At 38.7% G+C, this 70482-nt stretch overlaps 6 protein-coding genes and 2 long non-coding RNA genes across 12 annotated transcripts in view; 1 reads left to right on the forward strand and 7 right to left on the reverse strand.

Annotated features, from left to right (window-relative positions):
- Nucleotides 1–10875, forward strand: part of LOC146468497 (DNA methyltransferase 1-associated protein 1-like) — a 15953-nt gene extending 5078 nt beyond the window's left edge. Inside the window, exons 7-18 of the mRNA XM_085124346.1 lie at nucleotides 404–463; nucleotides 2251–2364; nucleotides 3242–3375; nucleotides 4267–4336; nucleotides 4549–4614; nucleotides 5764–5836; nucleotides 7005–7056; nucleotides 8799–8870; nucleotides 9414–9457; nucleotides 9613–9647; nucleotides 9776–9844; nucleotides 10460–10875. Coding sequence (XP_084980472.1) covers nucleotides 404–463; nucleotides 2251–2364; nucleotides 3242–3375; nucleotides 4267–4336; nucleotides 4549–4614; nucleotides 5764–5836; nucleotides 7005–7056; nucleotides 8799–8870; nucleotides 9414–9457; nucleotides 9613–9647; nucleotides 9776–9844; nucleotides 10460–10525 — 855 coding nt within the window. The 3' untranslated portion in view covers nucleotides 10526–10875. The remainder of the gene's footprint in view (nucleotides 1–403; nucleotides 464–2250; nucleotides 2365–3241; nucleotides 3376–4266; nucleotides 4337–4548; nucleotides 4615–5763; nucleotides 5837–7004; nucleotides 7057–8798; nucleotides 8871–9413; nucleotides 9458–9612; nucleotides 9648–9775; nucleotides 9845–10459) is intronic.
- Nucleotides 10876–25187: 14312 nt separating this feature from the next.
- Nucleotides 25188–26387, reverse strand: LOC146468498 (uncharacterized). The gene is made up of 2 exons (XM_085124354.1): nucleotides 25446–26387; nucleotides 25188–25314 (listed from the first exon to the last, which is right to left on the reverse strand). Exon 1 carries the CDS (start codon nucleotides 26263–26265, stop codon nucleotides 25573–25575), a length of 693 nt encoding a protein of 230 aa, XP_084980480.1. The 5' UTR covers nucleotides 26266–26387; the 3' UTR covers nucleotides 25188–25314; nucleotides 25446–25572.
- Nucleotides 25188–46461, reverse strand: LOC146468499 (uncharacterized). Its single transcript, XM_085124355.1, has 2 exons — nucleotides 45327–46461; nucleotides 25188–25314 (listed from the first exon to the last, which is right to left on the reverse strand). Exon 1 carries the CDS (start codon nucleotides 46267–46269, stop codon nucleotides 45586–45588), a length of 684 nt encoding a protein of 227 aa, XP_084980481.1. The 5' UTR covers nucleotides 46270–46461; the 3' UTR covers nucleotides 25188–25314; nucleotides 45327–45585.
- LOC146468500 (uncharacterized) lies at nucleotides 42445–43758 on the reverse strand. Its single transcript, XM_085124352.1, has one exon. The coding sequence runs from the start codon at nucleotides 43560–43562 to the stop codon at nucleotides 42834–42836; it is 729 nt and encodes a 242-aa protein (XP_084980478.1). The 5' UTR covers nucleotides 43563–43758; the 3' UTR covers nucleotides 42445–42833.
- Nucleotides 42445–49072, reverse strand: LOC146468501 (uncharacterized). Its single transcript, XR_014867447.1, has 2 exons — nucleotides 48607–49072; nucleotides 42445–42728 (listed from the first exon to the last, which is right to left on the reverse strand). It is a non-coding gene; the product is annotated as an uncharacterized LOC146468501 (long non-coding RNA).
- Nucleotides 49073–50296: 1224 nt separating this feature from the next.
- Nucleotides 50297–58515, reverse strand: LOC146468502 (glycine receptor subunit alpha-2-like). 3 transcript variants are annotated; one of them, XM_085124349.1, is made up of 8 exons: nucleotides 58237–58515; nucleotides 56506–56603; nucleotides 54671–54786; nucleotides 53889–53956; nucleotides 53285–53576; nucleotides 52995–53126; nucleotides 52124–52485; nucleotides 50297–51610 (listed from the first exon to the last, which is right to left on the reverse strand). In XM_085124349.1, exons 2-8 carry the CDS (start codon nucleotides 56574–56576, stop codon nucleotides 51329–51331), a joined length of 1323 nt encoding a protein of 440 aa, XP_084980475.1. In that variant the 5' UTR covers nucleotides 56577–56603; nucleotides 58237–58515; the 3' UTR covers nucleotides 50297–51328. The 3 variants fall into 3 exon arrangements, with proteins under 3 accessions (XP_084980475.1, XP_084980474.1, XP_084980473.1); XM_085124348.1 differs by having other exon boundaries at nucleotides 50297–51616; nucleotides 56506–56600; nucleotides 58237–58514; XM_085124347.1 differs by having other exon boundaries at nucleotides 50297–51616; nucleotides 58237–58514.
- Nucleotides 58516–60114: 1599 nt separating this feature from the next.
- LOC146468503 (neo-calmodulin-like) lies at nucleotides 60115–62317 on the reverse strand. Its single transcript, XM_085124389.1, has 3 exons — nucleotides 62165–62317; nucleotides 61186–61404; nucleotides 60115–60454 (listed from the first exon to the last, which is right to left on the reverse strand). Exons 1-3 carry the CDS (start codon nucleotides 62196–62198, stop codon nucleotides 60405–60407), a joined length of 303 nt encoding a protein of 100 aa, XP_084980515.1. The 5' UTR covers nucleotides 62199–62317; the 3' UTR covers nucleotides 60115–60404.
- A 5086-nt stretch (nucleotides 62318–67403) lies between these two features.
- LOC146468504 (uncharacterized) lies at nucleotides 67404–69912 on the reverse strand. 3 transcript variants are annotated; one of them, XR_014867466.1, is made up of 4 exons: nucleotides 69662–69912; nucleotides 68678–68819; nucleotides 68050–68121; nucleotides 67404–67587 (listed from the first exon to the last, which is right to left on the reverse strand). It is a non-coding gene; the product is annotated as an uncharacterized LOC146468504 (long non-coding RNA). The 3 variants fall into 3 exon arrangements; XR_014867465.1 differs by having other exon boundaries at nucleotides 67404–67591; nucleotides 68054–68121; nucleotides 69305–69912; XR_014867464.1 differs by having other exon boundaries at nucleotides 67406–67587; nucleotides 69305–69912.
- Nucleotides 69913–70482: the final 570 nt, after the last annotated feature.

Genomic DNA, 70482 nt, shown 5'->3' on the forward strand with positions numbered 1-70482 from the left:
TTGTCTCCTTTTGGTAATGGTTGATAAGGAAAACAAGGGGATCTAAACCAATTGGTTACTAAAAAAAATCACTTTATTTAAGTATCAATATTTTTATTGCGGAGCACTAATTGGGAACACTTTCCAGATTGAATTGGAATTTAGAAGTGTTGGTTTTTGAGGAAAGGGGAAAACCGGTGTACCCGGAGAAAAACCTCTCAGAGCAAAGATGAGAACCAACAACAAACTCAAGCCATATATGATGCCGAGTCTGGGATTTGAACCTGGGCCACATTGGTGGGAGGTGAGTTCTGTCACCACTGCGCCATTCCTGCTCCCCTGGATTCCTGTCTCCTACAAACTACAAATCATTTTGAGAGGGGTGACAATCAATAATATTATTTTACTATTACTCTTGCTGTAGGCTCGAACCATTGAAGAGTTAAAGGATCGATATTATGGCTGTGTTACAAGACTGCTCAAGGTAAAAAGGCCCTGTACGATATGGCTATATAATAGATATGTAATAATTTAAACCTAGCAACATACATATAGGTGGTGTTGAACTTCAAAATCTCGGAACATTTTAATGTGCCAAAATGCAAGAATGGCTTATGATTCTCTGAGATTAAGCTTGAGTGAAATATTTAAATGAACTGAAAATTGAAAAACACCCCAGGAACTATTTCTGAGTAGCTTTTATTGGAGTGATTTTTGTGCACAGTTTCAAACATTGAACATTGTCTCATGACAACACTATTATCCCATGTATGTCGGTGGGTAGAACTAACAAGGAAAGTATGGCTTTGAATGCAGGGCAAAAAACTTTTTTTTTATTCCACTTGTCCATTGGACGAGTAACGTTCAGATTCTGGTTGTCCGAAAGTTAAATTCACTGGTCCGAAAAAATTATTAAAGTGAATAACAAAATATCATAAAAAAACATAGATATTGTATAATCTGTTTGTACCAAATCTCAAGTATATGTTTTAACAGTTATTTCAATTTATGTAGTTCTTTGCACTTTTCAATACAACGCCATTTCATACAGACACATTGGGGATCACTAACGTTCTTTATACATGACTTGAGAAAATGCAGGACATCTATGAGGCATTTTAAAAACTGCGATCTAAGATGACTCCAATCCTCGCCGATTTTACAGCTTAATCGCTGTAGCGGCGCCTGCTCTGGTTTTTCTTCGCTTTTAGCTCGTTGAAAACAAAAGTAATGAGAATGGCTCTTCTCGTGACTCACAAGAGAATCATGGCAAAAATCAGTGGCGGACGATCCATTGATGCTGACATAAAGCCGGCTCGCTTTATCGGCTACTGTTGGATACCAGCGGCACACAATGCAGAACATTTCATTCTTCTCCGCGTCAATTTTAACCCAGGGAAATTCTTTTTTCCATGTTGGTTGGAATTTTCGAATTCGACTTTCTTCATATTTTTTCACAGGCTTTATTACTTCTTTAATAATCACAAAACTTGCCACAACGGTAATTGCATCGTTCACCTTGTCTCAAATGAGGTAGTCATTTCCATATATGGTATATGGATCCCAGTCTTCATTGAAACAACAGAACCAGATATTCTCGGAAAACAGAAGCGAAAACGGGAAAGTTGCCGTGAAAAGAAACCAAACTTTGCGAAACTCAGGCTAGTTCACAATGTCCAAAATACTTGGGAACTCAGACCTCATTAGAAAAAACATCTTTTTTTAGGCAAACTCTACTCGTCCCGTAGGACAAATGCTTTTGGAAATCCAGTCGTCCGAGATACGAGAGTACTCGTCTCGGACGGGCGGACGAGTGGAAGTTTTTCGCCCTGCAGTGCTGACACTGTGTTGGCAGTGACACTACCTAATGAGCTTGATTTGACTTGCATTTAATGTGTATTATTTGTTGTGCTGTATCAACAACACTGACACCCAACTTGATATTCTCGCAAAACTCTCACAAAAAGTCAAGCCTTAGTACTTACAGTTTTTTCAGCCTCTTGCAAGACGAGTGTCTCGTCTCTCAATACAAGACTCTTGTCTCTCAAGACGCAACTCCTGTCTCTTGAGACGAGAGTCGCGTCTCGCGAGAGGGTGGTAACTTACTTTTGAGTGGTACTGTTAATTTGTTTCCAGTGTGTTGAAAATTTCAAACCAGTTTATTTTTTTTTTAATTTGTCTTACATTCAGCATTTTAAATATGGCATAATGAAAAATAATCAAAACTGGTTTGAAAAAGTTTAAATCACATAATGTACACTTTATGTATAGGCTAGAGCCCCTGCAGGACAAGAACCACAGAATTTACCATCCACCTATGACAGCCAACATGAAACAGAAAGAAAAAGACAGCTTTTGAAGCTGTTTAATCGGACACAAGAGCAGGTAATGTTTTAGGCTGCTGAATTATCTGTGTGTTTTGAAGATTTGGATTTGATTTGTGCAAGATTCAGACTGAGGTATTACGATTATGGAATGTGACCTCCTTGGTAACAAGTGAATGAGCTGTTTTGATAGACAACAGACTTTCACAGTTACATAGACCTAAAGCAGATGCAAAGAGATAGCATGAAAAGAAAAGGTTTCCTTGTAACAACTGCTTATTAAATAACAAATGCATGGTTTTATCGACAGAGTTGAAAAGGTAATTTGGCCACTGTTTTGAGATTTGAGTGCTGACATTTGAAGTTATTTACTCTGATGAAGGGCTAACACTAGAAGTGTCAGCACTTGAATCTCTTTACAGTTGCTGAAATTATTACCTCGGCATCAACTCTGTTGATAAACCAAACATTTGTTTCCGCTCCCCACCAATGCAGCACAACAGCTTCTTTAGAAACTAGCCCTCCCCCCTTATCTGCTTATTAGATAAGTTTGCTCATAACTGTGATAGTCAATGCTTATTGTGTACAACATGTTGATGTCTTTAACAGGACTAATAACAAGGTATACAAGTTAAAAACTCAAGTCATTGGCCTCTCCTTACTCTGACTCAGTTATTTGGGCTTAACATTTTAATTTTTTAAATTGATTATTGAGTTTCAGTTTCCATTTTTTTTTTTGAAATTTTATTTTCTTTGAAAAAGAAAATTGAGGATAAATGCCACGAAAGTGCTCAAAATAATGCTTTATGGTTTTGCCTCAATGCTTGTAAAAATTTCAGCATAATGTGCAAATTCCTATCTCCAAGAAGTTCACCTCTGGCAGGTTTTCAACAGAACTTCTATGACTGATTTTGATTGATGTAATTTACTGTCTGTAGGTCCAGGAAGAGGAAATGCTTGTTGCAGGGCTGAGGAAAATTGAAATGCGCAAGAAAGAGAGAGAAAAGAAACAACAGGATCTACAGAAACTGATCACAGCGGCAGAAAATCAAGCTGACTCCTACAGATTGAAGTATGTTCCTTAAAAACAAGTGTATAATAATTATACATTTGTTTTTAATAATACTAATACTAATAATATATAATACTAACAATATTAATAAACTTGTAAGAACTAATAATTATTATGTAGTATTATAAACAGTACACTTACATGTACAGTTCCACCAGTAAGATCTTAACTAAACGTAATTTGATTGTAAAGCACAAATGGCCAATAGGTGGTTTGCATTGCCGCCATGTTGGTGTACAAAACAAAAGGAAATTTGTTCACATAGTTTGAATAAAAATGGAAGTTTACTCCCAGAGAAGAAGAATCTTATTGTTCCTGTACACCAATATTGCCCGCCATGACGTCACACGCAAACCATCCATAGGGAATTAGTGCTATAGAAAATATTATCAATATTATTATTATTTTTTATTATTATTTGTTTTTAAACATCAGCTTCTCTGTTCACATTGGCCATTTTCAAACTAGGAGACAAAATAGATGGACATTTTTTTGGATGAACAAGTCATGTCAGATGTCAAATGGGACCGACAATCTTGGACATTAAAGTCATCTAAATTTGTTTGCCACTTCGTCCATCTTTTAAGACAATCACAAACTCAGAGGATTTTTACATCCAAAATTGTGTCTGTGCCATTGTCAAAGTAAAATGACTTTCCTGTCTGAGATGTTTTTGTTTGTTCACCTATTGTCTGTCTATTGAGGAGAAAACAGCAATTAATCAATTTTGCTGTTGTGACCTGTGGCGATGATGTTGACAGCAACACGACTGAAACACCAGATTATCAGCGATTTACATGTATTATTATTATTATTATTATTATTATTATTATTGTTATTATTACATCTATAAACTTGGAATTGTTAATTACTTATTTCTTTGTTGTCCAGAAGAGACAAGAAGCCAGTGAAAAAGAAGCCACCCAAAAAGAAAGGAGAGTTACCAGACAAACCAGTCAAGGTAAACACATGAATACACAAATTCTCGATACCTGAAGTCCTCTCACGTAGTTATACAAATTCAAACTGTTGAGCATACACTACTGGTTTGAAAACTTTTACAGTTTAAACCCAAAACAAATATACATCAGCTATGTGGGCTTCATGTGGTTCATGCAACATTTCCTGGCTTATACCCTTGTTTATAAAGATCACTTTTGTAATCTGTTGCAGGCTGAATCATCTGGAGTCAAGTTTCCTGAGAGTAAGGGAGCTGGGGTATATCTACGAAGTGGCAGGGTAAGAACAGAAATAAAGTCATCATTCAATAGCTGAATATTAAACTTGCCCACTAAAATAATTATTGTGCTTTAACTTGAAAACATGCAATGAATGAAGAGGAAGCCTAAATTCATAACCTTCTGTCGTTTCTTTAAATATTTAACTTCTTCTTCTATGTACTTCTTCTGTATTATTACTTGCTATAACTTGTCCTGAGCAACCAAATAAAATTAAAAGAAAAGAAAAGTGACGAGTGAGACAGTGAGACTGTGAGACTTTCCACATTCCACCTTGTATTTAGGTTTGGGACATGACTTTTAGGTAAGACTTGTTGTGCAAGTAGGTGATTTGTAAAATTATGTTCCCTTGGGTATAAATATCAAGGTTTGTTATTGTTAAAATCTGGTAGAAGGTGTTCAAGCAGTAAAAGGCTCAGCTCTTAAAAGTCTTGAAAATCAAGTCGTAAATTAAGTGGCATCAGACTGATATAAGTGATTTAAGACACTCAGTTACATACACTGTTTAAGTTGCTTCTGTGTTTTTGTGTTATGATATATGCGACTAAAATATAACCATGTTTCTTAATTTAAGGATTAACCCTGAGCTAAAACTGCATTAAACTTAGACCATTTTAAAGATACCAGTTGTGAAAGTGTTCAAAAGTAGCACCTCAATAAAAATAGTTGACTGTGACTACTTTATTGTAACATAATTCTCTTCAAATTTGTTTAAATTAGTTGACTTAGGAGCAAAAACATGAAACAACAAAGCAACAAAAAAAGACCTGAAAATGCATGAAAATGCATCTGCGAGAGTTTAGAAATTCAAATTTTTCCGGGGGAGCATGCCCCGGGACCCCCCTAGGGTCGAAGGCCCTGCGGGCCTTCTGAAAATATACCCGCCTGGTACTCTTAACTACCCACTTGTGCAAAAACTTATTGAAACCCCTGAAAGTCAAACTGTTTTTAATTTGCTGTCCTATAATAAGTAGAAAAGAGATCATTGCGAATCATCATGAGGTTATTGCAATAAAAGTATGATCGAGCCAATTAAACAAAATTATCAGTTAGTTGGATTTAGAAGTTGATTGAGATGCGTCTTTGGTTCCAGAGTAGTTACTTACAATTTTGTTGTATTAACACCCCTCCCAAACATTCTTCTTTAAAGATGAAGATGCCTGGCTCTGTTGGAACCAAGAAAGCCAAAGCTGTGGAACAACTGTTGGAAGAGCTAGGAGTTGGTATGTGGGAAATTTTATTTTGAACAGCTTCTGTCTAACATTATAAGAGAGGGGTCTCAGGTTAAAAACCAGAGAAAGCTAGCTTCTTGACCCGACAAAATTAATGGTAAACTTAAGAAGATTTGAAGAAAGCCACACCTATTGACCCCTCAAAATTCTTCATTGACTCCCTGAATTTGAAGTAATATACATATATCAAACACGAGAAAGCGTGTTTCATCATCTATCCAAACACTGAGAAGTAGGTTGAAAAAACGAGGTGCAGCCAAGTTTTTTTAAACGACTTCGAGATGTTTGGATATCTGATAAAACATGCTTTTGAGTGTTTGATATGGCTTCTCAAATGATCAATAACTCTTGAAGAAATTCAAGGCTAAAGTTGGCAAAATTTTATGGTAATTAGGATCACATATCCAAACCATGGTCACGGTAGTGATTTTCTTTGTTTTCTTTTGATGAATTATTAATGAGTTTGAGAAAGTTATATGAAACACTAAGTATCATTGATGTATAACCAACTGGGGATGCAGTGTTGGAGTGGTAAGCATGTTGGATGTTCAGTCAGAGGGACAGAGATTAGGTAATTCAAGGCTAGGTTGGTGGTGTCTCCTTAGACAAGAAACTTTACTTGTGTTGACTCCTCTACCCAGTTGTATGAGTGTGTACCGCTGGCAAAATGTTGGTGGTAACGCTGCAATGGACTACATCAGATCCCATCCCAGGACGAGTAGTTATTCTCTATTAATTTCACTCGATGCCCTAGAAACCTGTTAGGGAAGTGGTCATAACAAGTTTGTTCAAAGAGGACCCACCTTGTCTGGGGTAGGGGGGTTATTGAAGACACCACCTATCCCATGTTATTAGTAATTTGAGTTAACACAGTTCTAAATATTTAGCTAGCAAGAGTCAGCATTGCTAGATAAACAAGAAAAGTGAGGTTTGAATCTCATTGTCACTTTTTTTACTACTGGATAGAAGGGTGGCTGTGCAATAAAGACACCATCTTTTAAGGTTGAGGAAGGGGGTGCAGGCAGAGACCACCATCTATTTTGTCATTTGGGCTACTTAAGCCCAAAGTGTGACTCCATCTAGTGAACTGTCTAACTCCATGATCCATAACCAATTACATGTAGCTGTAACAGTTATATCAATGTTGTCTTCTACTCAGATCTCATGCCAATGCCAACTGAACACATAAGTCACCAGTTCAATGAACTTAGGTAAATATTTTTGTCATATTAATATTGAAAACATTATACTTTTTAGTTTGAGCTAAACTTTGATCCTTTCAGCCTCAATTAGTGATCAGTATCTGATTTCTCCCTACATTATTACTACTTGATCAAATGTGTAAAAAAGAAAATGATCACCAGAGATAAAACTGCTTGATGTTCAAACACAAATTCTCCCAACTAGTACCATAAGAAGTATGGGGAGAACAGTGAGGAGAAAATGCATGTTGATATTGGGGCTTTCAAGGTTATAATAATAATAATAATAATAATAATAATAATAATAATAATAATAATAATAATAATAATAATAATGAACATATTTATGCAGGATGACCATTTCAGTTATAAAAAACTGCTATCAACATGGGTCCTATGTTAAAAAAACAAAACAAAAAAAAAAACTAGATCTAAAAAGCTATATAAGAAACCGAGAAACAAGAAATCATCCATATGAAAAGAGACAAAAGGACTAAAACTAGAATTCACATACAATTATTAAAAATATCTGCCCCTTTATAAAAAAACGCTCTTGTATTCGATTCCAATTTAACCCTACATAGGTTACCATATATATTCAATTAACTGCCCACCTTTGAATAAGCACCCACCTCAAATAAGCGCCCATCGTGAAAGCCCAAAAAGTTAATAAGCACCCACCCTCGAATAAGCGCCCACCCCCCTCTCAACAAAAACAATCTTGTACTAGCCCAGCGTGAAGTTAGAGGAGCATCAGCTGTGTTCCAAAATTGGTTTTTAGATATGGTAGTCAGTCAATAGACTTTTATGTTGTTTGCTTGTTCATGTTAGGTTTTGCACTTTGTTTTTCTTGTTGAAGTGAAATAAACTTGTTGTCCCTTGTTTTGTTATTCTCTCAAAGCGTCCTTGCTTGCTGAAAATGTTGGGAAAATAGTAAGCGCCCACCTTCATGGGCCCAAAATTTAATAAGCACCCAGGGCGGTTAATCGAATAAATACGGTAATCTCTAGTCTCTTACACAGTTATTCTTTGAGCATCACCTAGTGCATCTCTGGTGATCCTGATGGCGTATGTACACGTATTGATTAATTGAGCCGATTTGGCCCAGTTTGACAAAGAAAATGAGCAAGCAAATGAAAATTGGCCAATTTATAAATATCTGTGGCAGTGGTACAGATTTTTTCAATCAGGCTGATTTTCAACCCAGCTACTCCAACAGAAATGGAATCCGCTAACAAAATTAATAATTATTATAATGTGTAAATTGGTCCATGTGATTGATCCTACTAACCGGGCCAATAAATAGTATGTGTAAATTAGCCTTAAGAGTGGTTGTGTAGAAAATTGTTTAATCCGAAATTGTCTGCAAGTAATTTACTGTTGTTGTACCTCCAAGATACAGGAGGTGGGGTTTGCAATGTTATATGTAAAAACAATAATTGCCAAGTGGATCAAAATCTTGATGCAGGCTGGAACATTTTTACCTAACAATAAGATTGAACCTGCTTTATTAACCCAAACGTATCATCATTCTTCGAAGGACCAAAGCTTTTGTTGATCTTAGATGATAATTGAACATTTTGTTGACAAAAAAGTACACTGTATTATTAATTAAATTCATAATATATTTTGCACTTGAGCAAGTTGCTTTATATCCGTGAAGGATAAAATCAAGAAAACAACTTTCTTAGGTCATTGTCTTTTTGTTACTGTAACCCTTTGTTTTTTTTTGTTTTTTTTTTTGACAACAGAAATGAAATGATTCTACTGTATGACTTAAAGCAAGCAGCTGGAAACTGTGAATTTGAGATCCAATCTCTGAAGTAAGTGTGATGTGATATTGTACAGTGAGAAATACATTTATGAATGGAGAGGGGGTATAATACTCACCAAGTGAGCAAACATGTCTAGATTTAGATTATTGGGGATATGGTTGACATTATGGATTGTAGTTTCTTAGGGGCTAACTGAATTTCCGATAGCAAGGAGATGTTTGGGTGGCCTGTTCCAGCCTCTCGATATACTGCAGGAGACGTTCCTCTCACCCACTCCTTTGTGTCTCCTGTGGTATACCAAGAGCCAAGAACAGGCTAATGTTTGGGCTACTGAGGGGTCCAGTAGGAGAGGCAGAATGGTTCTTTTTTATGGTTCTTGCCCCTTTCTCCTCAAATACCTTTAGCTGCGACACCTTTAATAAATTTAACCAGTACCTCCCTTAATTTGATGGCCTATTTGAAACTATTTGAAGTGGTTTTGTCTTTAATAATCTCAATAACCAACCCCTTCTTTATACATAACATTATCTTAATTTATTAATAATTTTTTAGAAAGATTGGAAGTTGTCTATTTTCTGTTTAATTCTGTAGGCATCGTCTGGAAGCCTTAGGAAAAGACATTTCTACAATAAATGGTAACTCATTATCGTTGCACCATTGAAATCCTATTATGTTGTGTGTTGTTGTTTGTTGTCATTGTTGTTACCAGGTCTGATTTTGTGTTATCATCTTTTATGTAATCAATTAATGGTAATAATAGATGATTAATTTTTTTCCTTTTTTTTTCTAGTTCCTGTTGAAGCTGTCACTGTTGTACCTAAAGTGGTTTGTATTTTTATTTAAATTTTGAAACAAATTAACATTCTTTTCTTAGGATGAACAAACTCTAAACTTGTCTGCACCAAAAATCCGTGTTGGTTCATTAATTTTTGCCCATCTTTGTCCTGTTTCAGCAAGTTACTGCTCCCTCATCAACACCTCTTATAGATGCTGTAACTCCATCACCAGGAACTCCAAATGCGGTGGGTTACATTCTAATCCTTGCACTTCCGAAACAAAATGAACACTTCCTTAAAAGTTGGTGAAAAAGTTGGAAATTCTGATTCACAAAATGTGAGAAAACAGACAGTACCAGAGGAAAGTACTGCTGTGTAGCTTTCATTTGAATGGTCATACTTTAGGATTTCACCCACTGACTCAAAAGTTAGAATCACCTTGTACAGCATAATAAACAGCACCACAGGAAAGTACTGCTCAGTGGCTTTCATATGAATGGTCACACTTTAGGATTTCATCCACAGACTCAAAAGTTAGAACCACCTTGTACAGCATAATAAACAGCCCCACAGGAAAGTACTGCTCAGTAGCTTTCATTTGAATAATCCCCCTTTAGGATTTGATCCGCAGACTCAAAAGGTAGAACCACCTTTAACAGCATAATAAACAACACCATGGGAAAGTACTCGTCAGTAGCTTTCATTTGAATAGTCACCCTTTAGGATTTCATCCACAGACTCAAAAGTTAGAACCACCTTGTGCAGCATAATAAACAGCACCACAGGAAAGTACTGCTCAGTAGCTTTCATTTGAATGGTCACCTAAATTTAATATTGTGTATTCTGTTTTCTTTTAAATAGAGAAAAAGAAGAACTGCTGCTGCATTTTTAGAGCAAAATCCGCTGAAGAAAACCAAAAGACTTTAGGAACAAAAGGGCAGGCCTTACAGAATGTCAGCTTGTGTTGCATGACTTTCATGAGGAGAACACAGTCTCAGATTGGCATCACACAAACGGCTGGTCGTGCGTAACAGGATGAAATATCTATTTAATATCACTTTGAGAATTTGTTTAGATTTGTTAGTTAAGAGTGGTTCCAAGGCCACTGCTTAACAGGAGCCAGGTAGCCTGGGGCACCCAGGAAAATGCTCTGGGCGACTAAAATTTTTGTAACAGCACCACGGCTTTTGGCCTTGTGGGCTCTTTGAAATTTTTGTTAGGCAACAGCCTTGGGTTGAAAAGGTTGTAAGATTAATATGAACCATGGTTAAAATGTATGCCAGTGTTCAGTCCTGATGGTGGATACTCAGATTTTTGGTGGGATGTGCTACCAAGTTCTCTAAACCTTGACATTATTGTGGACCAAAAACATGCAATTTTTCCGTACCCATGTTCAGACCTGGCCTCTAAAATTCACTCTTGTTTTTAGACATGGCCTCACAAATCCATACCCATTTTAACACTTTAGCCGAAAATCGCTAAAATCTCGACACATTTTCAGGGCAAAATAGCTGAAAAACCACACCCAGTGGTACTGACCCTACCTATGAAGCTTACATAAAGGACTTCCCCCCCCCCCCCCTCCCCGTCCCTCACCCATTCCAGCAAGGTCCAGTGTCTGCTGGACTCTTAATAATATTGGAAAGGAACTCAGTATGGTTAAGATCCAACATAAAAATAATCTCAATTCTCATTGTCAGTCCCAATAGTTTGGCATACATTGCTTTCAATGTAAGGTCTAATGGGTGATATAAAAGGTACCCTTACTGCGACCACAGCACTTTCTTACACTTTCTAAGTTTGCCATCTTAGTACTGCTTCATTGAAAGGGAGCCAGAAAGCCCAGTGCTCACAAGCTGTATCAAGGCCAAAAGAAGTACATACAACACATTGGTTTTGTTCAATACTCAGATGGCCTTTTTAATGCTACAAGTTTATATGCCATAAAATACAACTAATTAGTGTTCGTACATACATGAAAGGAGAACTAATTAAAGCCCCCTGGGCTTGTAGTAATTTCTCAGCTAAAGTTACTCTTAAAGGGGCAATACCATAGAGATTTCTCTTTGTTTGTCTTTTGTGCTCAAATACCCTTTATCTAATATCAAATTGCTGTCAGAGTCCCGAGAAGAAGTGATTTCTCCTGAGAAGAACAAACTGTAGTCACTTTTTTTTTTTTAGCGATTTCTCCAAAATCCAGATAAAAAAAATTTAAAAAATTGGCCCGTTTTTCAAGTTGTAATCCATTTCAATCCTGGCCACCCACCGCCAAAACTAAAGCTACTTTCAGTGTACTGGTAGTGTTATTATTTACAAAACTGAAACGTTATTTTAACATTTCCATGCCATCGATACAAAATTAATACATGTTTTTCGACATTCAAAATTGGTGAAGTTGCCCCTTTAAAAAGTTAACTAAAGGAGAATGAATTGAAGCCCTATCCATGGGGTCTCTAATAAACCCCTCTACTAAAATTATTCTTACACGCATAGAAAGAGAACTAGTTAAAGCTTAAAGCCCCCTGTGTTACTAGTAAACCCTCAGCTAAAATTAGTTGTACATAATTATACAGGCAATGATCTAATCAAAGGCCCCTGGGTTTCTAGTAAACCCCTAAGCTAAAATTATTTGTGCATATTCAAGCAGAAAACTAATTAAAGTCCCCTGGGTTTCTAGTAAACCCCTCAGCTAAAACTATTCGTGCATAATTAAACAGGTGGAGATCTAATTAAAGCCCCCCCGGGTTTCTAGTGGTAGAAGAAGATGATATTTTGTTTGAATACATCGTAGCCTTGCAGCTGAATTGCGTATTTACAAGTGCTAATATAACATATCTCAAGTAGACCCCTCAGCTAAAACTATTTGTACATATACAAGCGGAGAACTAATTAAAGCCCCCTGGGTTTCTAGTAAACCCTCAGCTAAAACTAATTGCGCATATATGAGCGGGGATCTAATTAAAGCCCCCTGGGTCACTAGTAAACCCCTCAGCTAAAATTATTTGTGCATATACAAGCCCCTTACCGGCCTTGGGTTTTCAGTAAACTCCTACGTTTAAATTATCCTTACATAGTTACATGGAAGGAGCACTAATTAAACCCGTTGGATCTATGAAAATCTCTCCTCCCCCGCCCTTTTCCGCCAACAACAACAACAACAACAACAACAACACAATAAGCACAGTTTGGTTTTGGAGAGGCATGGACCCTCGAACAAGAGGCAAGACTCAACGGGAGGTGTTCCAGAATCCTTTAAAATGGCCCTACGTGGATTGCCCATGTCTTCGAGAAGCTGTGACTGAGGAGAATGGCTAGCTGCCTCCCTCCTCTGCATCTTGTGGGAATTAATCCAAGGGACAGCAAAGCTCGGAAGAAGGAGGATGTCGTATGTCGGGGTCCTGACGTGCGACGTTGGAGTGCGCATGCTGGACATGTTAGGAACGAGTGGAGAGCGACGACACATGGGACCCGTGCAGACTCTACTGGAGAACCTCCCCACGACCACGACCTGACCTGGTTTTAGCCATGCAAAAAGTCTATTTCCGAGATTTAAGGAAAGTAGAGCACACTACATGGAGAGAAAAATAACTCTCTCTGCCAACTCACAAAGTTGTGTTGTTGTTTACCCTGGTCGATTATTCCAAACTCTGTTAAATTTTGAGTACAAAACTTGAGCATTCAAGTTACGCTATAATTTGAAGACTACCTATATCCGAATAGCAAAGAAAACATACAAGGCCTGTGTTGGTAGAAAAATGGTCTTACACTGAATGGTTTAGTTTTCAGAAGTCTCGCAGCCAAATAATACTGCTACCGCCGGCGCCGAAATCGCTGAGACAGCGTGTATCCAATCTAGACAATCTTCGAAATCGTGTCTGATTCGTTATTTCTTTTTACCGAGTTTCTTGTTTCACATAGGCACAATAAGCCACTTTCAACTCTTTCAACCTTCCGTTCCTTTTCTCAACGCAACAGTTCGTAACTCACCTCCCTCCCCACGGCAGTATTTACTGCTGTTTTGGTAGGGTTGATGGCAAAGAACAAAATAAGGTTATTTGGTTGCAGTTCTGTCCACCGTTCATCAGCTGCAGGGTGTGTTGTGTAACAGTTGGCAGTCCCTTTGCACTTGAGTGCTTCCATGTCTAATCCTAAGTATTCTTTTTGTTTTACTGGTTAAATTAGAGAAGAAAAGAAGTAAATGCAATAACACAAAGTTGACAGAATCAAGCAGACGAAAAACAAACAAATTAAATAAATAAATAAATAAATAGGACAACTGACGAATCCCCCCCCCCCCCCCCCCAACTCCTTCCCAGGTTTCTAATAAAACCCCGTAAGTTAACATAAACCGATAACTGGACTATGAAATATGAGCAGCCAATATTTGATTCCGGCAAAAGTGTAAAGAAGACGAAAATCAAGTGTTTCACGTGATAAAATACTCCACAATTCTTGGAGTATTGTTGCAGCTCGCCGTCCGCCATTTTTAAATTTCGCGGAAAACCCTCGGGACGAGGTCGAGTGGTCGACCCGTGCTTTTGGCGTTTGGCGTAGTTTTGGCGGGAAATTCTGAGTTGGTCGCCGCGCACCGGTCGCATTTTGGTTTGAGCTGACCGAAACTGTTGTGCTATATGTTAAAAAGAGCTAAAAGATAAGGCCGTTAATACCGAAAAGAGGAGCTCAAAACGTCAAATACCGGTAGGAAATTTTGTATTTGTGTGCCTCTTGCTTTATCACCTCTGATTTCGTTTTATCAATGGCGTAATTCTCCGCACATAGAGTGCTGTTACATGTAAATGGCCTCAGCGTCTGTGCTTCAATTGCTGTGTGTATCATTGAAGGTTTATGTTATACGTCATATGATAGACAAGAAATATTACTGTATAGTTACGATATTCAAGAATTTTTGACTGATAAAACGATGCAGCGTTCAGTGACCGGAAGGTGCTAAGTGAAACGCATGCTCAGTCGTCCGAGGTCGACTTTGAAAACCTTGTTTTTGTTTCTTTGTCGTAAAGTTTCAGTGAAACGATTGTAGTATTCCGTACAAGAGATGATGTGCGGACAATTAAGAGTAATCGCTTCTCTTTGTTGATTTGATGAACAGACCATTTTTTGTGGGGAGGCGGGTGGGGAGGAAATTACTAAAACATGGAAAAAACCTTGGAAAGGAAAATTAGCTCCCCTTCCCCCCCCCCCCCCCCCTACCCACCGAAAAAAAAATGAAAAGAAATGCTGCGCCCGGTGTTTTGCTCAGCAGAGAAAAACTGAAGTTGTATTGAACTGGAAGAAATATCTTGCAAAAAAAGAGGTGACACGACAAGAAACTAATAATCACAAAAACAATTAACATGTTCCCTCCCCCAGCCACAATGTTTGGCCATAATAGTTAGAGTACTACCGTGCTATAATGTTGAGCTACAGTGGCCTTATTTGCGTTATACGTTTTGCTGTATTTCCTACCGTTCGCTATAACTTGAACAACACTGACTATGAAGTAGATTATCAGTTCCGGTTTTACTATGGCGGAATATGATCCCAAATGAAGAGTTTTTGATGTTGTCTACTCCTTCGCCTTGCTGAATAGTTTATAACCTTCAGCTGAAGTATGTTCATGGTTATACAGTCTGTCTACAATGGCAACCATAGGAAAAGAAAATGCTGTAAATTAAATGGTATCGGTTTGAAGACGTTCCAATGTGGAAACCATTTTCAAAATAACAGTTTCCTCAGTCGTAAACGAAAGACGTCAGTACACGCTTCTAAAACGATGCAGCAATATAAAGAGGTTTAAAGATTACGTTTACAGCAAAGGGCAGAAATGACCACGTGGCAATATTTATCTTACTTATTTGCCGCTCGATGTTTTGAGTTTCCCAATTAAATTGAGTAGTTTTGCGTTAGCATCAAAGGCCAGAATTAATTTGTATCATTCTCATCTATGTACTCATTTTTACAAGAAAACATAAACACGAATCTCACACTTGCCGTTTGACGTAAACGCGATTCTAAATCTCTTGAGTGAAAATCACAGAGCACGTGCTTACAAACTGTGTTCATCCACCTTAAATGTGAGTAAAGTGCTTTATCTCTCAGATTCTACAGTTGTTAGACATTGTTTCACCCGTTCGCTTGTGCTTTTACTTACAGTCTGCACTGTTGAGAGTTCTCGTCCTTATGTCGTCCGTGCACTTCCACTGCCGGGAGCAAGAGGATGGAACTTCTTTGGGGCTTCATTTCATGCGTGATAGACTCTGGATATTTAGGTGGCCTGTATGAAGTCCCCATTACCAAGATGATTTCTCCTTTTGTTTCAGTTTGTGCACATCTGCTGTCGTGGTTATGAGAACACGCCCCCAGCTGTACGCTTAGCAGGCCTGTTCTTGTAGTTGTTGAACAGGCTGTGGTATGCCCTTCTCCTTTTGTTGTAACTGAACATCTTCTGGTTTGGTTAACTGAACTGTTCGTTTCCTTGCGCGTGCCACCATTTTCTGGTCGAATTGGCGCTGTCTTGGGCCTCGTACCCTGGCTCAATGCTTGTTGCATCTCTGTAAACATGACTGGTCCCCACGAGTTTGACTTTTCTTCTTTGCCGTTATTCTTCTCAGTAGCCGTGGTACCAGAGTTGTCATTGGTCGGGCCGGAGTCTTTCTGTACTACTTTTCTGTTCTCTTCGGCTTTGTTTTCATTCGCAGGCCTCTCTTTCTTTTCCGCTTTGGGTACAACCCCATTATGAGGTCCTGCTTTGGGTACAACCCCATTATGAGGTGCTGCTTTGGGTACAACCCCATTGCGAGGTTTCCCAATGTTCAGCATCTGAAGAACAGTGTTTCTAGAGCGGCGGTTTCTGTAGAAGTAAAGTATAGGACTGACAGAGGAATTCAGCTGGTTTAGGATTACACCCCACAGATAAGTATCCCTATTGAAAAAGCCGAATAGATAGTTAAGAAAAAGTAAAATAAAGGTCGGGGCAAATGAAGCGAGCAAAGCCACTGTTAACAGGAACCCAGTTTTAGCGATTTTCTTTTCGAAGTTAGCTCTTGCGACTTGTACACTCACATGTTTTATGGCCTGGCGCGTGTTTTCGCGAGACTTAAGGTAAAGTCTGATGTAAAAATAAGCTGTGGCCAGCAAACAAACGGTGAGCGGTGTTGTAAACAGACATGCTTGTGGGATAGTAATTTGCTTTTTGTCAAGGTAACCAGCTACATAGAGAGCATTAGGAACGACCGAGAGACCTGTGAATACCCATGCGGCAAAAATACAAAGTTTTAAGCGAGTTTTAGCAACAGTTGACCTATAGTTTATGCCTTTGCTGACTGCAGTGTATCTCTCCCAAGATACTACTGTCAAGTGGTAGATGGAAGCGCTTACAAGGTGAAGTGCAAAGAAACCTGCTAGCACAACGGTGCACATGCCTTCATAGTCATCCTGCAGGCGATAGATCCCTGCGGTTAAGAACAAAGGCTGGGTAACAGCACCAGTGAGAAAGTCACCAACAGCCATACTCGCGAGAACAATGTTACAATAACTTTGTAACTTCTTTTTCTTCACTACTGCTATGATGAGGATTGCGTTCAGCAGGATTGCCATGGGGCTGGCGATGCTTGTAACTACTGTTGAAATAATAGTGGACGACCAACTTGGATTCCAGCTCAGTAAGCGGCAGAATTTAAGCTGCGCACTTTCGTTTTCGGTTGACTCCATCATATTGTCAGGCTTGACACTATTTTGGAAACAACAAAGTAAATCAGTTAGTCTTTCTCTTCTCTAAAGGGCGCACGTAAATCTTCCGCCTTAAAATTTCTTGTTCACGTCAAAACAAAGTCAAACTGGATGCCTCGTGAAGCTATACGCAGGGACCCTTCGTTCGAATCCCGATCTGGCCACTTGCTGGAGTTGTATCTCTCTCCTCGGCCGCGCTAGTAAATAGCCAACTGGTCCGCCTCCGACCAGTTGGGATTCCTAACAACGCTACGTTTAAGATGGATTACTTGTTTCCCATTATTTCAGTGAAGTGCCTGTAAACACACATTTGCGCTTTGCTAAGAGTGTGCGTAAGATTTTAGCCAATAAGCTTGCCTCATTTTGGTCAGCTGATATCTTGATAACCAATGAAAAAACAGATCAAGACACTCCCGATTAGCTAAACACTGATCAAGCTCTTTAATTTTTTTGCGAGTATTATCCCAAAAAGATAACTACAATCGCTTTCACTGGCTCATTCGTTTTTTTCGTCAAGTCGACAAATCATACTCCATGTTTCGTCAAGTCGACAAGTGTTATTTGAAAAAAAAGATTTTTATAAAGCAGCTGCTCGAACGCGACATCAAAGAGGACTCAAAGTGTAGTAAGAACCCTCGCCTTTTGACCAATCCCATTACGACGGACATCTTGATCTTACGACCACTTTTCGTGGCCCAAACAAAGCTCAGTCATTTTAGCCTTATCTGAAACCCCCATCAATTCCGCCACCTCGCTATGTGAATAACAACCGTTTTAATCGAAGCTTTTATCTTCTTTATAAATTTTTGAAATCGCTGTGTTTTTTGGGAAATCCTGCAATTTTCATCGTTTCAAGCATGTCCGAAACCTGCCGCGATTTCGCGACGATAAGTCGCCAGGCGAATCGCGATGAATCGACGCTAGTGATTCATGCACGTGCGATCTAAATCTGCAACTCGAGCGCAACAAACTGAGATGCATTTTAAAAAGTGCGACACAAATTGCACAAAACTCAAAATGAACAGGCCTTTAACGTGATCACTGGAGATGCCTGGTGCTTTCATGGCAAAAGCGAGCAAAAATTGACAATGACGAAGTCAAAATTATCGTCCAGCCCTCGACTGTGTTTTCCAGTTTAGGCCGCTTTCCCCCGTTGTTTTTTTTTTTGTGTTTTTTTTAATTCTTTTCTTTTTCCCTAGTGTATCACATTTTGATACTTACTCTTCAGAACGATCAAAATTTTATGGCCCATCGTAAAATGAGATTCATTTTCCGCGCTTGCAGTTCACAAGACAGAAACAATCCGGTTTTCAACTCCACAAAATGTACGCCGGACCTTGCGAAAGTCGTGAAAGAAAAATCAGCACCCAGGTGTGCGTTTCTCAAAGCTTCCGTAGAACTTTCGGGTATTTTGGTTATCCCTTTTCTACAGATTGCCGGTTGTGTTTTGTACAAACTAACTCTATTTGTTTCTTAATCTTGGTAAACCTAAAATGTTTTTGCTTTCAAAATCAATCAATAAATAAAAAATGAATCGCAGGTAATTAATTTTGTGCATGTAAAATAGTTTTTCGGACCCGAAATCTTTTTGGGAGTTACGCCAGGATCCTTTCCAAACTGTTATTCCGCAGATTGTTTTGAGATCTCAAACTTTTCAAGAACGCATCGCTTGTTAGTTGGGAAAAACCCAGCCTTGTTCATCAACTGCATCATCTTTGACCTGAGCCTTGCCCGGCTTAGCGTCTTTTCTTTTACACGTTTCTTTGTTTTCTGTTTTGCTTTCTGGTTTTTCTATTCGTAATTTAGGTATTTCATACTTTGAACATTATCACAAGCATAAATTTAACTAGTGGTCAATTCCACTAAAACTGACGATGATGAAGACTCATCGAAACATCTCGTTAAAACCTAAAATTCTTGTATTGTCTATAATTACAAATTTCCAATCAATCAAGCATTTTTCTAGTTCCACCACGCGTTTGCCTAGTCGTCACTGTTTCCATGACCGGTAAAGTTGTATCTGACTTTCGTAAATTTGGCAGAATTACCGTGGCGTTACTAGCAAGAATCAGATGTGCACTCTGTTCGACTTGCAGGTCTTTTTCCTCTCGAAGTAAAATGTGCTCGTTGATTTTGAAATACGATTTGTGGCACGAATTTTAGAAGACTGCAGAAACTTCTCGATGAGCACAAAAATTAAATAGTGCAAAATAAATCACCTTGATTTTCTTATGATAAGATGAAAACTTTCTTACCTTCAACTCAGATCAATCCTCCTTGCTCGAAACGGAAACGTTTTTTGACTGCTAAAGCTACTTCTGCTTCGCTTTTTTCCTCGCAGTTATGAACAGCTGTTTCTTTCCCAGTTTGTTTTTGAAGCTTTTTTAATGTACAAAAGAAACTTCGCCATTTCCAAGCCTTCTCATGTGTACTGGTTAATGTGTATTCAGCTTCTTCAAAGCAATCAGTTGACTTTTGTACTGACTTCCTCCAAATATTGGAAATCATGACACTAAGAACGTTATAATTGGTCAAAGTAATTTAAAACAATTAAATGGATATGTAGCAAATTATTTTGAATTGAAAACTAATGAATGGAGAAAAACTCTATTTCCCCTCCTTGCCTTGCATTTGGTTCTTCAGTTCTGTTGAGTACTAGTAGACAATCCATTTTTTTTCTCCGTTTGTTTAGTTAAACGATGCTGATAATCAGTAAAAGTAAAGAGAACGAAAAATATTACATTCCTGAAGGCAAATTTTAGTAAACTTTAAATTTCAATTTTTTTTTAGATTTATCCTTACGTGTTACTTTTGCAAACACAGATGTTATTTTCCCAGTAAGATAAAAAGAATTGTAAACAACAAGAATCGTTTTTATCAATGGATTATTTAGAATTTTTGCGTTCGACGTACGAAGAACTCTTCCTAATAAGGATTTGAGTCGAGATTTTATGGGACTTGTCGTGGATGGGTCGATGGATCTTGAGACGCACATCTGGGATCCCCTGCAGATTTATTTGCAGGGGCGGATGACATAACAAAGAGAGAGAGCCAGGGATCGAGATTGGCCTTGTAAAATCGAACGCACTCTCTAATCTACGATTATTTTTAGTTCAGAATTAGTTGGGTATATTACGAACTCACAATATGACCAGCTCCCAGTTAGCTTGACTGCTCAGTTGGTAGAGCACTGCACCGGCATCGCAGAGGTCATGGGTTTGAATCCCGTTCAAGCCTGGATTTTTTTTCAGGCTTTCTTTTCGCAACTGCTTAAGTTGCGTAATAACTGCGAGGATCTTTCGTCTATTTGAACGATGAATGTTACAACTTGCAATAAACGAAAAGTGTTGAGAGTTAAATTTCCAGCAGCTACTGACTGTTGAACTTAAAAACAATGGAAAACTTTTCGGTCCGCCTGTAGCGTGACACTGTCGAACTTTAAAATAATCAGTGCAAAACATTTTCGGTCGAACGCTTTCAATTTTCGAGAAAAACGAAACTTACAGACCAGTATACTATTTTGCTCTTCTACTCCAAAGCTATTTTTCCAAAATGTCGCAAAACTTACGCGACCACAGAGCCGTAAAAATGTCTAATGAAGTATGTTTATCCATCGGTAATTCTTTACTGGACTTCAAAAGCTTTACAGAACAGTTAAACTGAACAATCTTGTTCCCATACTTTTCGTATAAACAACAACAATTATTTTATAACTTTTAACTTAAGAAAAAAGAACCAATACTATTTTTTTAAAGATACTCCTTGTCTCTACGAACTACAGAGAAAACAGTTTGGTCTACATTCGTTGCTGGTTAAGTTCGAGAGATACATTTGTCTTACTGGGGAGAAGACAACAACAGCAGCAACTTTATTTGTACCCAAATTAAATAATTATGTTACAAAATGAGGATAAATAAATAAAAGCCCGTATTGGGGTTATTAGAAGCTGGACGGCCATCCTTGTTAAAATATCAAGAAAATTCGCCTTGGGTGATCATATCCTTAATTCTAATAACCTTAGAGGTTGAATAAGCATTCATATTACAAGGAGAACCTTGATGCTGACCACTGTTAGGGCTTAAAGGGTTAAAACAATATACAATGTCCGAACTTCTGGCCGTGCTTTTATGTTGGGTGGAGAACGATCGACATCTTGCTGTCAAACTTTAATCAACTGTTAATTGTCTGCGCTTTCATTATTCAAAACAAATGTCCCGGATGATAATTGTTTTCGTTCAATGCCTCCGATATGTCGATTATAGTTGAAAGTACGATAATCCAAGCAAAATGCGGCATCAGACAGCACTCCGTTTTTAACTCGTAAATGCGCGCGTGCGCAATGAACGAGTCATCGTCATGTGGGCTGAATTTCGCTCGCTGGATCAGCTGTAAACTTAAAATGAATTTAATCGGAATTTAATCAAAATCCTAAACTATCCATGAGTTTACGTATAGTGCATGTATTCACCATCAGTCGCCATTTGTGACAAATAACAAGAACGTAAAATCAACTAAACGAATAACTTATTGTTAAAAGAAAACACTAGTAGCTGTTTTGGTGTTTATACTTCGAGTCTTGGGCCAACCAAACAATGCAAACAATGTTTTATACCTTGTCACTATTTACTTCTTCATTCACGAGTTGGCTCACAGGAGCCTTTGAATTAACTCTAACAGAATCCACTGTTGTAGCTGGGGCCTCCTGCTCCCTCCCCTCCCTCCGGCTTCCAAAAGCCTGATACTTAAGCTAAGGCGGAGCAGTCGTAGTTGACTACCAAGGTGTCGTTCTCCTTCTTGCAAAAATCAGCTTATCGGTGCACTGCAACTCGTGGAACTCACAGTGATTGCTTCTAACTAGCGGCGGTAAACGGAGATTAAAGAGAGCATTTAGAGTAACAGTTTCTGACGCGCTGCCAAACCTGGATAAACAGCGTAAGGGGAACGGGAGAGGGGGAATCTGTAAAATAGGGAATCTCTAAAAGGGGGAATCTCTAAAATAGGAAATCTCAGGAGCCCATTATAATGGGCTCCTGGAAATCTCTAAAATGGGGAATCTCAGAAAGGGGGAATCTCTAAACGGGGGAATCTCTAAAATAGGGAATCTCTAAAGGGGGGAATCTCTAAAAGGGGGAATCTCTAAAATAGGGAATCTCTAAAAGGGGGAATCTTTAAGTTTTCAAATCTTCAAAGTGGTGGGGGGAGGGGGGGGGGGGTGTGGAGAATCTCTGAAATGAAAAACCCCTAAAGGCCGGAATCTCTAAAAGGGAATCTCTAAAATTCCGGTGACTGAAGCAGAACGATTGTGTGTGTGTGTTTGCAGTTCTTGTTGTATACGGTGCTCTTGTCGCTCTTGTCGCTAGCCTGTATTATGCTCGATCATGTTGCTATTTTTCCACATACCTGTGACTCCTTCGCCAGCACCAAGTATAGATTACAACGTAACGGAACAAACACTTGAAAACATCACAAGAATATTTGATTTAATTGTCAACCAAAAGCTTAACAATTTCATAATATTATTTTTCTGGTGTCGAAGTGTCGAAAAAAAAAATGAAATTTTACGACAATATGTGCCTTCATTCTAAACCATAAAGCTTACAAATGTTTAGAAAAGATTAGTTTCTTGGCTTCGATCGACACTCCGAAAGGGGTTCGTTAAGTCCTCCAACACAACAGAACAAACATTATTAAATCTGACAACGATATGTGACTTAACTCTAACCCATTTTCTGAATACTGGTTTCCTGGTTTCCATGGAAACTCTGAAAGGGTTCCATTTGGTACTTCAACAAAACAGAGCAAAATTAAATCTGACACGTCCTTTGATTCTAAGCCATAAAGCGTTACATTTTCAGAACACTAGTTTCTTGGCGTTCTGAATGGGCGATGTTTTGTTCCCCATATCCCCATGCAGCGTCTTATGGAGCGCTCGGATTCTCGACGGTTCTCATGTAGCCGGGCGCCGCGTGGGATGGAAGGTCACGTTTCAACTCACACAGCCGTGACGCATATCGCATATATGGTGTCCATCGAAGCTCTAAAAGGAGTCCGTTAAGCACTTCAACACAACAGAACTGAAGATGAAATCTGACAACGATATGTGCCTTAATTCTTAGCCCTAAAGCGCAAAGACCCCAAGTTTGAGAACCCGAAATGCCGGTCATATGTGTTGTTAAGAGCGCCAAAGGCGCTAGCAGCGAGCGCCAAAGGCGAAAGCTTCTAGAGTGGTCTGGGGGCATGCCCCTCCAGAAATTTTTGAAAATTAGGGTCTCTAAAATGGCCATTTCGTGCAATTCGTGCAGTTTTTCTACATGTATATGTTTTACGAGCCATTTATTTGTTATTTGTAGGAATCACGGCATGAAAATTAAGATTCTTTTAGGAACTGGCTGATTTTTTCAAAAATTCAGAGCTCGAACACAAATGCGGGTGTTTTCTCAGTCGCGGCGGGTCAGCGGGTTTAAACGTTCAAATGCGGGCCAGACCCGCCTGGCGCGGGTCACTTAAGGTCTGTGAAAGCGTCACATTTTCATGATACTGGTTTCTTGGTGTCCATGGATATTCCAAACGGAGTCCGTTAGGTACACCAACACAATGGCTGCGGCCGCACTAAGAGAGTTAACTAGATTCAGAGAGCTTTTACTTGAAATTCCTTGAAAAACATTGATGACGTTTGTTGCAACTTTCGAAAGGCATAATAGGAAATTGGTTAGTTTTACACGTAAGAAAGGGCTATTTTATTAGACATCATTGTAAGGCCATTAGGGCTGATGGATCAATCGTAACACGAACAACGCGAATTTCACAATTTGCTTTTGATGCATTTTCGAACTGATCACTAGATAAGCTTTCTGCAGGCGTCCAGACGTCTGTCTAGTCCAGTTAATGATGGTCGACGCGTGTTACAGATGCCAGGCCCGGTTCCAGTTTCAGTCATTTTGAGTCTACGGCTTATTCAGAGATTCAATTGCGCTTTCATCTTAACCATTTTGCAGTAAGATGCTGTAGAAAATTCGATTTCTCTCGCTGTATGTGGCCCCTTGGTATCGATTGGCGTAAATGTTTTAAACCACCCCTCGAAGATATTGCGGCAAGCGACGACAACAATTTATTTTTATCTTATATATCTAGTAATTATGACAACAACTGTCAATAATATAATTGGTTGTTGGCAAATGCTGTAAATGCGAAAGGTCTCTCAGCGAAAACTTCACTTATAAAAAGTTCGTGATTTATCCAATTTGTTGATAGATTCCCCCGTTAGAGATTCCCTATTTTAGAGATACCCCCGATTAGAGATTCCCTAGTTTAGAGATTCTTCCTTTTAGAGATTCCCCCGTTTAGAGATTCCCTATTTTAGAGATCTCCTATTTTAGACATTCCCCCTTTTAGAGATTCCCTATTTTAGAGATTCTCCGTTCCCCGTTCCCCATTCCTCCCTTCCCCGTTCGTTCTTTTAGAGATAGCCAGAAAAAGATTACGTTCTGTCTCGTGTGATTGCGAAAGAATACACTTTTGTCATTCGTCTCTCTGGAAATATCGCTTTAGGTAAACATAATTTTTTTAAGGCGTGTCATGGAGCTGAGAGTCAATAAATTGAAACTTCAAGCTCTTCCCGCGCCCTGTATTGCTTTCAACAACATCCGGATTTTTTTTAATTGAATCGTCTCAAGGCTAACATTAACAACGAAAAAAGCAACAGAAGTGCAAAAGAAGGGGAAGGGGGAGGGGTGGAAGAGGGTAACAGGATGTAGCCCCAATTGACAACTAGATGCCATCTGCTTTAGCGGTGAGTGGCATTTTCACTTGCATATATGACCTGGGGGAAAAAGGCCGCTCGCATTGCAAATGAGTACACAACAGATCACACCCAAAACCACTTTATTGTACCACTAAATTATTACTATTCTACAAAGACATGATTGCAACTGAAATCTTCGTTGAAAAAGTCGATGCAGCTAAACTTCGAGCTAAAATAGTTGACGCTAAGCCTGTCAGTGTAGTTAACAAATCCATTTGCCGAAGCTCAAAAAAGTTTTTGACAGTCATTGGGCTCTTTAGACTACGACTATCACGAAAATAAATCAAGCTAAAATTCGAGCAAAAAAAGTTGATGCTAAGCCTGTCAGTCTAGTTAACAAAATCGTTTACATGTAAGTTAAGGGAACTTTTAGACATCAATGGGCTCTTTAGACTACGACTATCACGAAAATAAAAATACTACTAAAAGTCCCATATATCAGTTCAACTTATTTCTTTGGTGGCTTCGAATCTTCGTACACGGTAATCTCAATGTAGTTGATTTCGTACCTCTCTGTGCTTTTAAAACGATACATCTCAAACCACAGCCCCTGACTCAGCTTCAGGGAGTCGCCATATTGTGCTATAATCTTGTGGCCATCATCTATAGCGCAGTAGGCAGTTCCAATCGTCTCGCTCGGCTTGAACGACAACTCAAACTGATCAGGGTTGGTGGTCGCCCTGGAACTGCTATTTGCCTCCGTAATTATGTGTGGATCTTTCAACTTGTTTCTGGATGTTTCTCCTTCCACCGCCTGGTATGGACCTTTCGTGGTGTAATCATGGTTTGGATCCATAAGCTGCATTCCAATGGACGTGTCTCCATGGGAAATCATGTAGGACATTGGATCACGAGGCTGCTGAGGCTCTGGCAACACCACTCCCACCTTCATCTTCACTGTGATGTCCGCTTCGTCTTGTAACTCGCCTTTAGGGATCAGAAGAATTCGAAAGATGTTTTCCCAGTCGGAAGAGTCTTGTTTGATGACCAGTTTGGTTTCGTTTGATTCTTGGGTATCCAAAGCGCCATGGTTCCATTCCACTGCTTCGTTCTCTTGTAGCCATCTTGGGAACATTAATCGATGAAAAAGCAGTTTAGGACGCCAGGCTTGGCGCCTCTTTGCTTGAAGCTGATTATTCATAGTTGACAATCAAGCTGTGGTTTGTCCTTCTTGCAAAAAATCAACTCAGCGTGCTGTAATGCGTCGAAAGTGGTCGGTTCTAACTACACACGAGATTTTATACCAGTTGATTAATAACCGCCAGGTGATCTGGTGACGTAACTCGGCCGTATCCCACAACCGCGCGCGGCCTTCAGTGTAGTTTTCGAATTTTAATATGGCGGCCTCTAGCCTTGTGAGGTCGGTCTCATTTGAACGTTAACTCACCTGGCACGATACACATGACATGTAGAATGCATGAAGAATAATCCTCTATGTTTAACTAATGCAATTACTGAAGGGAATTGGGAGGTAAAGCCTCGAAAGCTTCGAGTCATTGGAGAATGACATCTGATGCGATAAGCGATTGTGGACGGATTGAACCGTAAGCATGAATCTGAAAGATTTATTTGAATAATTTGGTTTCCAATATTACCTTAAACTGTGTTAATTTACTTTTGTGTCACTATTAAAGTTGATATTTGCTAAAGAATGTCTTGATCGATTCTGGTATCTGTTAAATGTTTTTATAAATAACTTGCCATGTTCGAATTCTGAACTCGATGAAGACGCGGGTGTTACAGTTTTTATTTATTTATTTAGCTTCGTCTAACTAAAATACAAACAGAATGGAAACAAACAATAGAAACAAACAAACAAAAATACCAAAGATATAATAATTAGGCAGGGAGACCACTACAGCGTAGCCAATTACAGCGGATCCCTCGTTAATTATTTATATAAAAAATGCTTTTAAAATAACTAAAACTACTAATATGGAAGCATAAAACTTGAGAGGAGACAAGGCGGGAGACCAAATTGCTAGAAGCAGCACGTTGGCGGGCATAGGAGAGACCTCGCTGTGTTACACCTAGGACAGATAGTTCTCCAAGTTCTAATGTGGTCAGCGTCGTACAAGTTCAAAGCCTTTTTATAATATTGAAGTAATAAAATTTTGAATAAAGCTAAAGAGATGTGACTTGTGCGTAGCTCAGCGGGAAGAACATTCCATGTGCGGCACGCGCGTATGAAAAATGAACGTTGATAACGTTGATATATTAGGAATGTAAGTAATAGCACTGCTTCTCGATGTCCTAGTAGATCGCGGGCGGGCTTTTGAGACGCCGGCCGGTCGGCAGTGTTGCCGTGACTCAGGACTTTAAATTTATGTTGCTTGTTGGTTTTTTTGTCTTTTTTTGGTTTTGTTTTTTTGCAATTCAACCCCGGTCAGATCGTTTTGTTTCGTACTTTGGCATTTAAATGTCTTTCCGAGCGAAGGAAAACTCTTGCAATTCGGAGTCGGCCCTAGTACGCTTGCACTGCCCTCATAAAAACTGCGACAAGTTTTACGTGAACAAGAAAAATTTAAATGAACGCTTCCGCTTGAATCCATCGCATAGACCAGACTCTTTGGTGACGACTCGAGTTCGTATTACTGCTAAGGAATGTGCAGAAAAATTCCTTGACGATGAAAAAAACCCCATACTCTAGGAACGTTCGTGTTAAAGAATTGTGCAAACTTCTTACGGATGAAGAACTTCAACTGTATGCACTGCCAAGGATTGCCAAAATTGTGACACCCGTGGACTATTTATTACAAGAAACTACAGGTACACTTAACGATGTACACCAAAAGCTGGTCAAGTTTAAAAATGACCTTTGCTGGCGCTCCCCAGAGTTTTTAAACTCTCTCTTTTGTCAAGGATCACCGCCTGAAACAAGCCCAAGAGAAAAACTGGCGGAAATAGTGCAAAGTAATCTACCTCATTCGTGTGATTGGATTATTGAATTGGGCAATGGTACTTTGTTTAAAGATGCTATCATGCCTAAAGTGTTCCAAAGAGAGTATCATGCGTTTGAAGAATTATGTGCAAGACACCCTCAGGAACAAATGGGGCAAAAAACTGGAAACAGTGATTGGAATTAAACCAATTTTGAGCAAAGATAAAATTTTTGGCAAACTCAATGACCAGAGGCAAGAACTTTTGGAAAAAATTGGCCTTGAATTTAATCAATTTGGAGAACTGGTTGTGGGGTATGTTGATTTTGAGAAGTACATTACATTGTTTCTTAATCAAGTTGGCACCCAAAGTGCTATTATCACACCTCGAAATAAGAGTATCGTAATGGACTACACTGATGGGTTCCCGTGGCTCAAATGGTCTTGCCACTTCACAGGGGAGACAAGTGTCAGAGTTAAACTTGTTGAGCCATACAATTTAATGAGCACAGTCTTAACAGTTGCACTTTGGCTAGGTAATGATGACTATGACACCGTAAGAAAGTCTGCTGAACCGACATCTAAACAACATCTCGAAGATCAAGCAGTCGAGTTCGTTCTGACACTTTTTCAGGATTTTGAAGTTGCTTTTAATGGTCTCTGGATCCTGTCATGCTCGTCCTTTACGTGATTGCCAATTGCTGATCGCTCGTGTTCCTCCACACGTTGATGTAAGTGTCGACTCGTGAAGCCAACATAGTCTGCATCGCACAGACCACATTTCAAATAATAAACAACGTTTTGTTGATTCACAATTGGAGGTTTATGTTCCTTTGGTTTGATTTTCCCCTTGATCTTCTGACTTGTGTAGACAGGATGGACATCAGCATCAATCTTTCGGCTGAGATCACTAAGTTGGTGTCTTACCGCGTTCGCTGATTTCTGTTTTTGAAAGGTAGGACGATTCTGATGAGAGCTCGTTTGTCGGATACCCGTTGTTTAGGACATGCATTCTCAGTAACTTTCGTTTCAATAAAATGTGTGATGGTGTTCTCTACGACGGTTTCAGGATAATGCAAGCGAGAAAAAATCCCTTTAAGACGTTCACATTCCTGATAGAAAAAATGCCAATTCGAAGAGAGTTTGAACGCCCGGTTTAACATGTTTTAAGCAGAGAATGTTTGTATTTCATGTCAACATGGCTTTGGTAGTGCAGTAAAAGCCCAGTATCGGTCGGTTTCCTGTAGGCCTTCGTGTCTAGTCGGGGGCCATTTCTGATAATCACCATTCCAAATTTTTTTTTTAGATTTACCCTTATGTGTTACTTTTGCAAACACAGATGTTATTTTCCCAGTAAAACAAAAAGAATTTTAAACAACAACAAACGTTTTTATCAATGGATTATCTGGAATTATTGCGTTTGACGTACGAAGAACGCTTCCTAATACGGATTTGAGTCGAGATTTTTTGGGACTAACTTGTCGTGGATGGGTCGATGGATCTTGGGACGCACATCTGGGATCCCCCGCAGATTTTTTTGCAGGGGCGGATGACATAACAAAGAGAGAGAGCCTGGGATTGAGATTGGCCTGGTGACATCGAACGCACTCTCTAATCTACGATTGTTTTTAGTTTAGAATTAGTTGGGTATATTACGAACTCACAATATGACCAGCTCCCAGTTAGCTTGATTGCTCAGTTGGTAGAGCACTGCACCTGCATCGCAGAGGTCATGGGTTCGAATCCTGTTCAAGCCTGATTTTTTTTTCAGGCTTTCTTTTCGCAACTGCTTAAGTTGCGTAATAACTGCGAGGATCTTTCTTCTATTTGAACGATGAATGTTACAACTTGCAATAAACGAAGAGTGTTGAAAGTTAAATTTCCAGCAGCTACTGACTGTTGAACTTAAAAACAAAAGAAAACTTTTCGGTCCGCCTGTAGCGTGACACTGTCGAACTTTAAAATAATGCAAAACATTTTCGGTCAAACGCTTTCAATTTTTGAGAAAAACGAAACTTACAGACCAGTATACTATTTTGCTCTTCTACTCCCCCCCCACCCCACCCCCAATCCCCCACCCATTCCAGCAAGATTCAGTGTCTGCTGGACACTTAATAATATTGGGAAGGAACTCAGTATGGTCAATATCCAAAATAAAAATAGTCTCAGTTCTCATTGTCAGTCCCAATAGGTTGGCATACATTGCTTTCAATGTAAGGTCTAATGGGTGATATAAAAGGTACCCTTACTGCGACAACGGTACTTTCTTACACTTTCTAAGTTTGCCATCTTAGTACTGCTTCATTGAAAGGGTGCGAGAAAGCCCAGTGTTCACAAGCTCTATCAAAGCCAAAAGAAGTACACACAACACATTGGTTTTGTTCAATACTCACATGGCCTTTTAATGCTACAAGTTTATATGCCATAAAATACAACTAATTAGTGTTTGTACATACATGAAAGGAGAAGTAATTAAAGCCCCCTGGGTTTGTAGTAATTTCTCAGCTAAAGTTACTCTTAAAGGGGCAATACCATGGAGATTTCTCTGTGTTTGTCTTTTGTGCTCAAATATTTGACAACGTTAACCCTTTATCTAATATCAAATTGCTCTCAGAGTCCCGAGAAAAAGTGATTTCTCCTGAGAAGAACAAACTGTAATCAGTTTTTTTTAGCGATTTCTCCAAATCCAGATAAAAAACTTTAAAAAATAGGCCAGTTTTTTCAAGTTGCAATCCATTTCAATCCTGGCCATCCACTGCCAAAGCTAACTAAAGCTACTTTCTGTGTACTGGTAGTGTTATTATTTACAAAACTGAAACATTATTTTAATGTTTCCATGCCATCCATACAAAATATTAATACATATTTTTCGACATTCAAAATTGGTGACGTTGCCCCTTTAAAAAGTTAATTAAAGGAGAATGAATTGAAGCCTTACCCATGGGGTCTCTAATAAACCCCTCTACTAAAATTATTCTTAAACGCATAGAAGGAGAACTAGTTAAAGCCCCCTGTGTTACTAGTAAACCCTCAGCTAAAATTAGTTGTACATAATTATACAGGCGGAGATCTAATTAAAGCCCCCTGGGTTTCTAGTAGAAGAAGAAGAAGATGATACTTTATTTGAATACATCGCAGCCTTGCGGCTGAATTGCGTATTTACAAGTACTTCTATAACATACCTCTAGTAAACCCTTCAGCTAAAACTATTTGTGCATATACAAGCGGAGAACTAATCAAAGCCCCCTGGGTTACTAGTAAACCCTCAGCTAAAACTATTTGTACATATATAAGCGGAAATCTAATTAAAGTCCCCCTGGGTTACTAGTAAACCCCTCAGCTAAAACTATTTGTACATATACAGGCGAAGAACTAGTTAAAGCCCCCTGGGTTTCTAGTAAACCCTCAGCTAAAATTATTTGTGCATATACAAGCCCCTTACCTGCCTTGGGTTTTTAGTAAATCCCTACGTTTAAATTATCCTTACATAGTTACATGGAAGGAGCACTAATTAAGCCCGTTGGATCTATGAAAATCTTTCCTCCCCTGCCTTTTCCTGCCAACAACAACAACAACACAATAAGAACAGTTTGGTTTTTGAGAGAGGCATGGACCCTCGAACAAGAGGCAAGACTCAACGGGAGGTATACCAGCATGCTTTAAGATGGCCCTACGTGGATTGCCCAATGTCTTCGAGAAGCTGTGATTGAGGAGGATGGCTAGCTGCCTCCCTCCTCTGCATCTTGTGGGAATTAACCCAAGGGACAGCAAAGCTCAGGAGAGGGAGGATGTCGTATGTCGGGGTCCTGAGGTGCGACGCTGGAGTGCGCATGCTGGACATGTTAGACAGGAACGAGTGGAAAGCGACGACACATGGGACCCGTGCAGACTCTACTGGAGAACCTCCCCACAAGCACGACCTGACCTGGTTTTAGCCATGCAAGAAGTCTTTTCCGAGATTTAAGGAAAGTAGAGCACACTACATGGAGAGAAAAATAACTCTCTCTGCCAACTCACCAAATTGTGCTGTTGTTTACCCTGGTCGATTATTCCAAACTCTGTTCAATTTTGAGTACAAAACTTGGGCATTCAAGTTACGCTATAATTTGAAGACTATCTTATCCGAATAGCAAAGAATACATACAATGCCTGTGTTGGTAGAAAAATGGCCATACACTGAATGGTTTAGTTTTCGGAAGTCTTGCAGCCAAATGACGCTGCTACAACCGGCGCCGAAATTGCTGAGACAGCGTATATCCAATCTAGACAATCTTCGAAATCGTGTCTGATTCGTTACTTCTTTTTACCGAGTTTTCTTGTTTCACATAGGCACAGTAGGCCACTTTCAACTCTTTCAACCTTCCGTTCCTTTTCTCAACGCAACAGTTCGTAACTCACGTCCCTCCCCACAGCAGCATTCACTGCTGTTCCGGTAGGGTGGATGGCAAAGAACAAAATAAGGTTATTTGGTTGCAGTTCTGTCCACCTTTCATCAGGGTGTGTTGTGTAACAGTTAGCAGTTAACAGTCCCTTTGCACTCGAGTGCTGCCATGTCTAATCCTAAGTATTCTTTTTGTTTTACTGGTAAATTAGAGAAGAAGTAAATACAGTAACACAAAGTTGACAGAAACAAGCAGACTAAAAACAAACAAATTAAATAAATAAATACATAAATAAATAGGGCAATTGACGAGTTTCCCCCCCCCCCCCCCCAACTCCTTCCCAGGTTTCTAAAAAAGCCCCGTAAGCTCTCATAAGCCCATCACTGAACTCTGAAATATGGCAAGCCAATATTTGGTTCCGGAAATATTGTTGCAAAGACGAAAATCAAGTGTTTCACGTGATAAAATACTCCACGATTCGCTTTTCGCGTTGGGCGTCGTTTTGGCGGGAAATTCCGAGTTGGTCGCTGCGCGTCGTCGCATTTAAGCGAAACTGTTGAGCTATTAAAAAGAACTAAAAAATAAGGCCGTTAATACCGAAAAGAGAAGCTCAAAACGTCGAGCACCGGTAAGAAATTTTGTATTTGTATTCCTTTTGCTTTCTTGCCTCATTTCGTTTTGTCAGTGGCGTAATTCTCCGCACATAGTGCTGTTACATGTAAATGGCCTCTCCGCCTTTGTGCTTACTTTGCTGTGTGTATCATTGAAAGTTTATGTATACATCATATGATAGATAAGAAATATTACTGTATAGATACGATACTCAAGAATTCTTGACTGATAAGACGATACAGCGTTCACAATGACCGGAAGGTGCTAAGTGGAACGCATGCTCAGTCGTCCGAGGTCGACTTTTAAAACCTTGTTTTCGTTTCTTTGTCATAAAGTTTCAGTGAGACAATTGTAGTATTCCGTACAAAAAATGATGTGCGGATAATTAAGAGTAATCGCTTCTCTTTGTTGATTTGATGGACAGACCATTTTTTTGTGGGGAGGCGGGTGGGGAGGAAATTACTAAAACATGGAAAAAACCTTGAAAAGGAAAATTAGCTCCCCTCCCCCCATCCGAAAAAAAAAAAATGAAAAGAAATGCCGCACCCGGTGTTTTGCTCAGCAAAGAAAAACTGAAGTTGTCGTACTGAACCGGGAAGGAATATCTTGCAAAAAGAACTAAGAGTTGAAGCGACAAGAAACTAATAATCACAAAAACAATTGCTTAACATCTTCCCTCCCCCAAGCCACAATGTTTGGCCATAATAGTTATAGTAGTACCGTGCTATAATGTTGAGCTATAGTGGCCTTACTTGCATATACGTTTTGCTGAATTTCCTACCGTTCGCTTTAACTTGAACAGCACCGACTGATGAAGAAGACCATCAGTTCCGGTTTAACTAAGGCGGAATGATCCTGACTGAATGAAGAGTTTTTCATGTTGTCTACTCGTTTGCCTTACTGAATTAGTTTATGACCTTCAGCTGAAGTTTGTTCACGGTTATACAGTCTGTCTACAATGGCAACCATAGGAAAAGAAACTGCTGTAAATTAAATGGTATCGGTTTGAAGACGTTCCAATTGTGGAAACCATTTTCAAACTAACACAGTTTCCTCAGTCGTACACCAAAGACGTACACGCTTCTAAAACGATACAGCAATAAAGGGATTCAAAGTTACGTTCATCATTCCCGGCTCTCCGATTCGTCCTCGTTTAATAATCCCCATCCCCCAAGAAAAGCCTCTGGAGGAGGCAGTTCCTCAGACGTAAACGAAAGACGTACACGCTTCTAAAACGATGCAGCAATAAAGAGGTCTAAATTAAAGATTACGTTTACGGCAAACGGCAGAAATGACCACGTGGCAATATGTATTTTACTTATTTGCCGCTCGATGTTTTCAGTTTTCCAATAAAATTGAGTAGTTTTGCATTAGCATCAAAGGCCAGAATTAATTTGTATCATTCTCATCTATGTACTCATTTTTACAAGAAAACATAAACACGAATCCTACGCTTGCTGCATGTTTGACGTAAACGCGATACTAAATCTCTCGAGTGAAAAACACGGAGCACACGTTTACAAACTGTGTTCAGCCACCTTAAATTTAAAATCCTTTATCTCTCAGATTCTACAGCTGTTAGACATTGTTTCATCCGTTCGCTTGTGCTTCTACTTACAGTCTGCACTGTTGAAAGTTCTCGTCCTTATGTCGTCCGTGCACCTCTATTGGCTTGAGCAAGGTGATGGAACTTCTTTGGGGCTTCATTTCATGCGTGATAGACTCTGGATATTCAGGTGGCCTGTATGAAGTCCCCATTAGCAAGATTATTTATCCTTTTGTTTCAGTTTGTGCACATCTGCTGTCGTGGTTATGAGAACACGCCCCCAGCTGTACGCTCAGCAGGCCTGTTCTTGTAGTTGATGAACAGGCTGTGGTATGCCCTTCTCCTTTTGCTGTAACTGAACATCTTCTGGTTTGGATAACTGAACTGTTGTTTTCCTTGAGCGTGCCACCATTTTCTGGTCGAATTGGCGCTGTCTTGGGCCTCGTACCCTGGCTCAATGCTTGCTGCATCTCTGTAAACGTGACCGGTCCCCACGAGTTTGACTTTTCTTGTTTGCCGTTATTCTTCTCAGTAGCCGTGGTACCAGAGTTGTCGTTGGCCGAGGAGTCTTTTTGTACTGCTTTTCTGTTCCCTTCGGGTTCGTTTTCATTCACAGGCTTCTCTTTCTTTTCCGCTTTGGGTACAACCCCATTGTGAGGTCCTGCTTTGGGTACAACCCCATTATGAGGTGCTGCTTTGGGTACATCCCCATTGCGAGGTTTCCCAATGTTCAGCATCTGAAGAACAGTGTTTCTAAAGCGGCGGTTTCTGTAGAAGTAAAGTAAAGGACTGGCAGAGGAATTCAGCTGGCTTAGGATTACACCCCACAGATAAGTATCCCTATTTGTAAAGCCGAATAGATAGTTAAGAAAATATAAAATAACGGTCGGGGCAAATGAAGCGAGCAAAGCCACTGTTAACAGGAACCCGGTTTTAGCGATTTTCTTTTCGAAGTTAGCTCTTGCGACTTGTACACTCACATGTTTTATGGCCTGTTGCGTGCTTTCGCGAGACTTAAGGTAAAGCCTGATGTAAAAATAAACTGTGGCCAGCAAACAAACGGTCAGTGGTGTTGTAAACAGACATGCGTGTGGGATAATAACTTGCTTTGTGTCAAGGTAACCAGCTACATAGAGAGCATTAGGAACGACCGAAAGACCTGTGAATACCCATGCGGCAAAAACACAAAGTTTTAAGCGAGTTTTAGCAACAGTTGACCTGTAGTTTATGCCTTTGCTGACCACAGTGTATCTCTCCCAAGATATTACTGTCAAGTGGTAGATGGAAGCGCTTATAAGGTAAAGTGCAAAGAAACCTGCCAGCACAACGGTGCACATGCTTTCATAATCATCCTGCAGTCGATGGATCCCTGCGGTTAAAAACAAAGGCTGGGTCACAGCACCAGTGAGAAAATCACCAACAGCCATACTCGCGAGAACAATGTTACAATAACTTTGTAACTTCTTTTTCTTCACTACTGCTATGATGAGGATTGCGTTCAGCAGGATTGCCATGGGGCTGGCGATGCTTGTAACTACTGTTGAAATAATAGTGGACGACCAACTTGGATTCCAGCTCAGTAAGCGGCAGAACTCAAGCTGCGCACTTTCGTTTTCGGTTGACTCCTCCATATTGTCAGGCTTGACACTATTTTGGAAACAACAAAGTAAATCAGTTAGTCTTTCTCTTCTCTAAAGCGCGCACGTAAATCTTCCGCCTTAAAATTTCTTGTTCACGTCAAAACAAAGTCAAACTGGATGCCTCGTGAAGCTATACACAGGTACCCTGGGTTCCCATCCCGATCTGGCCACTTGCAGGAGTTATATCTCCCTCCTCGGCCGCGCTAGTAAATAGCCAGCTGGTCTGCCTCCTGCCAGTTGGGATTCCTAACAATGCTACGTTTAATATGGATTACTCGTTTCCCATTATTTTAGTGGAATGCCTGTGAAAACACATTTGTACTTTGCTAAGGGTGTTTGTAAGGTTTTAGCCAATAAGCTTGCCTCATTTTGGTCAGCTGATATCTTGATAACCAATAAAAAAACAGATCAAGACACTCCCGATTAGCTAAACACCGATCAAGCTCTTTAAATTTTTTTTACGAGTATTATCCCAAAAAGATAACTACAATCGCTTTCACTGGCTCATTCGTTTTTTTCGTCATGTCTACAAATCATACTCTATGTTTCGTCTAGTCGACAAGTGTTATTTAAAAAAAAGACTTTTATAAAGCAGCTGCTCGAACGCGACATCAAAGAGGGCTCAAAGTGTAGTAAGAACCCTCGCCTTTTGACCAATCCCATTACGACGAGCATCTAGATCTTACGACCACTTTTCGTGGCCCAAACAAAGCTCAGTTATTTTAGCCTTATCTGAAACCCCTAACAATCCCGCCACCTCGCTATGTGACTAATCGAAGCTTTTATTTTCTTTATAATTTTTTTAAATCGCTGTATTTTTTGGGAAATCCTGCAATTTGCATCGTTTCAAACATGTCCGAAACCTGCCGCGATTTCGCGACGATAAATCGCCAGGCGAATCGCGATGAATCGACGCTAGTGGTGCACAGGTGCGATCTAAATCTGCAAGTCAGTCGAGTGCAACAAACTGAGATGCATTTTAAAAGCGCGACACAAATTGCACAAAACTCAAAATGAACAGGCCTTTAATGTGATCAGTGGAGATGCCTGGTGCTTTCATGGCAAAAGCGAGCAAAAATTGACAATGACGAAGTCAAAATTATCGTCCGGCCCTCGACTGTGTTTTCCAGTTTAGGCCGCTTTCCCCCGTTGTTTTTCTTTTTGCGTTTTTTAATTCTTTTTTTTTCGTAGTGTATCACATTTTGATACTTCCTCTTCAGAACGATCAAAATTTTATGGCCCATCGTAAAATGAGTTCACAAGACAGAAACAATCCGGTTTTCAACTCTACAAAATGTATGCCGGACCTTGTGAAAGTCGTGAAAAAAAGAACCAGAATCCAGGTGTGCGTTTCTCAAAGCTTCAGAAGAACTTTCGGGTATTTTTCTCATCCCTTTTCTACAGATTGCCGGTTGTTTTTTGTACAAACTAACTCTATTTGTTTCTTAATCTTGGAAAACTTAAAATCTTTTTGCTTTCAAAATTATAAAAAAAAAAAAAAAATTAGTCGCAGGTAATTAATTTTGTGCATGTAAAATAGTTTTTCGGTTCCGAAATCTTTTTGGGAGTTACGCCAGGATCCTTTCCAAACTGTTATTCCGCAGATTGTTTTGAGATCTCAAAATTTTCAAGTACGCATCGCCTGTTAGTTGGGAAAGACCCAGCCTTGTTCAACAACTGCATCATCTTTGACCTGAGCCTTGCCCGGCTTAGCGTCTTTTCTTTTACACGTTTCTTTGTTTTCTGTTTTGCTTTCTGGTTTTTCTATTCGTAATTTAGGTATTTCATACTTTGTACATTATCACAAGCATAAATTTAACTAGTGGTCAATTCCACTAAAACTGACGATGATGAAGACTCATCGAAACATATCGTTAAAACCTAACTGAATTCTTGTATTGTCTATAATTACAAATTTCCAATCAATCAAGCATTTTTCTAGTTCCACCACGCGTTTGCCAAGTCGTCACTGTTTCCATGAACCGGTTAAGTTGTATACTTTCATAAATTTTGCGAAATTATCGTGGCGTTACTAGTAAGAACCAGATGTGCACTCTGTTCGACTTGCAGATTTTTTCCTCTCGAAGTAAAATGTGCTTGTTGATTTTGAAATACGATTTGCGGCACGAATTTTAGAAGACTGCAGAAACTTCTCGATGAGCACAAAAATTACTGAAATAGTGCTAAATAAATCACCTTGATTTTCTTATGATAAGATGAAAACTTTCTTACCTTCAACTCAGATCAATCCTCCTTGCTCGAAACGGAAACGTTTTTTGACTGCTAAAGCTACTTCTGCTTCGCTTTTTTCCTCGCAGTTTTGAACAGCTGTTTGTTTCCCAGTTTGTTTTTGAAGCTTTTGTAATGTACAAAAGAAACTTCGCGATTTCCAAACCTTCTCATCTGTACCGGTTAATGTGTATTAAGCTTCTTCAAAGCAATCAGTTGAATTTTGTACTGACTTCCTCCAAATATTGGAAATCATGACACTAGGAACGTTATAATTGGTCAAAGTAATTTAAAACAATTAAATGGATATGAAGCAAATTATTTTGAATTGAAAACTAATGAATGGAAAAAACCCGTATTTCCCTTCTTTGCCTCTGTTCTTTCTGTTGAGTTAAACAATCCATTTTTTCTCCGTTTGTTTAGTTAAACGATGCTGATAACCAGTAAAAGTAAAGAAAATGAAGAATATTGTATTCCTGATGGCAAATTTTAGTAATGTTTAGATTTCAATTTTTTTAGATTTACCATTATGTGTTACTTTTACAAACACAGATGTTATTTTCCCATTAAAATGAAAAGAATTTTAAACAACAACAAACGTTTTTATCAATGGATTATCTGGAATTAATACGTTCGACGTAGGAAGACACTTCCTTATACGGATTTAAGTCGAGAGTTTATGGGACTTGTCGTGGATGGGTCGATGGATCTTGGGACGCACATCTGGTATCCGCCGCAGATTTTTTTGCAGGGGCGGATGACATAACAAAGAGAGAGAGCCTAAGATCGAGATTGGCCTGATGAAATCGAACGCACTCTCTAATCTACGATTATTTTTAGTTCAGAATTAGTTGGGTATATTACGAATTCATAATATAACCAGCTCCCAGTTAGCTTGATTGCTCAGTTGGTAGAGCACTGCACGGGCATCGCAGAGATCATGGGTTCGAATCCCGTTCAAGCCTGATTTTTTTTTCAGGCTTTCTTTTCGCAACTGCTTAAGTTGCGTAATAACTGCGAGGATCTTTCTTCTATTTGAACGATGAATGTTACAACTTGCAATAAACGAAGAGTGTTGAGAGTTAAATTTCCAGCAGCTACTGACTGTTGAACTTAAAAACAATAGAAAACTTTTCGGTCCGCCGGTAGCGTGACACTATCGAACTTTAATTAATGTAAAACATTTTCGGTCGAGCGCTTTCAATTTATGAGAAAAAACGAAACTTACGGAGCAGTATACTATTTTGCTCTTCTACTCCAAAGCTATTTTTCCAAAATGTTGCAAAACTTACGCAGCCACAGAGCCGTAAAAATGTCTAATGAAGTATGTTTATCGATCGGTAATTCTTTACTGGGCTTAAAAAACTTAACAGAACAGTCCAAAGAACAAATCTTGTCCCCATACTTTTCGTATCAAGGCATTGGGGAGAAGACAACAACAACAACAACATCAACAACAACAACAACAACAACAACAACAACAACAACAACAACAACTTTATTTGTACCCAAATTAAAGAATTATGTTACAAAATTAGGAAAAATAAAATAAAAACGAGTGCACGGCTGTCAAGAATAACCATAATGGGCTAGTTAGAAGCTGGACAGCCATCATTATTAAAATATCAAGAAACTTTGCCTTGGGTGATCATATCCTTAATTCTCATGACCTCAGAGCTTGAACAAGCATTCATATTACAAGGAGTACTTTGATGTTGATCACTGTTAGGGCTTAAAGGGTTTAAACAATATAATGTCAGAACTTGTGGAGTTGCTTTTATGTTGGGTGGAGAACGATTGACATTTTTTCGTCAAACTGTTATCAACTGTTAATTGTGTGCGCTTTTATTATTCAAAACAAATGTTCCGGATGATAATTGCTTTCGTTCAATGCCTCCGATATGTCGATTATAGTTGAAAGTACGATAATCCAAGCAAAATGCGGCATCAGACAGCACTCCGTTTTTAACTCGTAAATGCGCGCGTGCTTAATGAACGAGTCATCGTTATGTGGGCTGAATTTCGCTCGCTGGATCAGCCGTAAACTTAAAATTAATTTAATCGGAATTTAATCGAAATCCTAAATTATCCATGAGTCTACGTATAGTGCATGTATTCACCATCAGTCGCCATTCGTGACAAATAACAAGAACGTAAAATCAACTCAAGGAATAACTTATTCTTAAAAGAAAACACTAGTAGGTGTGTTGGTGTTTATATTTCGAGTCCTGGGCCAACAAAACACAATGTAAACAATGTTTTATACCTTGCCACTATTTACTTCTGCATTCACGAGTTGGCTCACAGGAGCCTTTGATTTAACTCTAACAGAATCCGCTGTTGTAGCTGGGGCCTCCTGCTCCCTCCCCTCCCTCCGACTTCCAAAAGCCTGATACTTAGGCTAAGGCGGAGCAGTCGTAGTTGACTACCAAGGTGTCGTTCTCTTTCTTGCAACAATCAGCTTATCGGTGCACTACAACTCGTGGAACTCAAAGCGATTGCTTCTAACTAGCGGTAAACGGAGATTAAAGAGAGCATTTAAGAGTAACAGTTTCCGACGCGCTGCCAAACCTGGATAAATAGCGTAAGGCTAATTTTTTTTCTTGAAGAAAAAGATCACGTTCTATCTCGTGTGATTGCGAAAGAATATACTTTTGTTATTCGTCTGTCTGGAAATATCGTTTTAGGTAAACATAATGTTTCTTTAGGGCGTGTCATGGAGGTGAGAGTCAATAAATTGAAACTTCAAGTTCTTCCCGCGTCCTGTATTGCTTTCAACAACATCCGGATTTTTTCAATTGAATCGTCACAAGGCTAACAACGAAAAAAGCAACAGAATGGTAACAGGATGTAGCCCCAATTGACATCTAGCCCATGTAAGTCCTGTAACTAAAAGAGAGAGAGAGAGAGAGAGAGAGAGAGAGAGAGAGAGAGAGAGAGAGAGAGAGAGAGAGAGAGAGAGAGAGAGAGAGAGAGAGAGAGAGAGAGAGAGAGAGAGAGAGAGAGAGAGAGAGAGAGAGAGAGAGAGAGAGAGATTACTACCAGTAATTAAATACAGTAATGCAACTAATGAAAATAAGAAAAAGAGCAATAAAAGAATAATAAAATCCACGGCAAATTACTGCATGAAATTCGCCTATAAAAGCTGTTCACGGTTGCCGCATTCTGTTGATTCTCAGTTTGGTCTCTATCATGTCGCTGTCGTCCGATCAGCCTTACAGAAATTTGAGTCCTAAAAGTTAAATACCACTCGCCATTTGGTATTTGTTGAAAGTAAATCGAAACCGGAGAAATTGTAGCCTTTTAGTTGGACGGAAATTAATCATTTAGCCCAGTATCAATAAATTCTCCTCACTGTTCTCAATATATTTGTTATTGCCCTTGTTGGGAGAATTTGTTTGGACATCAAGACATTTTATCTTTGGTGATCATTTAATCTATTCTCATGGCCTGTACATGTTTGCTTGTTGTAAGGAGAAATTAGGCATTTATATTCGCTCTGCGTTTTGTAGACATCCAAATATTAGGTGTGTCAAGTTATTTTTATTCTTATCATCACAGGATTACCAAGAAGCCTTGGAAAGCTATGCAAATTTAATACGCTCAACTGTGATCAGTCAGCTTCGTCTCGAGATGTTTTCCCAGGTAAACGCTCAAGATTTAGTCCTTACACTGAAAGTGCTAGTACTGCCCCGTTAAGATCAAGTGAATGTTTCGCCTAAAATTTGGATCTGTTAAAATGTTTGTTGTTTAAAAGCTCCTCGGATTTGAGAAACCAAGCAGTCCTTGATTTCACAGCAAAAGCCTCTTAAATTGAGATATTATTAAACTGAACAGACTGTAAATAATTGGCAGCAGAGTCTGCGAATCACTAGTTTTCTTTTCATCGCCAAATTTTCAAATTTCCTTGCCGTAGATTGGATCGTGCAAGCCGCCAAGATGCCATCTCTTTTAGCGTTGAGTGGCAGTTTCACTTGCATATATGACCTGGGGGTAAAAGGCCGCTCGCATTGCGAATGAGTACACAACAGATCACACCCCAAACCACTCTATTGTACCACTAAATAATAACCATTCTACAAAGACATGCATGATTGCAACTGAAATCTTCGTTGAAAAGGTCGATGCAGCTAAACTTCGAGCTAAAATAGTTGACGCTTAGCCTGTCAGTGTAGTTAACAAATCCATTTGCCGAAGCTCAAGGAACTTTTAGACAGTCATTGGGCTCTTTCGACTACGACTATCACGAAAATAAATCAAGCTAAAATTCGAGCTAAAATAGTTGATGCTAAGCCTGTGAGTCTAGTTAACAAAACCTTTTACATGTAAGTACAGGGAACTTTTAGACATCAATGGGCTCTTTAGACTACGACTATCACGAAAATAAAAATACCACTAAAAGTCACATATATCAGTTCAACTTAATTCTTTGGTGGCTTAGAATCTTCGTACACGGTAATCTCAATGTAGTTGATTTGGTACCTCTCAAAGCTTTCGAAACGATACATCTCAAACCACAGCCCCTTACTCAGCTTCAAGGAGTTATTATATTGTGCTATAATCTTGTGGCCTTGTTCTAAGGCGCAGTAGGCAGTTCCCATCATCTCGCTTGGTTTTAACGACAACTGAAACTGATCAGGGTTGTTGGTCGCCGTGGAAGGGTTGTTTGCCTCCTCAATTATCTGTGGACGGTCCAACTTGTTTGGGTATGATTTTCCTTCCACCGCCTGGTATGGACCCCTCGTGGAGTAATCACGGCTTATATCCATAAGCTGCATTCCAATGGAGTTGTCTCCATCGGAAATCATGTAGGACATTGGGTCAGGACGAGGCAGAGGCGGCCGAGGCCGAGAAGGCGGCGGAGGCGGCGGTGGCTCTGGCAACTCCACTCCCACCCTCATCTTCACTGTGATGTCTGCTTCGTCTTCTAACGCCTTCTCAGGGATCAGAAGAATTCGAAAGATGTTTTCCCAGTCGGAAGTGTCTGCTTTGATGACTACTCTGGTTTCGTTTGATGCTTGGGTATCCAAAGCGCCAAAGTTCCATTTCACTGCTTCGTTTTGTTGTAGCCACATTGGGAGCATTAATCGATGAAAAAGCAGTTTAGGACGCCATTCTGGGAGCTTCTTTGCTTCAAGCTGACAACTCATAGTTGACAACCAGGCTGTAGTTTATCCTTCTTGCAAAAAATCAATTGAGCGCGCTGTAATTCGTCGAGAGTGATCGCTTCTAACTGCCCACGAAATTTTATACCAGTTGATTGATAAACGTGGGGGCATACATTTTTGACATCTTTTGTTTATAACTGACGAATTATTTTAGTGTGCGTCATACGATCAACTTGAATTTTTTTTTTATTGCGGTTTTGTAAGTGTTCCTCAGTACTAGTCTCCCACGCGTTCCTTCTCACGGAAGTCGTAAATGACATCACGTGCAAGGCTCGCAGGAGTCCTTACCGTACGATCTATACATGTATTCAGCTTTGTTATTCGGCTTCATTTTACAGTTACTCTTACATATTCTAATATTTTTACATTCGTCATTTCCATCAGGCAATAAGCCGACAGCGGTTTTTGTATCAAAAATAAATAATGGGGTCATGTACACACGACAATTGTTGTGCATCTAGGCGTAACGGAATAATAACTAAAACAGTTGGCGCAGCTTCAACTCGACGCGTCAGTTGCAAAAAGGAATGTTTAACCAGAACTTTCTGAAACTGAATAAGTTAACATGGCTGTCGGCACTGAGCCAAGGTAGTGGTCGGCGTAAAAACATTAGTTGCAAGTCCAACTCCATTCTGGGGCTGTCTTGGTATCAAAATAGAAAAAAAAAATTTGTTTGGAACAAAATCAAATGCAGGGTTTACAGAGCTCAGCGTCACATTGAAATGACATGACATGACATGATAAACTGAGAAAAACGGTATCCTTTTTTGAGCGTTAAAAATAGCATTTCAGTTAGCATCTTTTGTGGCATCATGCTGTACTTGTTTACTGTTACACAAATAAAATGGTCTCAACAAGAGTGCTTACACAACTGAATAAGAGGGCGACGATCACCTGTAGTTGAACAGAAATTAACCATTTAGCCCAGTATCAATAAATTGTCCTTACTGTTCTCCATATATTTGTTATGGCCTTTGTTGGGAGAATTTGTTTGGACATCAAGACATTTTATCCTTGGTGATCATTTAATCTATTCTTATGGCCTGTACATGTATGTTTGTTGTAAGGAGAAATTAGGCACTCATCTTCGCTCTGCGTTTTGTAGACATCCAAATATTAGGTGTGTCAAGTTATTTTTATTCTTATAATCACAGGATTTCCGAGAAACCTTGGAAAGCTATGCAAATTTAATACGCTCAACTGTGATCAGTCAGCGTCGTCTCAAGATGTTTTCCCAGGTAAACGCCCAAGATCTAGTCGTTACACTGAAAGTGCCAGCACTGCTCAGTTAAGATGGATGTTTCGCCTAAAATTTGGATCTGTTAAAATGTTTGTTGTTTAAAAGCTCCTCGGATTTGAGAAACCAAGTGTACGTCCTTAATTTCACAGCAAAAGCCTCTTAAATTGAGATATTATCAAACTGAACAGACTGTAAATAATTGGCAGCAGAGTCTGCGAATCACTAGTTTTCTTTTCATCGCCAAATTTTAAAATTTCCTTGCCGTAGATTGGATCGTGCAAGCCGCCAAGATGCCATCTCTTTTACCGTTGAGTGGCATTTTCACTTGCATATATGACCTGCGGGAAAAAGGCCGCTCTCATTACAAATGAGTACACAACAGATCACATCCAAAACCACTTTATTGTACCACTAAACAATTACAATTCTACAAAGACATGATTGCAACTGAAATCTTCGCTGGAAAAGTCCAGCTAAACTTCGGGCTAAGATAGTTGACGCTAAGCCTGTCAGTCTAGTTAACAAAACTGTTCACATGTAAGTCAGGGAACGTTTAGACATCAATGGGCTCTTTAGACTACGACTATCACGAAAATAAATCAAGCTAAAATTCGAGCTAAAATAGTCGACGCTAAGCCTGTCAGTCTAGTTAACAAAACCGTTTACATGTAAGTTCAGGGAACTTTTAGACATCAATGGGCTCTTTAGACTACGAATATCACGAAAATAAAAATACCACTAAAAGTCCCATAATATCAGTTCAACTTAATTCTTTGGTGGCTTCGAATCTTCGTACACGGTAATCTCAATGTAGTTGATTTCGTACCTCTGTGTGCTCTGGGAACGATACATCTCAAACCACAGCCCCTTCTTCAGCTTTAGGGTATTACCATATTGTGCTATAATCTTGTGGCCACCATCTATAGCGCAGTAGGCAGTTCCCATCATCTCGCTCGGCTTGAACGACAACTCAAACTGATCAGGGTTGATGGTCGCCGTGGATCTGATGGTTCCCTCGTCAATCTCTGTAGCAACCAACTTTCTGCCTGAGGCTCCTTCCACCGCCCGGTATGGACCAATCGTTCCGTACAGCTCTCGATCCGTAAGCTGCATTCCAATGGACTTGTCTTTATCGGAAATCATGAAGCATATTGGATCACGGTCCTGCTGAGTATCTGGCTGCGCCACTCCCACCCTCATATTCACTGTGATGTCTGCTTCGTCTTCTAACGCCTCCTCAGGGATCAGAAGAATTCGAAAGATGTTTTCCCAGTCGGAAGTGTCTTGTTTGATGACTACTCTGGTTTCGTTTGATGCTTGGGTATCCAAAGCGCCAAAGTTCCATTCCACTGCGTTGCTTTGTTGTAGCCACATTGGGAACATTAATCGATGAAAAAGCAGTTTAGGACGCCATTCTGGGAGCTTCTTTGCTTGAAGCTGATCACCCATAGTTGACAACCAAGCTGTAGTTTTTCCTTCTTGCAAAATATCAACTCAGCGCGCTGTAATTCGTCGAGAGTGATCGCTTCTAACTACACACTAGATTTTATACCAGTTGATTAATAACCGTGGGAGGCCACATTTTTGACATCTTTTGTTTATAACTGACGAATTATTTTATTTAGTGTGCGTCATACGATCAACTTGGATTTTTTTTTTTATTGCGGTTTTGTAAGTGTTCCTCAGTACTAGTCTCCACGCGTTCCTTCTCACGGAAGTCGTAAATGACATCACGTGCAAGGCTCGCAGGAGTCCTAACTGTACGACCTATACATGTATTCAGCTTTGTTCTTCGGCTTCATTTTACAGTAACTCTTATATATTCTGATATTGTCACATGCGTCATTTCCACCAGACAATAAGCCGAAAGCGGCTTTTGTCCGCGTGGGAGGCTAGTACCGAGGAACACTTAGATTACGCAATAAAGAAACCACTTGACGCGTCCTAAAATAAAGCAGCTGACCGAGTCATGTACACGGGACACTGCTTTTCTTAGTTAATTGTGCATCTTGGTGTACGGAATAATAACAAAAGTACTTGGCTCAGCTTCAAGTGCAAAACCAAAACTTTCTGAAACTGAATAAGTTAACATGGCTGTCGGCACTGAGTTGAGGTAGTGGTCGGTGTAAAAACATAAGTTGCAAGTCCAACTTCATTCTGAGGCTGTCTTACCCGGGGGTATTAACTAATGAAAATCAATAATCGATTAAAATCAATATAATCAATAATAATCAATAACAATCAATTGATTGGTATTGGAAATCAATGGAAATCGAAGCCCAAAAGTTGAATGAGTTTCGATTTTCATTGATTACGATAGATTTTCATTGATTAGTATTGATTATCATTGATTATTCAAATGTCGGTTTCCTTTTCAATAAAACGCATCACATGAATTGACAAATTATATTAATAAGTTTATTTGTTCAAATGTATCTTTTAATTTTAGCATCATATTAATATTAATTAACTAAAACAAGTGATGGTCTCCTGGATGGTCTTGAAACAACAACTTTTTTTCCCCTTTTTCTATATTTTCTTCGTCAGTATTAAAAAGATCCCAAATGCAACGGTCTGCGCACAGGCGTCCACCATTGTATCATTGTTGAAATCATCATAAAAAGAGAGAACGTTTTTTCATGTCCATTTCACTGGTTATTATATAAAAAGCCCATCTCAACACACAGATTTTGCTTTACTTTTACTTTGTTTGATAGTACCAAATTCAGTACAAGTAAAAGCCCACTTCCGTTCTAAATCGAGTCTCTGAAATCTATGCCGGGCTAATGCCCTATAATCAGCAATTTTGATTCTGCAACTAAAACAAATAATTTCTATACAATCTGAATAAGGGAAAATGTACTAACATTTACTCGTGCAACGGAAGAATCAATGAAAATCAATAAAATTAAGACATGCGGTGAGTGAGATTCGATTTCTATTGATTGGTTGAACCAATCAATATCAATCAATTAATTATTATTGATTATTATTGATTATATTGATTGCAATCAATGATTGATTTTCATTGATTGATACTGCCGGGTGTCGTCATATCAAAATAGAAAAAAAATTATGTTTGGAACAAAACCAAATGCATGGTTTATGGTTTACAGAGCTCAGCGTCACATTTACATCGTGATAAAGTGAGAAAAATTAACATATATGTATCCTTCTTTGAGCGTTGAAAATAGCATTTCAGTTAGCATCTTTTGTGTCATAATACTGTACTTGTTTACTGTTACACAAATAAAATGGTCTCAACAAGAGTGCTTACACAACTGAATAAGAGGTTTAGTTTCTAAAGAAACTGCGCTGCTTCACGAATTGTGCGAATCGATTCGGTTCGATTCGCTCAATGCGTGAAGCACTTGATCAGGAATCTCTCAGTACGGTAGCCAAGTTATAACTCTGTCAGTAATTAAAAACCAAACATTCCTTTCTTTAGCCGTCAGAGTCTGCGAATCACTAGTTTTCTTTTCATTGCCAAAATTTAAATTTTCCTTGCCGTAGATTGGATCATTCAAGCCGCCAAGATGCCTTCTCTTTTACCGTTGAGTGGCATTAATTAATATTTTCACTTGCATATATATGACCTGGGGGAAAAAGGCCGCTCGCATTACAAATGAGTACACAAGAGATCACATCCAAAACCACTTTATTGTACCACTAAATAATTACTATTCTACAAAGACATGATTGCAACTGAAATCTTCGCTGGAAAAGTCCATCTAAACTTCGAGCTAAAATAGTTGACGTTAAGCCTGTCAGTCTAGTCAACAAAACCGTTTTCCGGAGTTCAAGGAACTTTTAGACAGTCATTGGGCTCTTTAGACTGCGATAATCACGAAAATAAATCAAGCTAAAATTCGAGCTAAAATAGTTTATTTTAGGCCTGTCAGTCTAGTTAATAAAACCGTTTACATTTAAGGTCGGGGAACTTGTAGACATCAATGGGCTCTTTCTGACTACGACTATCACGAAAATAAAAATACCGCTAAAAGTCCCATAATATCAGTTTAACTTAATTCTTTGGTGGCTTCGAATCTTCGTACACGGTAATCTCAATGTAGTTGATTTCGTACTTTTGTAACGATACATCTCAAACCACAGCCCCTTACTCAGCTTCAGGGAGTCGCCAAATTGTGCTATAATCTTGTGGCCATCATCTATAGCGCAGGAGGCAGTTCCAATCATCTCGCTCGGCTTGAACGACAACTCAAGCTGATCAGTAGTCGCACTGGAACTGATGTTTGCCTCTTTTACAACCAGAAACAAGTTGAAAGATCCACACATAATTTTAAAATTATCTGTGGATCTTTCAACTTGTTTCTGGTTGTTTCTCCTTTCACCGCCTGGTATGGACCCTTCGTGGTGTAATCATGCTTTGGATCCATAAGCTGCATAAGATTCCCATTACGAAATCGTGCCCATTGAAACACGTCGCTTGTAAATTGCAAATGAGCTTCATTTTGGACGTCAATCACAACAGTCTTTTGTGTATGGTTAAAGTGACAACTCGTGTAAGGCATCTATTCATTGAAGCATACAGTTAAGACTCCTGCGAGCCTTGTACGTGATGTCATTTGCGACTTCCTTGAGAAGGACCGGGTGGGAGGCTAGCTGTGAGGACCACTTACAAAACCGCAACAAACAAACCACTTGATGCGTCCTGAAGTAAAGCAAGTGGCCAGGTCATGTACACACGACACTGTTTTTCTTGGTTAATTGTACATCTTGGCGTTTGTAAGAAGTTAGACACCGATCTTCGGTCTGCGTCTTGTAGGCATCCAAACATTACTTGTGTCAAGTTGGTTTTTAATAAATGGAGAACCAATAATATAAGAGACAGAACTTTATAGTAATTATCAATGTATCATGCAGTATTTCCCGCTAGTTTGACTTTACAGAAAAGTACAAGAATAAAATACTCAGAGCACCCTGTGAATTGTGTGCCCTGTGTCGAGCCATATACAAATCCAAGACAGTTTTAATTTGAAGTATTTCCTTAGCGTTGGTTATTTATAGCAATAAATCGTTTTGAATGATCTTTAAAGGTTCCTATTTAAATCCGCTTAAATTTCTTTGATGTTCGTTACAGTGAAGCTTTTGAATTTTGTAATGTATTCGTTACATGTAATAGATAAATAATAAATAAATGAATAAATATCTATTTAAAAACAGGATTCATAACTTCAAATAGGCCATTTTACAGTTGTGTGCTTAGTGACTTGGCCTTGGATTGGAAGCGAGGCTGGGGGTGACCTTGTCTTGATACAAACCTCACTGCTTTTCATATGTAGATCATGTTGTTCTTATGCTAACTAGTTTGCATTTACATATGAAAAAAAGTGAGGTCTGTATCAAAACAAGGTCACCCCCAGCCTCGCTTCCAATCCAAGGCCAGGTCACTAAACACACAACTGTAAAATGGCCTATTGTTTTAAAGTTTCCGAACCAGCTACTCATTGATAAATGAATGATTGAATGAATGACTTTATTTCAGTGTCTGGGTTATGTAAGTTTACGAAGGGACACCAAAATAAAGTACTAATATTTCGAAAATAATAAAATGCTATACAAGTCATGCCCTAATGTAACAATACAAATTTAAAATGCTTTAAAAAAAGAAAAAAATAACAAGGTTATATATAATTATATAGCTGCAATTGCACTGTCCCGCTCATGACTCAAAAACTAAGAACATTCTCAATCACACACATCACAGTTTTTACAATTATCTGCTATTAATAAAGTTTTTTTTTTCTTGATGCTGACCCTGAAACTTTTGACTGCTTTTTAAGTGCCGGTCACTATAAGAGTTTTCCATTTGCCAGAACTGGCCGCCGGCCAGACCGGCCAGTCTATAAATCGATTGCGTCATTATGAAGGGATGGTGATGCAAATCTTCAAAAACAAACACTTTGAAAATGGTTCTCGCTTTTAGGATAAAACTTACAAATCAGTACATTCCGTTTAGGAACTACCGGTCTTGCCGGCGGCCGGTTCTGACAAATGGAAAGCCCCCTACTGATTCAGTTTGCCCTGAAGGTAACGGTACGAAATAACGTAGAGAATGCTTTCCATAATGAACTGAGATAAAACGTGGGATACTGAAATCCGTGTTTCTTAGGTTGTATCCGTTAGGGGGAGTCGACGATTTCCTTTACATAGCTGGGCGCTAGACCATTTTTAACTTTGTACATTAAAGCGACGATGCTCTGTAGTCCTCTTTGATAAAGACTTTCTAAGTGGGCAGTACTTAACACATCACAGTAAGTTTCAGTTCTTGCTTAAGATACTGCCCTAAGTGGCATACTTTCTTTCATTAAGAGAGCCTTTTTCCTGCTGCATCCTTCATTTCATTTACTTTTACAATCGATGTTGTAAAAGTTTTAAAGGTAGCGAATTCCGAAATTATGCGCATATCCCGTATTGGATGCATATCGGAATGTCAAAGCAAGCTTCATCCCCTTGCGCGCTTACACAGTTCAACCCAAACCAGATTTCAATTTCCAGTGCTCAGAGCCAACCAGTAGACAAGGTTGAAGATCGCAAAGGATATTGGGAACATATACCGGCAGCACTTATTGGTGAGTACGCTGAGATCGGCCTTCTCAGTGTCGGTGGACTGGTTACACGCCAGACAGCACGTGCGTATACCATCTCTACACTGTGACGTGTCTTCAGCTCTGTTTTCTTGGTAGGAGATCAGGTGAACGTGGCCATTTGCATCAGCTACATAGTTTGGTTTGAAACCGTGTTTACACTGGAACACTACGCGGTTGTTCTGGGGCTTGAAAAGATGAACAAAAAACAGAGCATCAGCGTCTGCCTTATAAGACTTTATTTTACGATTTAAAGATTTTTTATTGGTTTAGGTCACTTCATCGCAGGGCCCAGTTGTTCAAAACCCGGTTAAGCTAGCCGTATTGCTGAGTTTCATGAACTTTGATTCCAATTAAATTACTAACCAACGAAGCCTCTTCAAAAAGGTTTTTTTCCTTAATTTTGACTTAGCCTTTTCCTTGCCACCAGCTTAAAATTAGATTTTAAAAGCATTTTTAATGAGCGAAATGAAAACCTTGGTTAAAGTTAAACGTTAATCGGCTTTCAAACAACTTGGCCACGGGGTTTGATAGCTTATTTGTAAAGGATTTACTCTGGTATCGTTAGCGTCATGGATTGAAATTCCATTGTGGTTCCAGACATTTGTAGTTTTGTTTTGTGGCTTGCGACGATCACCTGATATAGGGTTAGCACGGAATACAAAATTATTTTTCCATTCCTTCTAATTTCATACCTTCCCTTTTTCCTCTTCCTCTTTCTTTTTCTCTATTTCCTCTTCTTTGGAGCGGAGTCTGTACACAAGTAAGTCGGTAACAAGAGTAGAGAACACAAAGATGAAGGAGCCGAGGAGATACCAATCAATGGCCTTAGCATAACTGACCCGAGGCATTGTCGAGTTACTGGAACCAAGCAGGAACACGATCGTGAGTATCGTCGTGATACCGAGTGAGAGTCGTTCTCCGATGTAGTATCGATCCATCCAGAACGAGATCCAGCTGAGGGAGACCATCACAATACAGGGAATGTAGAACTGAATGAAGTAGAACCCCATGCGACGGTGAAAGGTAAAGGTCACTATCAGGTTTTTGTAATTTCCTAAAACGAGGATTGAGAGAATGAGCTTTTTTTCTTTTTAACAAATTGAAACTGCAGTCCAATCCAACGTACCGTAAAAAAAATATTCAAAAGATAAATACATTTTACAAATCTCTCAATGAATAGATCAATAGATAGAATGATGAAATACCAACTTTAACCGTTCCAAAGAATCTCCTCGCCATGGATCTTTTCGTATGACTTCTGTAACCGTAGCATATAGCTGATAACTAATTAGATGGGAGCTAATCAGAGGTCAGAATTGGTTATACATAGACGGAAGCCAATCAGAGCGTAGGATTGTTCATACTTGGATGGTAGCCAATCAGAGCGTAGGATTGCTTATACTCAGACGACGGCAAGTCAGAGCGTCGGATTGTTCATACTCCGACCTTAGCCAATCAGAGCGTAGGAATGATCACACTTAGATGGGAGCCAATCAGAACACAGGATTGCTCATACTCAGGGGTTATTATCTTAATATATCAATGGAATTTAATTTGACTAACCTGAAACATAAGATTCGTTTTTCGATTCCACATCAAATTTAACAACGTCGAATTCTGCTAACTCCTCATTGAATATAGTAATAGGCTCGTCTTCCTTCCATCTAAAGTCCATCTCTTCAACAGTGTGACGGACTGAAAAAAAAAAAACCAAACGAATTAACTTTCCAATAACAAGTGACAGCTTTGTACATCCATTGGGAAAGTTGGCCAGGTTCATTCGGCAGGATGTTCTTTCCATTCCTTTCCCTCCCTCCCTTCCCCTCTCTCACCCCGCCCCACCCCACACTTACAACTTTCCAGTGTCAAATGACATCGTTGTACATCCATTGGAAACTTGACGAGGTTCATCTGACAGGCCCCTGCTATCCGCACATAAGCGAAGTAGAAAACCTGCCCTATGCCGTTAATCAGCACAAGCTGATTGGAAGTGAAGACCTCGTAGTCATTGGCGTTGGTGATGTAAGTGTCTGGAAGCCATATGCGTCCAACATCAGTAGCTCCCAGTGCAAGCGATGCGTCGATACCGTGAGCCAGACGTTTATCAACCCATTGTTGGCGAAGGTAGACAAACACCTCGAATTCCTGAAAAAAAAATTTGTTTGAAGTTTTACATCGAGGAGAACGTACAAACCTACTTGAAGAGTAGAAACTAACTGAGGCAGGTTCAAAGTGAATGGGTTTAAGCGGGGAATGGCGCTGAGTTAGGGAGGGGCCAAACACGCTGAAGTCACATGCAAGCATGGGTGGGAAATCACTAAACTATTGACCCTCAGACTATTGGACAATGCTTCTTATGGTGACAGGCACAGCCAGACATTGGCTTAGACATAAAAATGCTACCACCTAATGTCTGCACAATGAAATAATAGAGTCAGAGTTAAAAGAGATACTTGCCATATTTGATTCTTTGATCTCACTGAACGCTTTTATTGCCATGCTTACGTTTACAATTTCAGGATAGCCTACAAGAGAAAGGCACCAATCTGTCACCCAAAGTTAATGAACGTACCGAGCAACTGTAAATCAATTAATCCACCCATCTATCCATCATTCATGTATGTTGTTCTATACAATGTAGGAGCTCATGGCGTTTGAGAAATGCAGTGCATTGTAATTTTTGATCAAAGATACCGTAATTAATTAAGTGGAAGAAAGATCCTCGCAGTCAGTGATTAAATAACGTTTTCCATCCATCTTTCCCCACCGACCAACCAATCAATCAATCAATCAATCAATCAATCAATCAATCAATCAATCAATCAATCAATCAATCAATCAATCAATCGATCAATTAAAATATCAATCAATCCGACCGATCTATCGATAAGTCAGTCACTCAGTCCGTCCGTACGTCCGTCCGCCCGTCAGTCGATCGATCATTCACTGAAAAGGTCAGTCCGTTTAGCTATCTGTGTCATCGACACCAAATTTTGATCTTATAACTGAGGCATTTGCCATTCGTTATTTTTTAAAGACGCTGCAGAATTGACGGTTCTTAGCCTTGCTTTTGGTCATCAGAAGAGCAAACAAAGTTCCAACAGATTCTGTAATTAAATTGAACAAAAATCTAATTTTGGTTATACATATGGTAAAAGTAAATTTCATAAGACGCACAATTCGGAGACAGGTCATAACATAATCAATAATCGATATTTAATAAATGATCGATTACTTACCAGTGACATTAGGTCTTGTCCTTTTGTCGTAATATTTCTTTCTCAATAGTCTATCCAGAATGTCAGAAGCATTTGCTACCTCTTTGCGTTTAATAGAAGGGCTTTCTACATTTCCGCTGAAATAGATAAAAATAATTATCACGAACAAGAGCAAAAAAGAGATAAATATAATTTCATTAACCTTTTAACCCCTAAGGCAAAACGACATTTTATCCAGAACCAGGACTAGAAACTCAATGCCCATGTGTGATATACAATTTTAAAGCTACTCATGAGTGTACTTCATAACTGATGTAATTATAAATGACAAAAGTCATGGTTTTGAGATAAATGGGCTTAAGACGCAAAAATTTTAAGTTCAAAAACGTCCCAATCCTTGTTTATATTAGGTATACCCTTAACATATAGCTTATTTTGCAGTTCTCAACATGTTTGTTAATGTGAGAGATGTCTTAAGACCCACAACTTCTTGGGGAAAAAGTTGAAAAGTTATGGGGGGGGGGGGGGCAACCATATAACATATAGGAGGGGGTTACGTTTTCGTACTTTTAATGTGTAGATCTTCACAAGACCATCTTGGTGTCAAAACTTCATAGAAAGACAGAGTTAAGACATTATGTGCCAATTAACACTCTAAGGGATTAAAGGGTTAAACAAACAAGTAAATGAATAACTATTAAGGCGTTGTTACCTTTGTTATACAAGGCAATGGTATATTATTCTGCCAGCTTCACTAAGTAACGAGATCACGTTTTCTAGTCTTCTTTTTACCGCAAGAATCAGTCTGTGTTTTATTTCGTATTACGTCTGATAATCATATCGATGTGACGCTACTTTCTCAGAACTAACACTAACCCTTTAAGAACTAACAGTGATCAGCATCAAATTTCTCCTTGTAATATCAATGCTTTACAACCCCTGAGGTGACCCAAGTTGAATGTTCTTGATATTGTCATAACTTCTCCCCAGTACTTTTGTAAGATAAGTATGGGGACAAGATAGGAGAATTTGTTCTTTAATATTAGAGGTTAAAGGGTTAACGAAGCAGGTGTGTGTTTTCAAAGCTCCCGAAGAGCGTTCGGGCTCGAAAGTAAGTTTCCGTACCCCGTTTTTTCAGATTGCTAGTTGTTTTTCGTACAAACTAGTTCAATGTGTTTCTTAATCTTGAAAGACTTAAAATGTTTTTACTTTCAATGTTTTTAAAAATTCAAAACTATTTTTTTTTTCACCACGAAAACTATTGATTACTTGTTTATTGTAAATAGTAAATTTTAATGTTATGTTTATACATATAAGAAGGCATAAGTCTTATTTTACTTTACAATTTTATTACAGTTATTGTTTATGTATCTTTTATATTATTTACACGACCCCACAAGCTGCAAAGCTTAAATACTCATCGTGTCTAAGTAAAAGGTTTTACTTACTTACTTACTGACTGACTGACTGACTGACTGACTGACTGACTGACTGACTGACTTACTTACATACTTACTGACTTACTTACTTACGACATACATTCATAGAAAGTTACAGTAAATAAAAGACTTATTTTTTGCGTATAAAATAGTTTTTCGGGTCTGAAATCTTCTCTGGAGTTTGAGAAACGCACTATGGCTGGCAGTTGGCTTGGTAGCCCAGTTGGTAGAGCACTGCCCGGTATCGAAGACGGCATGGTCTTGAATCCCATTCAAGCCTGAAATTTTCCCGTTTTTGTTTTTGCAGCTGTGTAAGTTACGTAAGGTTCTCGATGTATATAAATATTTCCTCTCACCAAGAAAAAATAAATTAAATAAGTAAACTAAGAGAACTATTATTTTGAACAGCATACATACCTGTGTGAAATTTTCATAGGGAGCAAAAGGCACAACAGAAGCCATTTTGACATCAATCGTAAGGACGCCATATTGAATCCGACTTCTGCAGCTGGCTACTAAGACGAAACGAATTAGTAGAGAAATGTTTCAGGTATTAAATTTTGTGGTCATGCGCAAACGATAATTGTGAGAGAAGAACCAATGTCGCGTTCAGCAATGAAACTTATGCCAGTACCTGCACGTGAAACAGTGAACACTAAACATGTGATTCTATGCTGATTCATTCAGAGGATCGCATGATCAATAATTCACCAATGATACAGGTCTAAAAGGTAACTCGTTGACCCCCAAAGCAACCAAGTTCAAAGCATCTATTAAACGAAGGTACAAGGTATTGCTCAATGGCTTTCCTTTGAAAGATCTCACTTAGGATATTCTCACAACTTTTACCGCGTAAGAACATACAGTGAAGAGTAAGGAGAATAGACAGGTTGATATTAAGGCTAATTAAAGATTTAAAGAATACGAATGTTTGGTTTTATCAAATTGATAACTAAAGGTTAATTGGCCACGGTAAAGAGATTCGAGTGCTGACGTTTCGAGCGTTAGCCCTTCGTCAGAACGAAGCGATTCGCTCTGACGAAGAGCTAACGCTCGAAATGTCAGCACTCGAATCTCCTTACCCTGTCCGTGGGTAATTTACCTTTAGTTATCAGCTCTGTTGATAAAACAAAACACTCCTTCTACTCCCCACCGACGCAGTACCACAGTGTCTTTAGAAACTAGCCCCCTTATCCATTTGTTTAAAGAATACTAGTTTTTAATCGATTTTTGAAAGGTTACACGGAGAAACCATGGAGGTCTTTGTACTTTAATTTGCTTTCGAATTAACTGTTTCCTCATAATATTTTGGCAGCGAGATTTTGAAATTCTAACGTAATTTTCAATTTGCAATTTTCACGAAATATTTAAAAACACTTACGGTTCTTCATGATTCTTGTTTTAATTTATAACTTTTTGACTATGTGATCCTGCAGAAATATCTATGATGTGCTCTGTAATCTAAGAGATGAAGTAAGCTTTTGAATTTATAGTTTGTTGAACATGAAATCATTAAAATTTAAAAGAACGCGGGATACTTTAATCATGATTATGGAAATATTACAGACTTAAAAAATGTGGCCGAAAAAATTTAAAGCACCCATATTTAGAAAATTTCTTGAAAGAGAAAAAAAGTCTCAATGATAAATTAGAACCTCAATATTTGATGTCCATAAGAACAGTGGATACTTAATGGACAAAAAAAAAACTGCAAAAAACAAACAGAGCATTTAAAATCAACCCTTTGGAAAGGTTTTAACCCTACAGAGATTTCTTACAAAACAACTGAAGCTTGCTTTAAAAATTTGGCTCAGTTAAAGATTTGACGTCTTATTCTGTTAAATTTTTCATCACTTCAAACCAACCACATTCTAGGATCTTCGAGCGTCCTAAATCTTTCCCACATACGAAATTTTGCTTCTCAAAAATATTTTCTGTCACTTTTTCAGGCTATATAAAGCTGAATTCCTGCAAGTTTCAATATTGAGAATAGACATTACATTTCTTTACTCTTTATTATCCGGTGTTACGGTAGGATATTAATTCGATGTACACAAACAGACGTAAAATTAGTACAGTAACTATTCAAAACATTGTACTAGTCTAATACTTTTAAAATGTAACTTTACCAGCAAAATTATTTCCTACCTGCCTCAGTTTCAAAGATTGCTGTATTTGAAGTCCGCGTTAAAAGTTATTCACCAGGAATTACGTAAATATCAGACCTCCGTTGAGATGCAGCTGGTCTCTAGCAATACTGACTGGTCTCGTATTCAAGCTGGGTGGATAACTGCACGGCAATAATGCAAATTACAGACCAGCAGAGAATTAATAGACATATAGGTGCTACTTTCATCTAACTACTAAGATCTCATCGACAACTTTGGCTAAAAAATAAAACGGCTAAAATTACCCCACATCACACTGCTGCCAAATAGGGTAGCGCTCTGCATTAATATGCCAACTACGCGGTAAGCAATGTTTTGCTTTTCAGAAGAAAATGTAAACAGACCCTTAGGCGTTATTTTATTTTATTTAAAAAAAAACTGAATAAATTAAGGAATTAAGGATCTCGTTTTTGCTTGGGAGAAACTAGCTGATGCTTGCGAATCAGGCAAGAAATTGATTTCTGGTTGCAAAGCGAGATAAAAAAAAAAGAAGAAAAAAAAAACGGGAAACACTTTGATGAAATTTAATAAGTCTATTTTCGTAGATTGTCATAAATGAGAACTTCAATCGGAGGCAATATAAACAAGTGGGTAAGAACAGTTACAGAGCTGCTTCGATTTTTGGCAAATAAGTCGCCTTTCATGTTTCATAATTTCTCTTCCTGTTCTAAGTTAAATAAATACCGTTCCATCGCGAAATTGTTGTGATTTATCCGCATTTTTGTCGTTAGAGAAGTTTAATAGTCTTTATTGAATCCTGTGGTGTTGTACTGAATAATTAAACAGTCCGGATGCCTGTTCACATCCCACATTATTCTTCCTGTGTTTAATAATGCACGGAAAAGAGAATGTCTTCCTCACTGAGCTCGAGAATTTGTTGTAAAGTAGAAACATTCCAAGAAAACATTAAATTAGATTTATTTTTTGACCTAAGTGATACACCAGATGTATTATCCAGACAAACGCCGATTAGGATTTACATTTAACTTAATTTCCCGCTAACAATAAGCAAAAATTATATTTATCATACTTATCCCAAAATTAACTTACAAGGAAAAAACTTCACCGCCGATTTTACCACAAAATAATTTCCCGCGAACACTTGGCGAATCAACTCAGTTAGGTGATAAGTACAGAGTAATACAAGCACAAGAATCCTTAGGGGAGGTACAGGTGAAGGGTTTTGAAAGTACGTAATGCCTCTGGGATAGGGATAGGGAAAGGGGTTTGGAACAATGAGGGAGGGGTCGGGGTAATGCTCTCTTCTGCCACCTCCGAGGGTTTGATGTTTGAGTAATTTTAGTGTGAACGGAATATATTTCGCTTCCAGGTATAAACTGAAATATGGCTATTTGCAGGTTTGGTCTTAAAATTAGAATGATTTAGTGGTTACCGTAAGAATTCGATCATACACTCCCTCTAATTTAAACGCAGCGTCCAAGCCAATACCCTTAAAAAGATATCAAAATTAAGGAGTCAGGGAGCATTCGACACTAGAAATGCCTGAAAATGTAGGTATTAAATGCAGTAAATCTGATTTTTTTAATGTCTTTTTTTTGGGGGGGGGGGGGGGCAACCCCCTCAACCCCCCCTGTATCTATTCCTGCGAGCAAATATGGAAGATCTCAAATAAGTCCTGAAATGAAGCTAGAGCACAGAACCCATTCCCCCCCCCCCCCCCCCGTCTAGTCCTAACTACTTTGTAATTGAAAGTAATTGCAGTTTTTCAATTTGGTGAATAACTTGATGGAAAACCCAATTCTGTATTAATTAAAACTAGTTACCAAAGATTAATTAAGCTACTGTTATTATAATTTGGCGCTAACCGGAGTGACAGAATTGAAGACACAAATCTATGTGAGGTATGAACCGTTTTTTTATTCGCTCAAATTCCCATAAATTGCACAAAAAAAACAGTGCAAAAAAGCCATGCTGTACTTAAGTTAGCGGCTGCAGCCTACCCATTCACGCGTACTTCATAGGTCGCTTTTTATTTTCCTGCTGTTGTAAGCTTAGTAGCTTGTGATGTTATGCGCCAGTTTTAGAAGCAAGGTTTTTAAGTCTCCAATAATGTGGGAACCGGTTGATTTGGGTACGTTCTTGAGGTTGCCTTGCTTCTCTTACTGCGCATGTTCATTGAAGCGTAATTTATTTTTCTGATAATTTTTCCCCCATCGGGCCAATAAGAGCAAGAAATTCTGCAAGTAAAATAAAGAAATAAATAAACATTGTTATTGCCAAGGGTGAGTGGATATCAGAACATCAATATACACGTCAAGGAAGGGATACTCGTGTGAGGGGGTATTCCGTGCATTAGGTCAAAGATTTTGAGTATTTTTATCGTCTGTTTTGGTATGGTTTAGAATGGAAATGGATTAATCACAAAAAGCTATGTTACTGATCATGATCATCATCATCGTCATTATCATCGTCATCATCATCATTATCATCATCATCATCATCCCCAATCCCACCACCACCACTATCATCATCGCCGTCATCAGTACAATCCGGGTGTCGTTATCATCTAGAGTACAACTCATATTTCGTACATCTATTCTATTCAAACCCCCTTCTCTGCACGTCCTCTAAGAAATAAAGGAAAGTGAAGGAGAATTTGTAGGTGGATAACAGAACTGATAGTGAAAATACAAAACTGAATGCAAGGCTGGCACTACGGCAAAGGGCGGATTTATTAGTGGCTAATTCTATTAGTCGAAATATTGGCCACTAATAAATCTGCCCTTTGCCGTAGAGCCAGCCTTGCATTCAGTTTTGTATTTTCACGTTCAAGTGACGCCTGACACGAGGTCTTTCACAAGAGAGATCCGGCAAAATTACCAGCAAGTTTAATTCCTGCGTTGTGTGGACCTCTGCATTCAAAGGTTTTTTTTTTTTTTTTTTTTTTTTAGAACTGATAGTTCAGTACCTTGGTATGAAACTCTTTTATCTTGGTCCAGCTTGACGCTTGCTATCATCTCGTTTAGTTCATCACGTGGTATTTTGTTGTCCATATTTAGTATAATGTAGCGTAACTCCGCTGACTCGATGTACCCCTTGTTGTCGGCGTCGAAGATTCTGAATGCTAGCATCATGTCAGCTTCTCGTTCGTCTGGTGATATCTGATCCTCCATCAACTTTACAAACTCTGGAAAGTCAATGACATCATTTTAATTTCCTAGTGCAATAAGCAAGTAAATACCTTTTGATATACGTGTTGTTGCTTAAATTTGCTTTTGGTTAATTTAAAAAATTCAGACCGGTTAAAAAACTTATTTTCCTTTGTCTTCGATTTATTGCCTTAATTTTGAACAAAGAATAATAAAAATAAAACTGGCTTTAAAAAATTAAGAGTAAAATAGGCTAATGGTGCTCTCTTAAGTAGTGCTACTTATTATGAGTCTTCTACTATTAGTGAAATCTTTTAGTGTGACGTGACAGCTATCCAACACTGCTTTCATCGATCCACAAGGCGGTTATAATATTCCAGTCCGTAGATGAAATCCTCAATTGTGATCATAGGAGTTCTTCAAGTTTGTTTCTGTAATTATTTTTGTTTTTGCCTTTTTTGGCACTTTGTTGTTAATTAGGAGGGAAAATCAGAACTTCCTTCGAAACCAACGCTTTTATCGCACAAAACTGGTAAAGTTTGAGAGAAACCCGGAAGATTTTAACTTCCTACTATGAATAAAACTACATAACGAGATTGCAAATTATGTTTATCCAGATAAAATCGAAATATTAAATCAATGTATCCAGAAATAGTCAAAACAATATTTTAAAGTGGCAAACGAAGGCGACCTTCTAGTTACCATAAAACATTTACTTATTTAAAAGAGGAAATGCTATGATCTAAAAGGTAGTTTTCGTAATTTAAGAATACTGAATTTAAAAAGGTGCAACCAAACCTGAATTCACTTTTCTTTGTCGCCGAAGAACCATGTCTTCGTTTAGAACTCTGAATTTTTTGTCGAGTCGGTTCTGGTCTGCACCGGCGTTTTGTTATGATTTTTGATGTTATAAATACGTTTTAAGCTTTTTTATGTTTTTTTCTTAGAGGTACTTTCCCCCCAAACTCAAAGCTCAATGACGTAGCTATTGATTCTAAATTGACGCCCCCTGCCGTCCGCTGACGCAAATCCAAACCTGCAGCTGATGTAGTCATTGTTATACCAGTAGGGTCACGTTTCACAAAATAATTAACTAAAATCGGAATCATTTGCCAGTTTGATCGCTAACACTACTCTATACTCTGTAGCTGACAGATTCTTAAGGGAAAAATCAATTAGCCCTCCGATCTAATTTCTTGTTTTAATTTTAGTTATTTCATTTAACGTTTTCTTTGTGTAAACCACGCCGTTAGCGAGGCAACGTGCGTGGTAAAAATTGATTTGTTTTGAAATTTTTAAATCTCAGTACAGAAGTCGCATTGGTTTTATACCATAGTCGCATGGCATTAAGCCATAGTGGCATGGTATTATGCCATAGTGCCATAATATTTTAGACTAAAATTTAACGTGAAATGATTTACCATCTTGCGGAGACGTTTGAGGACAGGAAAAATCAGTAAAAAAATAAACATCAAAGTTTTTATCTCGAAAGTTTTTCTGTTATTGTTAATATTTTTACAGCTTTGGCTTTGGTTAAAAAATATCTTTTTATATAGGACCTGATCATTTCGGACGGCCTAAAGTTGAATAGTTTATAATAGGGAAATTTTAGGTCGGAAAGGATTCTCTGATTTTTGACATGATATTTTTTTCCTTGAGTTTTCAGCACCGGATAATGAAGTAATATCTATTTTGTTACTTTAATACCACGTAATCCCACGCAGTGCCCTCAGACAAGAAATTGGAATTCATTAAGCATAGCAAAAGTTATCTTGGAGTGAAAAACTGAAGCACGCTTTACCAGCGTGTTCTGTTGATGTGTTAGTTAAGATAAGACCACGCATAGTTTTTCTCTAAAGCTTAATTTACCATGAACTGATTTCTTGTACCATCTGACCAAGAAGGTCGATAAAAAAGAGAAAAACAGAAGAAAAAAAAAAAAAAAGAGAAATACAATCAACAAACTTCTTTTATCATTAGATATAAAATTTTGAGTTTTTCTGTTCGTTCAGGTCTAGGCCGCTTCGTGACATTTCTATCGCCAGAGTTGAATAGTTAATTTTGAAACGAAGAAATCTTAGGACGCAGCGGAATCTCATTCCCGGATTTTTGAGCTGATAGTCCTTTATCGACAGAATAAAAAAGTTGCATTGGATAATGAAGTAATATCTATTTTGGTTACGAAAATACCCCGCTTGCAATCCCACGCTTTGCGGGCTTCAGACGCGGAATAGGAATTCATTAAACAAAAGTTATTTTGGAGCGAAAAACGGAAGCACACTTGACTAACGTGCTGCGCTGATGTGTTATTTGATATTTTTAAACAATTATTGCACGAGCGCGCGTTGGATATGAAATGATAGATAGCTAACGAGGCGCGCAGCGCCGAGTTGGCTAAAATCGTACCATATCCAGTAAGCGTGAGTGAAATAATTGTTTTATTAAAACAATCCAGATATATTGCTAGATCTTTTGCTGATTTCGTTTTGCAAGAACAACAAGAAGACAATTTAATGGTCTCGCTCCTATATTATGCCCACTAAGCCAGTGAAATATTTGAAATTGCATTATACAATGATCCAGTTTATAATAATATTTAATTTCAATACAGTAAAATATTTTTGACGCAAAATGCTGAATACGTAAGAATAGAAAAATGAGTTGTAATTGAGACCGAAGTATATCAACGTTTATAAAATATTCCATCACTCCGTCAAGCTTGGAAGATAAAAATGATGGAACTGTTTTCGGTTGGATGAAGTAAAACTAAGTTGCTTGGCCACGAAAACGTAATTTCCCTAAAGCGTTGTACGATGTATAATTTATACAATAAATATATATTGTGTTTGAACATTTGGTGGTGAATGACACTTTACACTTCGAATTCACAAACATTAACTGACTTTGATTGGCAGTTTAATTAACAAACTGAAAATCTGATTAAACTATACATTCATATTCATGAAGCTGATTTTGAGTCAAAACAGAAGCTAACTCACGCCGATTATCGGCGTGTTCATTCTCGGCTGATTCTCAGTTCATTTTCAGTTAATATTATAGAAAAAGAGAAAGACTATATTGTATAACGCAAATTATAATTTAAAAAGGTGGGACCTAGCTAGCTACAGATAACAAAATCTGTGAAATAGTGTCCCTCGTTGTTTTTTGAAATTATCAGTTATAACTAGTTTTCATGCTGTCTTTTTCTCACTTCTGTTCCGCCTTAATTCTCATTAAAAATAATACCAGGAAACCAGTATTTACGCGGTCATATTCCCCGAGGGTGACCGCTTAATGTATTGGTCTTTAAGCAATTGCAGAAAAAATTGTGACTGCTGTTCTTTTACACTTTTGTATTGGTTTTCCTTACGTCTAAGGGCGAAATTTGAATACTATTTTTAGTATTTATTTATAACATTTAACCGTTTAAGCCCTAACAGTGGTCAGCATCAATTTTCTCCTTGTGACATCAATGCTTATTCAAACCCTGAGGTCATAAGAATTAAGGATATGATCACCCAAGGATCACGTCTTTGTTGGCAAAATAATTTCTCAAGGCGACTGTAGATCACTTTGTAACTCATGCAAACTAGTTTTATAGGTTTTCTAAATCGCTATGGTCAAAGGTTCTTACTGGTCTCTCTTCAGGAGAGGTTTTGACGTACACTTTTCCGTCAAGTGTCCATACGCTTAGAATCAATCCTAGACATTTTTTCGCTGACTTTCTTCACTACACCTCGGCTAAGAGAGGTTAAGTTTTGATTACGGACACACCTTGCGGCTGAGGAATCCGGGTGAAGATCGGATAGCATTTTATGCTTTAGGCTGGCCCTTTTCTTGAAGAGATTTGTTTGGGCTTTGTGATTGGAAAATTTCACCAATATCGCCGGTTTCTCACCTTTACTGTTCATTTAATGGAATATATCTCTGTCATCTTCTGTGATCACAGATCACTGTGATCACTGTGTAATGCTCTAGCTAGCTTTAGCACAGCTTCCTCGGTTGACGTGTACGCGTCCTCTGGGATTCCATGGATTATTAGTTGATAATATGAATTTACCCTTGTTATTGTTATTTTTCTGCTGCTGCTGTAAATAGTTATTGAAAAACCTCGTGAGGAGTTTCTATTAAAGTTATCTAATTGAGAAGATCACTGCAGGCAGTTTCTAGCCGCTGGATAGACATAAGAATAATTTTTGACCATCGTATACAGAGACATTTTCTTGACAATGTCTACAGGTCGTTTGACTACGGATCTGTCATTATATCGTTTTAGCACGCGCGCATGCTCAAACCTCAAAACGTACCACCACAGTCACCACCGTAAAGTTTTACTAAAGCCATTAACTTCTTTCTTTTCTCCTGTTATTTGTTATTTTATTCCTATGTTCTTATACACAATGTAAATATTATATCCAAGTGTGAATAAACTGAAACTGTACCACATGGAAGAGAAAATGACTACATTGTCATATATATACATGGCTGAATCTCAGTTTAAGTCAGTAAGGTGGAACCGTGGTGCCAACGAAAGGGATCTGTCTCATATGGTCTAGGGGCCGACTTTTCTCTCCCTCATTGTCTTGTCGGGGACAAGGTATCGGAAAGTATTGCGGAACCATCTCCGGCTGACATAAGCGAACTCTCGTGGTGCATCGTCATGGTACAACGCTCCGGCAAAGCGTCCAGAGGTACCGCTGTCGGCTGTTTTTTTCTCTCGTTTTCAGCCATTTTGTCTTAAACTTGCCATGTGGAAGAGACAGTGATTACTTTAGTAATATCGATTAAAAGGAATATTAACAGAGAATGCGTGGCACGTGACTCGATTTACCAAGGCTGGTAGCAAAGAAGATTGGGATAATTTGGCTCAACATTTTGGTGTACGATTTAATCTTGCTTTTATTTGTACTAAATTCATCTCATAATGATCGAAAACTTCATCGAAGGAATCTTTAACGCGCTTTAAAAAGAAAGTGAATTTTCTGAGTTTTTAAACATAAAGTTGAATTTTCGGCAAATTACTAGAATATTTCGCACTTCAAATTAAAGAGTGCCTACAACTGTTATTTGCTATATTTGCTGTTTAGCCTTAGTACAAGAGAAAAAAAATCGATTTATTTAAAGGCTATATTAGCAAAAATGGCGAGGGCGATTTTTAGAGGATGAAACAAAAAATCAAAACTTATGCGTCCTTTTTATAAAGACAAATAGGGTTTAGTTATTTGGAATGAAAAAACAATAATTTAGCAATTCTGAGAGAATTAATTAAGCTGTTTCAGTAAATGTGTAATTTTTAAGAGAGTTTGGTGTAACCCCAAAATCATGTGTTTTAACTGGCTTAATTTTATGTGCTTTTTCAGGTGGCTATAAAAAAAAAATCCCCCCCCCCCCCAAAAAAAAAAAAAAAAAACAAGCGAATCTGCCCAAATAGACACCATTTTTGTTCATTGTATACGTTGCTGGTCTTGTGCAGAAGGTATGAAGGAAATCTATTTTCTATCTAAATTTGAGTGAGTGGTTCTTAAGCCGACAAGCTCTTAAGAGCTACTGCCTAACTGTATTACAAGTATAAATGTCTAGAAACCCTTAGTATAAACGGGAAAATATCTGGAAAGATTTAAAAACCATGATTGGGAAGAAGTTGTTCTCAAATCTATCTGTCCAGCATTTTGGCAGGGTGTAATAGACCCTTTTCGCTCTGCGGGTGGACCCTAACCCTAACGAAGGCGCCAAAGGGTTGCTTCGCGTGACGAGCCTTAGTACTCCTGTGACACTCCTGTGGGCATATGAAAAAATTCCGTTTCCTCAGCGCTCCATTTAATTAAGTCAAAGACTGCGCGAGTCCGTTTGACTGAACAAGTCAAAGCAGGAAATTGGGAGGAACTTTGTTTCTCAGATTATAGCACGGATGCCAACCAACTGAGTTTGTGATAACTACTGAGTTTATTGAGAGTTCGGGATGTCTTTGTAGAGATGAGTTGCGCGTTATTGCCTCACATGAACTAAAAGGAGAAAAATGACTAAACAAAACAAAACAAGCGAATTTAGTTTGTAATAAAACACTTTATTTTTGTGGATCCAAAGCCATTTGTATTTTAGTATTGACAAACAACATATACTAAGTACAGGTCGCTTGGTTATAAAGTTTGCGACAAGTTGAAAAGTAGATCATTTAATTCAGTAATAGCAGCTTTTGAAAATATCCCTGTTTTGTTGGACATCTGCAGCTGAAAGCGAAAGCAAATTGCAATAAGTAGGCTGGACAGGGCATTTCTAAAGTAGAAATGGAGCAATGTTTTAGAAGTAATGATTGCATGGTACGGATGATCATTCAGGCGTCATGGTAATCGGCTCATGGTCACTAAGGAGAAAATTTAAATACTCGAAATGTCGTTTTCGATAGTGGGCCAGACCGGAATCATTAGATGATGTGAATCCTAGAAAATTTTGTTAATAATCCCATCTTCCGATTTTATCGGAGCTGCTTTTGGCTTTCTGTAAATATCAGCTTGTACGAGTAAAACCGAATATCTGACGCGATGACTCTCGGAAGGCCATTGATCCGAATAGATATCACCCGAAATAAATCGCTGGGTGCTCCTGGTAACAATAAGTTCGTCACAACGTTAACTTGTTACAACAGAAATACTAGAATAAACGTTCTGCAACAAGCCTGTTGTTACCTCTTATTATTTCTTCCTATCTGACGAACTGCATTTGATCTGAGAGACTTTAGCAAGGTTCCGTGATATGTTCTAAAATGTAACAGGAAAGTGAATAAGTAAATGCTTCAAAACACGCCAAGATTCGAGAAAATCGGTTAGAGGGAAGGGTAAGAATGTTTTAGTCCAAAAATAATTATCCATTAAGTGATTATAATACCGTGACAGGGCCACTCTTGATCGTGGCGCGACAATACTTGTAGCACTTGGCATTTAATTATTTTGCCACACAAAGAAATTACAAACAAGACACAAGGAGACGTTTTGCGGAATTATACGCACACTTTTCAGAACGTACTCTAAGTTAATTGTATTTGCAAACTCTTGGGTTTAAGATTTTATAGAGACTCAAAAGCTTGAACCACCGAACATCCGTCAGCTTGTGAAGGAGAGATTTGGCTGAATTATACGAGAACTGTTCAGAAAGTACTGTTACTTGTATTTTCAAGTTAACTCTAGGATATAGGATTTTATCAACTGACCAAACGAGGTGAACACTGTGATTGCCGAATCTAATTCTCCCCTTACATGCATCACTGATTGTGTATAAATGAAGAAAAGAGAATTCGGTTACTGATCAGTAACTTACCACCCAGGTCATAGTCGTAAAGAGCTGATTTGTTTTCTTGTCTCTTACATCGCTTCGAACTAGTCTCCATACTCCCTCCGACTTTGGCTTCGCTGGGGCGTGTGGTAACACATCGTCCAACGAGTCTAAGTCAACTTCAGTTCTTAAAATTGATTTTTGACAGGTTACTTCATATTTATTATGTTGGCTATTTCCCTCCACATTTTTAAATGTAAGGCCTATTAACTATTATCAAAATGTTGATCAGTCAATCAATAAATCAATCAGCCAGGCAAGCTCTGGCTAGATAGAATTGTTAAACTTTGCGTTCTAGGTAGATAGATCTAGACAGACAGACAGAAAGAGAGACCGCCAGGTAGGCTGACAGACAGGCAAATAGATAGCAGGCAGCTAAGCCAAGACACGCAAACAGATATAAATTGAATTACACACTAATATTTTAAAATGAAATAAAAACCCTAAATTTTCCAAGTCTCTTCCTTATATGTTTTATAGTATGGTTAAGAAAGTATATGTGAAACAAACAGAAACATAATGACAATAACAATATGCATATTTACGCATACTTCAAAACAACAATGTTAAAAAAAGTTCTTCCTTTATCCTCTAATAGGAGATTAACCGTACCTCATTAGTGTAGTAAGACTTAGCGTACTGTTATCCATCTGTTCTTTGACAGTTCAGAATCTTACTCAAATCATGTACTCAGTCAGAGCTTTTCGAAACGTCATCAATGCAACCTGTGATGTCACGTGGCATCTTAAATGGTGAAAAATGCTGCGAGACAAACAAACAAAACACACAAAAGAGACCACAATTTGTGAGCTTCAAGGGCAAAAGTCGTATCCCGGGTCATTTTTAATCAAAATAAAGCAAGCCTGCGTTCCTGTTTGTGGCTTTTACGCATTGCTGGGCATTCCTCACTGAACATCTGACCCTCGTGCGAAATAAGCGCGCATTCGAAACAAGGCAGGTTTTCTCTACCTCTAAGCGCGGCAATAAAGAGGAAACAGTAATTCCTCGTATATGGTGACTTGTGCTTGTCCATCCCGATTAGCTACGAACATATTCCGCGTTGAGACGCTCTTCCTGATTGCCGCTATATCGATAGAGGATGCCGGAAATAACCCTGGAAAATGAGAGATTCGTGTTTATGTAGTATTTGTCATAAGATGTTTTTGGTTCCACCACAGCTAGGAAGGATTAATTATTTTGACATTACTGATCCAGTGATTTGTTTTACAACGTTATGAATGAATGAATGAATGAATTAATTAATTAAGTCATCGTTATGCATTAATCGCGCTCGATTGATATCGATTATCACCGATCCATTATCGATTTTATCATTCGGGAAACGTGGGACAATGACGACCAGGACGCAAGTTGAAATAAAGCTGTCCCTGATAATATTAGATTTCACGGATTTTATTACTTTCTTGTTTATTCCTTCCGCCTATGGGCACGATAATAGAATTAGAAGGTGACCAACAGCACCAAGCGAGAAGGATCACAGGAAATATTGGTGACGTCAGGCACTCTGCGAGCATGCCTGTTCATTTTTAACCGAAGTAAATGTTGTATTTATGTATTAATCGTTATGCATTTATACAATTGATATCGATTATCACCGAGCCATTATCGATTTCATCATTTAGTCACAACGTAGGGACAATGACGACCAGCACGCCAGTTAAAATAAAGCTGTCACTAAGAACATTAGATTTCATGGATTTTGTTACTTTCTTGTTTATTCCTTCCGCCTGTGGGCACGATCATAGAATTAGAAAGTGACCAACTGCACG

This window comes from Pavona decussata, unplaced genomic scaffold (genome assembly GCF_977016875.1).
Source record: "Pavona decussata unplaced genomic scaffold, jaPavDecu1.1 SCAFFOLD_130, whole genome shotgun sequence".
NCBI lineage: Eukaryota > Metazoa > Cnidaria > Anthozoa > Scleractinia > Agariciidae > Pavona > Pavona decussata.

Excerpts from the sequence above, each read along its gene's own strand:
- LOC146468499 (XM_085124355.1), bottom strand. The coding sequence starts at position 46,269 with ATGGGTGATCAGCTTCAAGCAAAGAAGCTCCCAGAATGGCGTCCTAAA.
- LOC146468503 (XM_085124389.1), bottom strand. The coding sequence starts at position 62,198 with ATGGTTCTTCGGCGACAAAGAAAAGTGAATTCAG. Across the intron at positions 61,405-62,164 it reads ACAAAGAAAAGTGAATTCAG|AGTTTGTAAAGTTGATGGAG; the intron begins GTTTGGTTGCAC and ends TTGACTTTCCAG. Across the intron at positions 60,455-61,185 it reads TAAAAGAGTTTCATACCAAG|AATTTCTTGCTCTTATTGGC; the intron begins GTACTGAACTAT and ends TTTTACTTGCAG.
- LOC146468502 (XM_085124348.1), bottom strand. The coding sequence starts at position 56,576 with ATGGCGTCCTTACGATTGATGTCAAAATGGCTTCTGTTGTGCCTTTTG. Across the intron at positions 53,577-53,888 it reads AGATCAAAGAATCAAATATG|GAATTCGAGGTGTTTGTCTA; the intron begins GCAAGTATCTCT and ends TTTTTTTTTCAG. Across the intron at positions 51,617-52,123 it reads AGGAAGAGGAAAAAGGGAAG|CCCCAGAACAACCGCGTAGT; the intron begins GTATGAAATTAG and ends CATCTTTTCAAG.
- LOC146468500 (XM_085124352.1), bottom strand. The coding sequence starts at position 43,562 with ATGAGTTGTCAGCTTGAAGCAAAGAAGCTCCCAGAATGGCGTCCTAAA.
- LOC146468498 (XM_085124354.1), bottom strand. The coding sequence starts at position 26,265 with ATGAATAATCAGCTTCAAGCAAAGAGGCGCCAAGCCTGGCGTCCTAAA.